Below are 59,959 nucleotides of genomic sequence, written 5' to 3' on the forward strand. Positions count from 1 at the left end.
CCCAGCAACGCTCACTGTTCATCCAGAGGCAACACCACGGGGTCCTGTTCATCCACCCCCACCGGGAACTGTTCATCCAAACCTCCCCATCAACGCTCACTGTTCATCCAGAGGCAGCATCGATCGGCTTCAGTTAGCAGCAGTAGCGAAGGAATCGCTCGATCAGGTTCAGTTAACAGTCATCGATCGATCGCTCGGGTTCAGTAACGCGTAGCCTACAGTGCAATCGCTTGGGTTCAGTTAGAGCCCAACGCCTCGCTCGGGTTCAGTTAGAGCCCAATGCCTCGCACCCACGCGCGTGCGTGTACGAGAGAAACGTGCATCGCTCGGTCCCGACCACCCACCGTAACCAGGAACACCCCGATATTTTCCTCGCTCTTGCTTCTACCATGATTTTTTTCGTCATGGACGGCCCAAAAAATGTCATGCAGCTGCGTCTCTGGCCCGCCCAGGACGAAAAACCCATTTTCTGTCATAGAAGTAGGACCCCACCACATCTATGATGATACCGTGTTTTGTCATAATTATTGTCATAGAAGTGTCATAAGTTTGACAGAAAAAAATTTCGTTCGGCCCAAAATGTCACCGATGTGTCTTTTTTTGTAGTGTTTGCATGATCAGCTTTCACTGGATAAGGGCATGCTTATAGACGATCTAGATTCAGGTTGTGAAGCAAGAGCATTCAAAGTGCTAAGTAAGTTACTGAAACAATACCATGTGTTTGGCACTTTCTCTAATAAGCACCCTTCTTTTCCAGGTGTAGTTGATGAAGAAATGAAAAGAGAAGACTCATCCATACAGGAAAAATTGGATATGGAGCTGCAAGATCTAAATAAAGGACTTCAGCAAAAGGAGGTACTATTTTCCTTTCATTATGATTGTAATTGTTCATATACGAATTTAAAACTTATCTGGCTCGACATGGACACTTTGTTCACATGTACTGAATAATCTTCCATTCTGCCATCCATAGTAAACTCATGTTCAAAGATAACCACACTTTTGCCCATCATAACCTAAATCTGATTTCCATCTCCTCAATGTGTAGGGTGGTTCATGCCCAGCTTCTGCTCGAGGTGTAGCAATAGATGCAGCTGCAACAGCGGCAATTTGTGGTGATTCATTCGCAGTTCATCTTCTAGACCATGCCCCGGACACCACTCACCTTACTGTCTATACAAGGCCTTCCGTGCAGTCGCCACTGCTGAGCCTCTCCATATTGCAAATTTATATGGCCAAACACCTTTGGTGTGGTCGCCACGGCTGAGCCCTTATATGTTGCAGATCTTATATGGCCAAGTTTGGTTCTGGTTCGAGAGAAAAGAAGTGCTCTTAATTAAGGTAATGGTGTCTTCCAAGAGGGGAACAGGCAAGTGCATAAGCTAGGTAGAGACACGTTAATAACAGTAGGAATCAAAAAGATCCATTGGAATATAATCCACAAGCTGGTGCCTTGGTGAAGAAATTAGTGTAAGTTAAGGAGATGCAGTAGAAGTTGACCATTAAGGGCTTAAGGCCAACTGTAGGGCATCAGATGTGGCAGTGGTTCAACACTGATTTGCTTCTTGGTGTTTGTTTTTCACTGTTGGTTGTTCACAAACGCAAGATCATACTTCATACAGAAGCTCTTCTATAATATGTAGGCTTAGCTGATTCTCTGATTCAGATGAAGCTTTTTTAGAATATGCAGGCTTAGTTGATTCAGAGCGAGATGGGATGTCAGGTTCACCTTACAATAAGCCTGCTTTAATCTTGTGAACCTTTTATCCGTTTCTTGGTCCTCCATGCTAAACCTGCTACTGACGTACCATTGTGAACGTTTTCTCCATTTCTTGGACGTTCATGCTAAGCCTGCTACTGACGTAGCATTGTAATCAGTGACCTGCTAAACCTGCTACTGATGTAGAATTGTAATCAGTGATCTAAAACGTGATCCTTGATCCATCTGGTTATTCCTGATACAATGGTAAAACCTATTAGGTCACATTTTATATTTTGTAGCTTTATATTTTTACATAGAAATGTACACTATAAAAACCTCTACAAGCTTGAATATGAGAAACAGGTTGGTGTGGGCGCAGCAAAATTGTTGTAAGCCCCAGATTGCACACATACCATTTTTGTCTTAAATCCAAATTAGTGAAAGAAGAAAATAAAATGGCAACCCAGCATTACGATCATGCAACACATTCCGTCATATGACTCAACGGGGTGTGGCGTGCCGCCGCGCGGACATGGCTAGTATAAAGCCATAAGGTCGAACGCGGTTTGCGATTTTCGTCTACAACAATATTGACAAACGTAAGATGATATTGCGTGACTATTTAGAGTTCTATCACTGTACATTGATACCATGTACATGCGTAGAATCATCAGATTCAGACAGCCTGTAACATGGATAGTGGCTCGTGACGTAAACAATAACAACTCCTAGACAGTGAAGACTATATTGGGCTGCAAACGAGTCGAGCTTGAGCGAGTTGGAGTTGCCTCAACTCAACTCATATGAAAATTCGAGCTCGTTCAAACTGAGTGAAGCTCATAATCAAGTTGTAGAACATGACTCGTGCTCAGCTTGTAACGATCTCGAGTCGAGCTCGAGCTAGTTTCGAGCTAAATGAGATGGATTTTTTTTTATAAATCTATGGATGAAAAGCAAAAAAATTAAGGTGAATATGTTGGGAATCTTTGCCAAAAATATAGGATATTTAACACATAGTGGACCACATGCCATAATTAGGCCTAAATCTTCTCTGTACTTAATTAAGTTTCCATGTTGGTTGGTAAATAAAATGGAGAAAAATTATGGACAACATATATGGTAATAAATTATCTTATTTCCATTTAATATATGGCATGATCATTTGATATTCTGTCGAGTTATCGAGCTAAAATCGAGTGAGCCAACATTGGCTCAAAATCGGCTCGTTTCTCGGTCAAGCTACATAAAGTGTTCAAACTCAGCTTGTTTCTTTTCGAGTCGATCTCAAGTCGCGTCAAAAAATGAGTCGATCTCGAACGGCTCACGAGCCTCGAGCTTTTCTTGCAGCCCCTATATATTACCTTGGTTCCACAGGACTGAAACCGAGGGTATGTAATTTCATAATCATTAGCAATACTTAAATTCGAATAGTGCATACAGTGGTGTCCAGAAATTTATCATCAAGTTTTTAACTCTCAAAGTGCAATTTGTACTAGTAGGTACTCGCACCCTCTTCATACTAGCGACGATCAGAAAAATACGACAGAGAAGTAAGATGTTTGATTCAGTTACTTCCTCACTGGTTGGCGCTCAACCATGGTGTTCAACTGCAAACAAACGAATTATAGATTATTCATTAACGCATTCAACCAACTACGTAGTAGAAAAACAAAAAGGGTTCGTATCCGTCACTGAAACATACATACATTTTGTATATGGATTTGATATCTTGTTGCAGCGTAGGGCTTTCGAGAAACCCGTCCCCGCTCTCTGCAACATCCACGGCAGCGAGCTCAAAATCATCACTGTTGGAGAGCTCGTTCCATTCGAACCACAGCTTCACACCCGCTCTTTCTGGAAGGTTGTGCTGTGATACTCCTCCTCCGGCGAGTCGGCGGCGACGAGATGGTAACAGTACACCATTTTGGACTGCCCTGGTCTGAAATCCTGAATGCTCGTCAAATAGACATCCAGAATGACAATGCATGTTGCACCAACAATGGAGATACCCTTGCCGCCGCATGCCTTGATGGAACCGAACAAAACTTTTCCTTCAAAAGATAACACACCGTCAGAAATAAAAAACTCAGCCAAATCCAAACATCCCAATACGGGGTACACATAAGCAGAGGTCCTACTAGTTTCGTCAAAACAATCCAAGGAACAACAAACGAAAACCCAGGGACTACTGTTGACAACATTGATGCAATCCGAGCACTGCAATCATGAAAGTTTTTTTTTTTTGCCGGAATCATCAACAAAGTTGACATACATGACTTCCGATATTTTTGCCGTCTAGTGGAATAATGTGCGAGCTTACAGGTGGTTACACTATCTGCAACAAGTTGTGTATATACACATAGCTTTTTTTTGCGGGGTGTGTATATACACATACAACTGGTGGTACTAGCTTCTATTTCACCATTCGATCAAGTCATCTTTTGCACATTTTATCACCCAAAAGAAATTGCTCAAGCATATGAGGAGCTAGATTAATTCATGTTTCACTTGCAGTACGGCATCTCCATCCAAGTGTTGCTGCTGCTGCTGTTGTTGTTGTTGTTGATGCTGAATCTTCATTTGTTCCTGCTTCGGAATCATCATCTGTTGCTGCTGCATCTGGATATATTGTTGTTGCTGTTGTTGCTTCTGAACCATCATCATCATCTGCTGCTGCTGCGTCGGAATCTGCTGCTGCTTCTGAATATGGAGCTGTTGTTGTTGCTGCTGCATCTGAATTTGTTGTTGTTCTTGTTGCTGCTGCATCTGAATCTGCTGTTGCTGGTGCTGAATCATCATCGCGTGCCGCAGCTGCAGCTGCTGCTGGTACCTGCCTCGCCACGACGGGCACAGGGCCATGTTCCTGTACATCTCCACGAACCTGTCCATGAGCACGTCGCCGCCTTCCCGGAGGGCCTTGTGCCCAATCTCTCCCGCCCGCTCGATGAAGAACTCCAAAATGACTTCCCAGAAAAGCTCCGCGTCGACACAGTTGGCGATCTGCGGCTCGTCACCCTCGTCCCCCGCCTCTATGCTCAGCGCGACCTTGTACCCGGCCTTGAGGTACTTGGCGTAGGGCTCCTCGTACCCGCCCTTCTCGACGGCGTCGCAGACGTCGCCCTCCCACCGGCCCAGGAACGCGGCCTCGACGCGGTAGAAGGCTGTCATGAAGTTGAGGCGCGCCTGGCCGCCGCCGCGGCCGGCGCACGCTATGGCCACGCGGTCGTGCGCGAGCGCGGCCTGGTGCTCGTCGTCGAAGGGGCCGATCTCGCGGCCGCCTCGCTTCGGGTCCATGACGCGGGCCATCCACCCCTTGCCTGGGTCGTGGTGCACCCCTAAGTACCTAAACCTCGGCGCCGGTGCCGGTTGCGGCGTGGCGTTCCCGGGCGCGCCCTGCGCGTGCCGGGGCGGCGTGGGAGCAGGGGCGGCGACCGCGAGAGCTGCGTGGTTCGTTGGCAGTGGCGTGCCACCGTTAGGCGCTCCCATCGTCGGCGCGTGACGCTTGGCTGGCGGAATGGCCGTCCCCGTGGTCGTTGGTGGTCGTTTGCGTGGGGAAGGCGCGGCGGGGTTCGCCACCGCCAGCGCTGGCTGCGTGGGCGGCATTGGCATTCGAGGCTTCACCGACGGGACGGCGGCGCCGACTGGACGAGTGTTCGCCGGAACGCCCGGTCTCGCTGCCTGCACACGTGGCGTCGGCGAGGGAGCTGCTGGAATGGGGGCACCGCCGAGGTTACCGCGGCTCATCGGACGTGGCAGCACGGCGGCGGCCGGCGCTCCCTGCGTGTGTGGCAATGGCATGCAAGGCCTCGCGGTCGGGACGGCGGCACCGACCGCACGAGGGCACGCCTGAATGCCGGGCGCTCCTGCCGCCGCCGCGGCCTGCATCTTCATCTGCGGCGTCGGGGCTGCTCTCACGGCAGTGCCGAGGTTAACATAGGTGCTCATCACCGGCCGCGGCATCGCGGCCCCCTGCGCGCGTGGAGTTGCTGCGGGAGGCCTCGGAGTCGGGGCGCCGGCGCCGGGGTTAGAGCACGGCGTCATGCTGTCGAAGCGTGTGGGTGTGCGCAGCGGCAGTGGTCGACGTACGGCGGGAGCGAGCTGCTGTGAAGATCTGGGTCGGTGCTAGGACGAGTTGGCAGAGCTGCGTTGGTCAGCTGCTGCTTAAATAGATGCGGCGGGCCAAGCGAGAGGCCGGGTCGGTTTCGCCATGGCTGCTCCTACACAGCACGCGTCGTGCTGTCGCCTGTCGGGGCCGGAGTCGGATTCCAGCGTGGAGTGCTGGAGCCGGATTCTCGGAACAGCACGATGCGTCAGCCCGTGGAGTCTTTAATCACCCGGCCGGGAAAACCGCGTCTAAAACCGAAGACGTATTTCTCACGAACTAAGAAAATGGCTAGAAAGCGGGTCCAACGAGTTTACGTAATGCTTGACAGAAGGTGGGTTTGTTAGTTCCGCAATTCCAGCTTGAAGGCGGTAGCTCCAACTCCAAGCCTCCAACACACTCGAATCCACCCGCTTGCCGTCGGTAATGGCGATTCCGCGCCGCCTGCCCTGCCTCCCCGCTGTCGCCGTAGCCACCAGACGCTGGACCGCGAGCCTCGCCGTCTCCCACGGTGGGACCGGCGCGAGGCCCTCGACGGCCGTCCTGGCCGCCGCCGCGACGGCAGCCGCGGCGGCGGGCCGCGCCTCCGAGTGCCAGTCGCTCCTCCTCCGCATGTCGCGCCGCCGCGGCGCCTCCCGCCTCGACATCGTGTCCTCCCTCCTCGCCTCCTCCCCGACCCCGCAGCCGCAGGTGTTCGACCTGCTCATCCGCACCTACACCCAGTCCCGGAAGCCCCGGGAGGCATTCGAGGCCTTCCGCCTCCTGCTCGACCGCCGCGTCCCCATCCCCGCCGCCGCCTCCAACGCGCTCCTGGCCGCGCTCTCCCGCGCCGGCTGGCCCCACCTCACCGCGGACGCCTACCGCCTCGTCCTGTCCTCCGACTCCGAGGTAAACACCTACACGCTTAACATCATGGTCCACAGCCACTGTGAAGCCCTACAGTTCGATAAGGTCGATACCGTAATCTCCGAGATGGAGAAGAGATGCGTGTTTCCGGATGTGGTAACCCATAATGTGATGATTGATGCTAGATTTCGTGCTGGGGATGTTGAGGCGGCGATGGCACTGGTCGATTCGATGGTTAGTCAGGGGATAAAGCCAGGAATCTTGACGTATAATGCGGTGTTGAAGGGGTTATGTAGGAATGGAAGGTGGGATAAAGCGAGGGAGGTGTTCAGGGCAATGGACGAGTGTGGGGTGGCTCCCGATGTTCGGAGCTTCAACATGTTGATTGGGGGATTCTGTAGAGTTAAGGAGCCTGATGAGGCGATGAAATTTTACAAGGAGATGCGACGGCGTGGAGTCACGCCAGATATTGTGAGCTTTAGTTGCCTGATTGGGTTGTTTGCAAGGAGGGGGAAGATGGACCGTACGGCAGCCTACTTGAGGGAGATGAGAGAGTTCGGATTGATGCCTGATGGTGTGATTTACACAATGGTCATTGGTGGATATTGCAGGGCTGGGTCAATGCTGGAGGCGCTGAGAGTTAGGGATGAGATGATTGGCCGTGGATGTTTGCCAGATGTGGTAACTTACAATACCTTGCTGAATGGGCTTTGTAAAGAGCGTAGGTTGTCTGAAGCAGAGGAGCTTTTGACTGAGATGAGGGAGAGAGGGGTTCCACCAGATTTATGCACCTTCACAACTTTAATTCATGGGTACTGTAGGGAGGGTAACATAGAGAAGGCATTGCAACTATTTGAAACGATGCTGCACGAGCGTTTGACGCCAGACATTGTGACATACAACACTTTGATTGATGGAATGTGCAGACAAGGTGATCTGGGCAAAGCTAATGAGCTATGGGATGATATGCATTCTCGAGAAATCTTCCCCAACCACATTACCTACAGCATCCTTATAGACAGCCACTGTGAGAAGGGACAAGTGGATGATGCATTTGGGTTTTTGGATGAAATGATAAACAAGGGGGTTGTGCCAAACATCATGACCTATAATTCCATCATTAAGGGTTACTGCCGGTCTGGAAATGTATTGAAGGGGCAACAATTTTTGCAGAAGATGAGGGATGCCAAGGTGTTGCCTGATTTAATTACTTACAACACCCTAATCCATGGTTATGTTAAAGAAGAGAAGATGCATGAAGCTTTTAATTTGCTTAACATGATGGAGAATGAAAAGGTTCAACCAGACATTGTGACGTATAATATGATTATAAATGGATTTTCTGTACATGGTAATATGCAAGAAGCTGATTGGGTTTACAAGAAAATGGGTGCTAGAGGAATTGAACCAGATAGATATACATACATGTCCATGATAAATGGTCACGTTGCAGCTGGGAACTCCAAGGAGTCATTTCAACTTCATGATGAGATGCTTCATAAAGGGTTTGCTCCTGATGATAAATTCTGAGGGTATTATTTTCCTCATACTGGAATCTAATTGATGCTATGGTTAATTCAACAATGAGAAATGAAGGCATTTTGCAGTTTGTTTAGATTGTCAGGATTTTTGCTCCAACAAGTATTTATAGACTTGAAGGTGAGAATGAGAAATTTTGAAGTTCAGCATTAAAATATTGGCTAGGTTGTGTGCACTGCCGTTCTACATTACCGTAGTGGAATCAGCAATGATATATCAATATATTTCCTACTTTACTAATTGAGTACGACTTCGTAAGATTCTATATTGTTCTGTACAAGTATCTGTTCTTCTGAATTCTGATAGTAGAATGCTGCTTGACTGACATTCTTTTACTTTTGCATTCTATCACTGTAGGTGGTTTGTGATTTGGTACCATCACACTGACCGTTGTAATTTTCTGTAGGCATCTGATTAAATTTTGGAGTAAATTCCGTGGAAGTTTTCATTATTGGGTGGTCCAAGGGTAGCAAAATTTCCACACAAGTGACCTCTCTAGATGTGCTTTCTTCACCAATGTGCAGAAATATTCTGTTTGGGCTCAGGAAGTGTGCTGTTGTTTTCTGGGCATCGGAGGATAGCATGCTCTAAATTTCTCAGGTGCTTTATTTCTTACCCAGAATTCCTTTTTTAGAGGAAATATTAGTGTAATGCACTAATGCCTGATATACAACTGCATTTTGCAAATACGTAATACAGTAACATATTGCCAGGTTATTCCCGGTTTCCTGTTGCTTAGTTGACCCTATCACCTCTAATAGCCCTGCTTGAGCAGTTCAACCTACCAATCTATATTTTAGGGCACACAAATATCAATACAGGCAGCACTTCTTTCTGAGCAGTCACAACTTGATACAACAACATTGCAAAATTTAACATATGCTCCTAAAAATATCATGAGTTAAGATCAAATCCTCTTGATCAGATGCTGCTGAGTAAAACTGCAAACTACTACTTTTTTCTTCCCTTTTTTCAGGGTGAATGCAAATCACTTTTAGCATGAACTATTAACATCACGTGAAACTGATCAAAAGGGGAGAACTGAGCATACATAAAAAGGTATCACTATCTTTTATCTGACGCATGTAGAATAGTTCTCAAGAGAATGCTGTATATATGAGAAACTTACACTCCCACTTTACTGCAGGGCAATCAAAATTGGTGTACAAAGGAAGAAATTAAACTGACTAGAGAGTGTAAAATGTGCCCCTTCAAGCCTTACCCCCAAAAGAGCAAGGAAAAGAATGAAAGAGAAACAGAGGTTATGAGCACAAGGTTTTATGCCAGGCTTTGATGAAGTTATGAGAAGTAGGTTTCTCTGCCGAGGCCGTGGTTGTATGGATTACCGGTCAACATTTTGCACTTTGGACACAAATCATTTCTCTCCACCATCACAAAAGTGAAAGAGGTGTGAAGAGGGATACATACGGACGAGTTGAACAAGCTTCTTGCCTGCTGGGCACGGCAGATTACAGTTGAACAAAATTTGTCTTAGGCAGAGTTTACAAAGATCCTTGCATGATGCATTTGCCAAGTTTGTATTTGTAAAATTGTTGTATGTCCAAAGCAGCAGCAGGCTTCGTGCCGTTACCAAGGTTCGGTGAATGGATGTCAAATATCTTTTGAACTTGTTGCAAAAGCATCATCAGAAACATAGCAAAATGCTCTTCTGGAATGTATGCCTCTGAAAAGTCAAAAAACACACTTCTGGCAATACATAATGAAATAGAGAGAACACTGGTTTTATAGGGCAAATAAAATCTCAGGTTGACTGCAATTCAAAAAACAAAGTTCGGATTGATTGCGCGGTGCGTTCTTTTAGCACGCAAAATACCGACTGGGCCAAATGAAAACCCCATAGCGATATATTCCATAGGCCCTGCAACTTTACAGCCCAGCCCGCTTAGAAAAACGCCCGCCGCTAATAGCTCCACCTTCCCTCTCGAGCGGTGGGATCCCCTCCGAACCAAAATTTTCAAAGAGGGCCGAAACCTCCCGCCCTTTCCCCGTTCCCCCCACCCCCGAGCGGCGGAGCCCCCTCCCTCACTCCTCCCGCGATGCCTCCCGGCGGCGGCGCGATCCGCGTGCTGAACGTGGCGGAGAAGCCGTCGGTGGCCAAGTCCGTGGCGGAGATCCTGTCGCGCGGGGGGATGCAGTCGCGGGCGGGCCGGTCCCGCTACAACCGCGTCTTCGAGTTCAACTACGCCATCGGCGCCCAGGCCTGCCACATGCTCGTCACCTCCGTCACGGGCCACCTCATGGAGCTCGACTTCGACGACCGCTACCGCCGCTGGTACTCCTGCGACCCCGCCGAGCTCTTCCACGCCCCCGTCCGCAAGGCCGTCCCCCAGGTGCCCCTCCCTCTCTGCCTCCCCTGCTCGTGCATTCCGCCGAACAGTTCGTGCGCGCGGGTACCGCGGCTTGTGAACGGTGGTCTATCGCGTTTCCTTTGATTGGTTCAGGCATTATGTTGGGGGTGTTTCGTGGCATCTATGTGCCCGCGTCTGTGGGGTTGGTCGCGTTCAGCACATAGGAAATATATGCCTTACGGGAATTTCGTCGAGCAATGGATGTGCGGAGTGTTGTGGTGTACTCTATACCTTGATTCCCTCAAGAATTTTCCGGGCATGCTGCTAAGTGCCCGATTGGTAGTGTCAACGGATGACGATGCTGTTTTTGTTCATGCCACATTGCTACTCTTTGCAAGTAAATTTGTTAAATCCCACATCAGGAGCAGTTTTTTGGAGTTGAATGGATGTGGCTTGGTATCGATCACCTTTTGTCATTTGCTCAATCGCAAACTGTTATGGTCACACACATGTATGCGATGCACCATAGGAGCTGTGGTACTAGGAGGGGAACACTGCAGGCTAAACTTGTGAGTTGTTATTGCGGACATATTCGTGTACTTGTACACTTGTTACTGGAAACTGCGATCAACCCCCTTTGGCAGAAATAGTGCTCATAGGAAACAGGTTACAAGGGAATAAAAGTTTATCTACAGCTTCATTTAGTTTCTAGCCCTTATAGGCTTTGGAGCAATATTTTCATACATTAAAACGTAAAAAAACTGCAACTCTGAAGCTCATGCAGCAAAATGCGGAAGCCAAGCAAAGTACTGACAGACCTGACAAGAAACATGAGTCCCAATGGTTTACCCCAGTCATCTGGGTGTCCTCTCCTCCAGGCTCCAGCTTGTTCTTTATTCTCCCATTCCAGCACCAGACAAATTTATACTGCCTCCTAGTTGCTTGAAACAGCCATAGCAATGCTTAAGCTTGCTAGCTGATATTGTTTGACATCGCTTCATGTACAAAAAGGGAAAGCGTGTTATGTCTAATGGAAGTTGGATGCTGAGGACCTGAGAGCATGTATTTTTTGGTGCTCTCCGTTCATCAGCTGCATTATTTGTTTTCTTCAAAAACTTTTGGTTTGCTCTTGGAACATTCTTATCACTTCTGAGTTAATCGAGGAATACACAACCATGGTCAGGCTTCAGTGTCAATATTCAGTTGTCTATATTTGCTCAACACATTGTGAACACACTGAGATTACCTTGTATTTTGTTCAAAACTATGATGGGTGTGGCATGATCATGACATTAGTATAAGCTAAGCTTTTCTGAACTCGTGATCTATTCATGAATTTTGTTTTATGAAGTGCAGGATAAACAGGACATAAAGAGAACATTGGAAGAGGAAGCTAGGACGTGTCAATGGCTTGTGTTATGGCTTGATTGTGATAGAGAGGGTGAGAATATCGCATATGAAGTGGTTGACATTTGTGCGGGCGCAAACCGTAATCTGAACATTTGGAGAGCTCGCTTCTCAGCTTTGATTCCCAGGTATTGATTGCTCCAGATTCTTGGACCGTCTGTTTTCCTGTTATGGAAAGATGGCATATTCATTTCAGTTTAATTGTCTTACAAATTGAACTGCAGGGAAATACATGAAGCTGTGCAACATCTCGCCAGACCCAACAAGCTATTTGCTGATGCTGTGGATGCAAGACAGGTTACTTCAGTTTTGCATCTTATTGTCAAATTGTCATTGATGCTTAATATTCTTGTGTGCCAACTATCCACTCAAAACAAATACTACTACGATGCCAGCAAACAGAGAGCCATGAGAATATTCTGACGCTGTGCCTCTGTACTAATTTTGTACAAATAAACCTAAAACACACAAAGATGCTAGTACAAACTGTCCTGCTAATATTCTTCGTTTTTCTCCAAAAGAATAGCATCAGCACTCCTTCTCATCAAACGAATAAACATTTGTTTGCGCCTTATTGCTGTCTTCAAAAGCACAGATAATAATAAGAATTTTTCTACAGGAAATTGACCTTCGCATAGGTGCCTCCTTCACTAGGTTTCAAACAATGCTGCTAAAAGATGCATTTGTCCTTGATGTCAGTGGGGAAGAAAGGAATATGGTTCTGAGCTATGGTCCTTGCCAGGTACCTCACTATATAATATTAACTGAACATATTGAATGCATACGCATTATTATTCCCTGTCTAAGATTTTCATTTCATTCCAGTTTCCAACTCTAGGATTTATAGTTGAGCGTTTCTGGGAGATACAAGCTCATGAACCTGAAGAGTTCTGGACAATAAATTGTTCTCACACTTCAGATGAAGGCACCGCGTCGTTTATTTGGATGTAAGATTCACTTCAGCCGTCCTGAACTTCAATTAGAAAAGTTGTGTGACATATTCTTGTTTGGCAGACGTGGCCATTTGTTTGATTACTCATCCGCTGTTGTGATCTATGAAATGTGTGTCCATGAACCAATGGCAACAGTGAGTCCTCACATCTTCTATTTCACCACTGGTTACAATATTAACAATGATGGACAACTTTAATGACAGATCAGAGGTACCTATTTTTAGTTGTTTTATTTTATTTCTACAGGTACAGAATGTCAGGAATCAGGAGAAACTAAAATACCCTCCATACCCACTAAGTACCGTGGAGCTTCAGAAACGTGCTTCTAGGTGCTGCAGAATGAGTTCAGAGCACACAATGAAGGTATATTAGAAAAACTAAATCCTTTTGGTGTCTTATTTTTTCTTAACAGTTTTGCTAGTAAAAAATGCGTAGCTCTATTTCCTAATTGCTTCGTTTGCTGAACTCTTGTGCTATTCATACCAGGTGGCTGAAGAACTTTACCAAGCTGGATTCATTAGTTATCCCAGGACAGAGACTGATAGTTTCTCTCCAAACACTGATCTGCATGTCAGTTATGAATGCTAGCATGCCTTGTCCATGTTTTTATTCATTGTCCTGATTCTGCTTACACATTCTTTCTAGATTTATACCTACAGTGTTGTACTTTTAACATATTTTACATGATATTATTTTGTTCCATGAAGGAAACCAAATTCTAAAGAACATGTAATCCTAAAAAAAGGAACATATTATAAAATAATTTTCTCTAGTGAATGTTAGTTTGGAAAAAAAGTAGCCATGGCCTCATAGGCATAGTTCTCCTGTTTTCTACCACCTGATGATCTTCATTGCTGAATAACCATAAGAAAAATATAAAAGGCATCTCTACTGTCCAACTCATACTTGCGATGAATAAACATTTATTTACTCTTAAGTTGTTATTAATTTTCATTTGCTCATCCTGGCATGATTGCCCTGACATGGGTTGCTCCCTTTTACTTAGGCAATTGTACGTGAACAAGTGGATCATCCTGATTGGGGAACGTATGCCCAACGTCTTCTGAATCCTGAAGAAAGGCTCTGGAGAAATCCCAGCAATGGTGGTCATGATGACAAGGCACATCCTCCTATTCATCCAACAAAGTTTTCGACTGGTGAAAACAACTGGTCTCCAGACCACAAGGTACGTAGCACTACCAAATAGAAGAGAAATATCTATCAGTCTCACATCAGTTTATAGTATTTTTTCAAATCTGTTGTTTTTATGCTCCACAAATCTAATAATGTTTTCCGTATCTGTTTCTGCTGTCCAGAAAGTGTATGAGCTAGTTGTTCGCCATTTCCTTGCTTGTTGCTCCCAACCTGCAGTTGGAGCCGAGACAACCGTGGAAGTTGACATTGCTGGTGAACAGTTCAATGCATCAGGGCGTGTCGTACTTGCTGTGAGCATCCTCAAATGTTGCTGTCATCTTCTATTGTTGCTTACGTCTAATAATCTACTACCCATATTTCAACAGACATGAAACTTGTCATGTCTCCTTATTCTCTGGCATGGAAATGTTATGATATCAGTAATAAAGTAACTTTACCCAATGTACAGAGACAATGTAGCTGTAATACCAGTTTTATCGATATAGCTGAGAAACAAGCATAGAATAATGTATGTTATCTGCAATTACCTAATATTCAGAGGTGATGTAGCTTTAGCTGATTCCCTTATTTACTTAATGTTGATGTGGTGCTATGTTTTGGTTGTTTCTAACATATGAGCGTAGAGCTGGGAAAGCTCATAGAAAATAACTTATTGCAATTTTGTTTATATGATATAATATTTTCTGAAAAAGGGACACAAAGGGGAATTATATTTCTCAAAAATGAATCCGATAAACAACATGCAGTTTAACAATAATGTGTGACAAATAATTGCTTCTCCTTGACGCTGATTGGTACTTAGGTGGCTTATTAGTAAACATGGCCTTATGCTAGTACAGAGAAATGCTCTGCTCAGCGAACCCGTGCAAGAAAAGTTATTTATCTTATTATTACTAGATTTATTAAACTGTCACCAAGGTTTTTTGGTCCAGTAAGAGTCATCCATTCTCTTATACATCTGGGATGTGTAAAAGTTCCTTTGTAATAAATTTTTTTATACTTTCTCTGTAGAAAAATTATTTGGACGTTTATCGTTATGACTCATGGGGTGGTTCATTACTTCCAACATACACCATCGGACAGCAGGTTTGCTACATTCTACCCTACTTCTATTCTACTCCCTCCGTTCCAAAATAAGTGTCGTGGTTTTAGTTCAAATTTGAACTAAAACCACGACACTTCCTTTGGAATGGAGGGAGTATTTGTTAAAACATTTCCTGTTAGTTTCTTCGTGCCTCCTATGCAAGTTGAGATAAAAAAGAAGTCCCAGTATGGGAAGATCTTCCAGACGTCATATTTTGAGTTGAAATCTTGATACTTGTATGCTGTTGTAAATATTGGTGACGCATAGGAAGGTTGCAATATATATTGTAGCATATCAGTCAGTATAATGGGTATGGATTAATTGCCTGATATCTTAATATGTAGGGATCAATTGCTTGTCAATTCCTTCAAAAATGATTATGACCTTGAACATCTTTTTCCTTTTAATTTCAATGCAATAATAATTTTTAACGCCAATACAAAACCTTGCAGTTTGTTCCGACGTCTTTAACACTTGATTCAGGAGTAACTCGACCACCACCTCTTCTTGCTGAAGCTGACCTCCTTAGCTGCATGGATAAAGTACATTAATTCTTCTTGTCTTCTATGTTTACTCTTTATTACTCTAAAGTGCTGAGTTGTGCAAATGTCTGACTCCCTTTGGTGCTATTTCCAGGCAGGAATCGGCACCGATGCAACCATGCATGAACACATAAAAAAGCTACTTGACCGTTGTTATGCAACCAAAGATGCAAATTCACGTTTCTCCCCAACAAATCTTGTGTGTTTCATGCCATACGAAAGCTCCATTATACCATTGCATGTAGCATATATGCTGTTTAAATGATTTTTATGGTTATGATTGTGTTTGCTAATAGTGTGTTTACAATATAGCACCTCATGGACCTTAGCTTGTTTAGCAACCCAGAAGTGCGCTTAAGAAGTCTTTGCCCGCACTTTGTGAAGCGCCTCCTTAGCCACACTACTAAGTGCAACCTTTTCTTGTAAATGATATATTCAAAACTCAGGAGAGAAAATACACATAATTCTCATCTTGAATACTCCCTCCGTTCCATATTAGTTGTCGGCTTGTCGCTGATTTAGTACAACTTTGTACTAAATCAATGACAACTAATATGGAACGAAGGGAGTACTTTGCTGTGGAAACTCCATCGCTTCCGTACGGAAGCCACTCTTATCATCAGTAATCTATGTAATACTTTTGATATCTGAAAGTAAGGTGCTTTTACATTTTGCTTATGTAAAACATGCTTAATTTCTGAGTAAATAGCAGAATCCAATTCATATTAATGCAAATGTGACGCCTTCTGTTAGATTTCCTTCCCAATTAGTACTCATCATGTTTTTTACAGTCAAATTTTTTTATTTAGATTTTTTAATTGGCATTTCTCCAGTGTGCAGAAAGTAACAGTTCTTCCATTGACATGTTTCCATTGTTTTTTGTGTTTGTAAATGTAGGGGGAGGCGTTGGTAATGGGTTATGATGAAATGGGGTAAGCTAATTCTTATATCTATACCTTCTCAAAAAAAAGATTGAACACCTCTACCTTTCAACTTATATTGGATGAAATGTACCTAGTTCCTCAAAGAAATTCAAAATTTTAGGTATGAGCTTTGGAAACCTTATTTAAGAGCAATGATGGAAGCTGACATGAAATCAGTTAGCGTCGGTACAAAGAGTAAAGCGCAAGTACTTGAGGGTTGTTTGCAGCAGATGAAGGCTTGTTTTCTGGATGTAAGTTGTGGTTTACTGAGCATTCCATGGTTGTCACCAATTGAATTAGTACAGTCCCACCCAGTTGCTCTAAATTTATGTTTTGTAAGTTGACCACTTGGTGATCATGTAGGCAAGAGCAAACAAAGTGAAGCTCCTTGATGCAATGGGAACATTCTTTGCTAGGTTTGGTGGATCCCTTTGATTTTCTTCTTTTCTTGCTGCACGTTTATAGCTTCACTTTTTGACTATTTTTTATTTCTAGGTCAAATAGACCTATCAACGAGACACAAAATACCATTGAAGTTGTAAGGCCCTGTGGTGCATGCAATGACTCTGAAATGTTGCTGAAGCGAAGGCCGGTAAATTGTCTTCCAGTGCTTCTTTTCATTTCTTCAGGGAATTGGGACGTGTCATGCTTGGCGCATGCTTGAGCTTTGCTTTTCTTGTCCCAGAATGGTGGTTTTATGGTTGGCTGTCGGGGCTTTCCTCAGTGTAGAAATGTAGTATGGCTGCCCGGGTCCCTTGCAGAAGCTGCTGTGACGCAACAAATTTGTCCTACCTGCATTCCAGGTGATCATTAGTTCCCCATTTTTTGCTACTGTGCTACCAGTCTGGCTTGTGTTTGCATGGCCTGAATATTCTGCTGTTTCTCTCAGTGAAATGATAATCCACCGCATTTACAGGTCCTGTTTATAAGATCCAATTTAAGTTCAACCGAAGGGATATCCCACCAAGTTTCGATGTTGATCACCTAGGTATGTTATCTTAACTTAAATTGCAGTTTTATACCTGTTTTAGTTAACGTGATATAACATACCTATCCTTTACTCTGATAGGTTGCATTGGTGGATGTGACGATGTACTCAAAGAGCTTACAGAGATGAGTAGATTTCAACATCATAACCAGACTACGATGCCAGGTATGGATGTTTGTCCTCGTTGTCTGTTTCATACATGGGCCGACTGTTGTGCTCGTCCATTTACAGTTCTAAATAAAGGTAGTGTGTGGCAGTGTGGGGCTGAAATGAACACAGTTTTATGCTTACTTTCTTAATAGGAGCTTCCAGTTTTCTCTCATAAAGATAAAATGCTAAGCATGCTTGTTTTCCGTTGTTGCTTCCGTTGTATCCATGTCTTACTTTTCTGGACACATGACTATAATGGCCACTCATACAAGCTTATTTTGTGACAAATTATATTACTTCACAGCAAGAAGCCAAAGCCAGACTCAGACTACATCTACGAGTGGTGTAAGGCAGGGGGCTCCAAGGCAGGATTTACCTACTGGTTCTCGTTCAACGGGGCAATTTGCTAATCAGCACACACCTGCTGTGAACCCCCAAGGTTTCTGTTCACCCCCCAAGTGTCTCCATGGTTTGTTTTTTCCAAATACATGACAAACATTCATTTCATTGAGGCTTCTTTTATCATCACATGACTTTGCAGGGAGAGGTCAAAGCCAGACTCCGAGTGGTGTCGGAGTAAGGCAGGGGACTCCAAGGCAGGATTTGCATACCGTTTTTCGTACGGCTAGCCAGTTTGCTAATGAGCAGCAGACACCTGGTGTGAATCCACAAGGCTTTCGTTCGACCCACACGGGCCTTACCCAAAACTCAAGAAATGCATCATCATCAGGTATGTAAAGTGCTACGTACTTCTCTATTCTTATCCAGAGCTGGTGCCTTAATCTTCAGTGATTTTCAGGTGCAGGCCAAGTACTCTGCACTACATGTGGAGAGGCCTGCATAAACCGAACTGCTAATACAGAGGCGAACAGGGGGAGGAAGTTCTATAAATGTCAAAATCCTGGATGCGGCTTCTTTGTGTATGCTGTCTTAACCCCTTATTGCACAATGTTTTGTTGTCTGTGGAGTACCTGATACAAACTAATAGTCACAATAAAATTGCTTGATCTTACTACCTGAGACCGTGGATGCATGTAGCACTACACTGCATATGCAACTAGCTCAATCAGGGCAATCACTACTTATGTAGAGTTTCTTTGCATATATGATTGCCATCAACTTTTGTTAATAGTTATATGCTCGCCTGCTTGCTTTGTTAACGGAAAGCTTGCACCAAGTTTAATAGCCTAGGAATTCTCTTGCCTGACGCTCTGTACATGCAATGCAGATGGGAAGACGAGCTGGATAACGTGGCGCCCAGGGGCCGTGGGCGCGGCAGCCGCGGTGGCGGCAGGCAAGCATCCGCATCGGCAGGTCGTAGAGGCGGCGGGCGAGGCAGGAGGGGCCGGGGGAACGCCGACGCCGACGCCGAGGGCATGACGTTCGTCTCGGCGACTGGGGACACCGTGCACGGCTGCTGCTTCACCTGCGGCGACCCTTCCCACTTCGCCAACGCATGCCCAAACCGGGGGCGATAGCACAGATCGGCAGCCTTAGCACGCACGAAGCAAATGCACGTACATTTATGATCGCTAGTGCATCCATCATAGGCCATGTTAGTGATTTGACGGTGCTGCTGCTCGTAAGCTGTCAAGCGAAGCTGGATGCGTGAGCCCGTGTCAACTCACACGCCAAAACCTGCCAACACGCACGTGCCGGCGGGAAGATCATGATAACGCGAAGGCGAAAAGGCACACTTGCTCAAACTTAACGCTTACAAATGTCACAGGGAAACCAACGGTTCTTCCATGGCATGAAGATCGGAATGATGGGTGAGCTGCGGTGCACGTATGGCATGCAATCCGTCCATGTAAAGCTCTTTCCGACAGTTCCAACCCCATGAATTCCATCCATTCCATCCCATCCCAAAGTCTCTAGTCAAAAAAGTGGAGCGGAAAAAATGGATCATGTTTACCGCTTTTTTCCTTGCCCTACACCCATCAGTAATGAACCACCCATCAGTAACCACTATTTTGTCAGGTCGCTTTCGTGATGCACGACCACAGCATTCACCGGACGCTAAGCCTACCCATAGTAAGAGTAACATAGGTGGTAATATCACACTTATCTAGGAAAAATAGATGATGTGGCATGTCATTAATGAAGAAAGAGAGGCATGTGGTAACATAGCTAATTACTGTAACATCACACATATCAAGAAAAGATTAGTCTACAATGTAATAAAATAAAGTGATGCATGACACAATATATATGTTACTACCCACTATGGATGTAGTAACATAGACTAGTAACATATGCATGTTAATAGTCTAAGTTACTACCCATTGTGACTAGTCTAATAACCTTTTCGCTGATCGGACCGTTGATGAATGATGGGTCGGGTCGTTAGGTGTGACCGTTTGTTTCCCTCGGTGACTTGTCAATCATTCACCCGCAGCTCGACTGCTCGACGACTTTGAATGCGCAGCAGTTTTTCCTCTTAAAAAAACATTATACTTGGGTTAGTTTTCCCCTCTAATCATGTGAAATTGACCAACCTTTTTTTACTTTACCTAGTGATGAGTGAGACCAGAATATCTATATACGAGAGGGGGCTTTGAAATGTATGCCCAGGTAGGTAGGCTCCACACCGAACGGTGTCGGCAGGCGGCATATCTACAGCTTTGCAGAGATGCTTCACTGCATCACCTTGATCGATCGGGAAGATTCGTAAAGAGAGGCTTATTATACGTATGTATGTACGTACCTGGAAAACCTTGGAAGCGATGTTTCCATGATCGGAAAGACCCGTAACGAGGACGACACACAACCGATCCATCCATCCATCAAAGTAACCTAGCCTAGCTCAGCTTGCTGGCTTTTGTGGCCCCATCATTACCCACGTACGCCCACCGGCTAGCATATATGCTGCTGCAGCAGTGCAGCTAGCCTGCGTGCATGTGTTGCCACTGTACGTACATTCCTCTGCATGTGTTGCTACTACGAGCTGCTATCATTACGTATTTGTGCTTGCTAAAGGAAAGGAGGCTTTAAGCTGCTTATTATGCCCTAATCTCTCTCTCTCTCCCTCTCTCTCTCTCTCTCTCTCTCTCTCTCTCTCTCTAACACGCAGACAGAGTTGTATTAACAAGGCAAGCTTCAAGTTCAAGATTCTAAAAACAACAATATGCTAAGAGAAAGATGTACTTGGTACTACTTAATTAATCATCACAGAGAATCACTGAAAGTCTGAAATCTTGTCCAGTCCACGACAAGGAAAAAAAAACAGTAGGATGGCAACTGATCGACCAAAGAACTGGGTGTCGGATGGCTAAGAAACATGCCGTCCAAGCTATCAGAAGAATCATGGAGGATCGATCGATGATCGCCTGGGCCGACGTCCATCTGTGATCAATATGCGAGGGACAGACGGTTTACCTCAAAGAAAACGCGGCGCCTGCTCCGATTCCCAGCTTGGCCAACAAAACAAGCTGCAGCTAGCCGCCGTCGTCTCCGATAGAAAAAGGGTTGAGTTGGGGGGAATGAAGCCTGGTCCGAAACCGCGCACGCACGCCGTCGATCGATCCGGGGTCCGGCCGTCGTGCGAGCCAGGTCTCCAACCAGACAACATTCCCCTCAACTGCCATGCACCGGACCGGAGGTAAGAGAGATATGAGAGAGGGAGTAGGCGATCTAGAGAGAGATAGAGAGACAGAGATCATATATATGGCCTCATGTGCACGCTTGGTGGCGCCAGAGAGGGAGAGATGTAGCCATGAAGCCACAGCTTGTTTCTTTTTTTTGAATGTTGGCAGGAGAACTGCCAAATTCATTGATCAGAAGAAGGTGTTACAAGAGAAGCCACAGCTTGTGTCTTGCAAGCGCGCGAGGCAAATGGAAGGACGCTGGCCGCTACGCCGCTTTTCCAACCCTTATGGCAGACGAGCTGCCACATGCATGCTTCTTTGATTCGCCGCTTGTTGCTTTCACACACCACATCTCCCATAAACAACAAATGAACCTGATTAATTAAGCCCTACTTATTCTTAATCGTCGATCGACATAAACTAGGTACCGAGTGCATTCTGCTTCCTCCATCCCAAATTAGTTGTTTTAGATTTGTCAAGGTACAGAACAGTAAAACGTGTCTAAGTTTAATGCAACTTTTATCTTACTTAAAAAGGGTTTTTGGTAAGTATCAGCCGACTGAGATTTTCTTAAGGCTCGGTCGATTCATAAAAAGTGCAACTTCAGTTTGGTGAAAGGTCTCGGGTTACAACTTTCACTAAACCGAAGTTGCACTTTTCTAAACCGATTGTGACTTAAAAAATTCTTAGCTGATTGAGACATGACACTTTTCTAAACTGATTGAGACTTAAAAAAATCCCACTCGATTGAGACACGGACAGACCCAGACCCTTCATTACTTAGAATAGATTTCGCCTCATTTTGTTATTATCTTTCAAACAGACAAGTTATACTCAACTGTTATGATTACAAAGCAGATGGCGGTGGACAACTCAGGCATGTATTTGTCGGGGAGTAACGAATCATATCCAGTTGCTTGAAATTTCACTAAAATATGTTGAATTCTATAAAATTGTGTTGAATTATGTCATACAGATGTGTGGCGCCAATACTGCCAAACGTTGTATAGCTAGGCCTCATCGAATACGGGTTAAGAATTGTCCGTCTAGTCAGTTTTTTTTTTTTTGAGAAACCTCATGCGAGCGCAGGGGGTTCCCGCATTTCATCAAGAAGAGAGATGATTCGGCTTATAGGAAGAATCGGCCCAAAAACTAACAGTCGCGGTTAATCATGAAAACCGAGTGAAAACCTGACAAAGAAAAGAATTTTTTTAGAAAAAAAGACACTAGAGTTTAGGGAGATGGACAAAAGCCGTCTAGTCAGTTGTCATCATCATTTTGACATGTAAATTTGGAAAACATAATGGAATAGGGTAAAAGTCATCATAAGGTCACAACTAAGGGTAAAATATAACAATTTTAAGTGAGATAAGAGAGCTATCACGAGACAAATTAGAGGGTAAAAATGAAATATATTCTTATTTTTATATGTTTTTGAAGGAGTGTTGCCCCGGACGCAGAGTTTCTGCTCCCGGGCTCATCTGCACCCACGCTCAGAAAAAAAATCAAAATAAATACTAGAAAAATTCCAAAAATTCCAAAAAATTGTGTGTTAGATAATTTGATGCGTGAGGTTCGCTCCAAATTTCAACTCAATTGGACATCTGAGCAGCTCTCGGCAAAAAAAAAACAAATTCAGGTTCTGTAAAAAAGTTTACTGTTCATGCACTATTCTGACCTGATTTGTTTTTTTTGCTGAGAGATGCTTAGATGCCCAAATGAGTTGAAATTTGGAACGGACCTCACGCATCAAATTATCTACCACAAAAAAACATTGGATTTTTTTGAATTTTTCTAGTATTTATTTTGATTTTTTTCTGAGCGGGAGCAGATGAGCCTGGGCACCGAGTTGGATTTCTGTGTTGCCCCTCCGTTTTCTATCATCACAAACCGAGCAGATGTACACAGATAAAAACACAAAATATATTGATCTTTTGATGATGTCTAATTAATCCAAGTCAAAATGGCTATACGATAACTTGTCTAAGCTCTCATAGTTCATGACACAACTTCATGATGGCTAGTGGAGTGCTTTCGTTCCAAAACAGATGAAGTTCTAGATTTTGAAGCTTCAATAAGCAATGCCAATTGATATTTCACACTCTCTACCCTTCTGAGCACCTTCGAGAGTCTGAGCAGGCAGATCTTAAGATTGATGAACTCATCACAGATGCCTTTTAATTGACAGACACATCATACCGCCGAAAGAATAGCGCCAGAAAACCTGAAATAAATTCAAAAAATATGTGAGCACCCGTCTAGAAAGAACCCAAGCGGGCTGGTTCCACCATTTAAGCTATGGTTTCTGGTGTGTTGTGAAGTAATCTTATGTGAGTAACCTGGTGGTGCAATGGTCGAAGGTAGATAATTAATATAATTAATTACTAACTAGCATTCAGTGACATACAAAAAATAAATTTGACTGCACGCTTCACATGACTTTATGTACTCCCTTCATTCATATTTACTCTGCATATTAGTTTGATTGAAGTCAAACTTTATAAAGTTCGATCAAGTTTATAGCAAACAATGTGGACATTTGCAATAACAAAAAAAAATTATGATATGAAAATATATTCAATGATGAGTCTAATGGTGTTGATTTGGTGGTGTATACATTACTCCCTTCGATCCATAATAAGTGTCGTGGTTTTAGTTCAATGGAGTAATATTTTTTCCTACAAAGTTTTTAAAATTTGACTTTAGACAAAGCTAATATGGGTCATAAATAAAAACAGATGGGGTATTTGATTTACGTACTTAGGCTTAGCTTACTGATAATCTCAGCCAGCATTAGCATCTGACATCGCAGCTAGCACTTTGACGTTGCATGCATGCGTGTGTACATGGTTTTATTCCCAAGCAAAGGATTGGCTTCTTTCGCTTTTGCAGGTCGACGCACAGCTAGCGCGCGAGTCTGTTGCGTTGTTCCGATTCCAGGCTTAACCCTTAAGAAACCGGCCAGCGTGCACCTCTGCAGCAACATAGCTGGGACTCTTTTTCTGCATGCATGGGACGATGTGAAATGGGCGGTGAAGAATCAGAAGTAACTTGCGTGTGGGGTTTGTGTGTGAGGTGTAATGATCATTTTTACTTGAGTGTTGGGAATCTGTGCTAATCTTTTTTACTTTCAGCCTCCCTGCAGGCTGCCATTTCCTTGTTGGTGGTGTTCTTTCTTGCTTTTAGCTTTTAGTTTTGCAGATGAGATGGGCGTGTGAACGATGGGAATCGAATGGTTAGCATGCCAGGCTTTCGCTCCACTTCTTCTTGTGATGTGTGGAGTGTTCTTTTCTCTCTTTTTTGTTGAGAAACACATGTAATTTATTCGTACTTATAACAATTACAGGTACACTGATTTGGATCTAAAATCTAAGAAAATACAAAGCAACTCCTATGACTAAGAATTGCAATGAAATAACTTGGAAACATCATCTTCACTGTATCAATCTTTGCTGGAAGAAATACTCCAAAGACATCGATAAAGAGGCTCAATTGGATTAGAGCAACGATGTTATCACCCTTACACCCGCACGGATATTATCAATAATGGTTTCCTAAAGCGCCTTGAGTCGTCCATCCAAAAAGATGGAAGGCCTTGATCGATGAACGTACTTGTGTCGGGGATGATGGCGCCGGCTGCAGCTAACGAAACCCTATAAACTCTCGGTTGGTCTGGTTGTAGAGTGTTCTTCTTGATTAATGGACAATTGCACGCACAATATACTATTAGAATTATCGGGCAAAGTCCAACAACTACACTTGTATAGTTATCTATTTTTCCTTCGGACATTTTCTGTAATTTTCACTTCAAAATAATGGAAATACACAGCGGAGGAGAGCTCCTATGTGGCACCTTAGACCTCTCCCAATGCATTAGTGTTAAAGTGGGATGCTAAATGCATTAAGATGCTTAGCAACTAATGTCCCCAATGCATCGGTGCTTAGGTTTGTAGCTAAGCCTTCTCTATTTAATTGTTTAATAATAAAACTCCTTCATGTATTGGTTGGTAGTCTTTTTGCCTAGATCCACGTGTTTAGCATTGATTTTTATCAAGGTCATTATAATGCTCTCTCTCCTCTTTAATTGCTTTGCCACATCATATTTCTTTCTATGTGGCACCCTTAGTACCTGTACACCGTGGAGCAATGAAAAGGGCCTTATGCACCAATAGGATCAATTGGCGCTCACGCGCTGCCTATGTGGGCCGACCCACCAACGCGAGCTGGTGGATAGCTCGGGTCGCTTCATTTACTATGTTTTTTAGTTGTCGGTTGACTTGACTAGGCTGCCATTGACTAGATGTATTGACCTTTGACCTGACTTTTTGCAAAGAGTATTACACACTCGAAAAGTTCATACATTTAGAAAAACTTCATGAATTTGAACAAAAAGTTTATTGGTTTCAAAAACAGTTCACAGATTTGAGGAAAAAAGTTCACAAAATATGAAAAAAGTTAGGGAAACGCCAACACTCTGCCGGCTGGTCGCGCGGAAAGTTCCGTCACCCAAGCAGTCGTTGGATCGCCCTTTATACACGTGTCCTTACACACACTTGCACATGTTCGTGATTTCACCTGCCAAGCACGTGCCCCTTACCTTATCTTGCAATAGCAGCAGTGTTGCAAACCACAATGGTCACAACTTAGACAAGCCTTTATAACATCTCTCTTGACAAAAATTTGCAACAAGATCTCTCTTGCAAAAAAGTTCTGCAACAAGAACTTCGTTGCAAAAAGATCCTACAACATAACCTATGTTGCGAAAAATCCACAACACAATCTCTATTGCAAGTGTTTCTGCAACAAGGTGTCAGTTGCCAAGTAGAGGAAAATGTTCAGCGCTAGATTGGGTCAAATCCAACGACTCGCAAGGCGGCGGATTTTTTAAAAAGATCCATCAACCGACGCGTAGCAGTCCCCAAAAAGTTAACGCACTTGAAAGAAATCTAAAAACTACAGAAATGTTTTTTAATTTGAAAAAATCACAAATTTAAGTAAAAAACATGAATATTAGAGAAAAAAATCACGTATTTAAGAAGAAAACAAATCAAGAATTTGAGGGGAAAACTTCAAAAAATCTGATAAAATTGTTAGTGAATTTGAAGAAATTTCACGAATTTCAGAAAAAATATCACAATTTTTAAACAAGTTCATGAATTTGAGGGCAAAAGTTCAGAAAATCTTGAAAAATCAGGAATTTAAGAAAAAAAAGTTCAAAAAAAAGAGAAGGAAATGCGAATTTATGAAAGTTTACGAATTTGAAAGAAAGCACGTATTTGAAAAAAAATGAAAGAGAAAAATATGGAAATGAAAAAACCGAAGAAAAGCTGGTCCGGAAAACTGAAAAAAGAAAAAACAACGGTCGAAAGCTTACAGAAGCTTCGTAAAACCAGCCCAAAAACGCGTCTGGAAGCATCCCGCTCGTCTTACTTGGGCTAATCTGTTAAAATATATCGAAGGAGAATGGGTTTGCGCCAATTACCAAAATGGCCTATAACTGACGCTTAAGGCGGCAAATTGTTTCGAGAGATCCTATTCAGCGCTTGGAGCGTCGGGTGGCCGGCCCAACTGTGCGAGCAGTTCACGCACTCTATCGCTCCCCCGCGCTTCGTTCGCTCGGGTGACAGGTCAACCTTGTTGATTGGTCGACTTATAGGGAAAAAGAATCTAGAAACATTTGTAAGCTAGAAAAAATAAAAATAAAAATCTTGAATTTGATTATTATTATTTTAAAAAAGATCACAAAAATTGAAAAAAATCGTGGATCTAAAAAAGTTTATTGAATTGCAAAAAAACAAATTGTTATTTTTAAAATTTTGAAAAATTCATGAATTTAAAAACTTTGTGGATTTTGAAAAAACGTGAATTTTAAAAAATCTCATCAATTTTCAAAAAATATCTTGAATTTTGTTATTTTGTAAATTCAGAAAATGTTTGTGGATCTGAATATATTTTGAAAAAAATCATGGATTTTTAAAAATGTTCAAAATTTTGAATTTTTCACGTGTTTTTTTTGCTAATTTAAAAAGAGTTCACTACTTTTTTTAAAGGATCAGAAAAAGGTAAAAGATGAAAAGAATGTTGTCCAAGCCTGCTAGCACAGAACAAAACGAAACAATTGTTAAATACGTACCCCCCCCCCCCACACCCACCCACGCGCATGCGGTGAAGTTAACAGTTGCATAAGAACTTATTTATAGCCATCATTACCATTCATTGGCCAACACAAAAGGTAAAGAAAAGAACAAAACAAAACAAAACGAACTGAGTTCTTCTATGGACAACATCAACATTCCTTGACGGGCATAAAAATAATCAAAGAACAAAATGGAACAAAATAAATTTGATTTTCGTGTGACCTTTTGAAAGGAACTATCAAACACATGCAGAAAGAAGCTCATAAGGCACGCAGGAGGCATACTTGACGATATAGACAATCGGATAGAACCAGCGATGTCGAGTAGAAAGCAAACAACAAAGGGCCAAATCTAAGCAATGTTCATTAATTTGGCAGGCTCACCAGCTGGCCAGACCGCGCATACCACGATTGGACCATCCAATGTCGAACAGAGAAGGTCAACCAACACCCCAACAACGGATAATGAGCACATGCCCATCCGCTGAACAAACAAAGATGACCGCCAACAAGGCACAACAGTCGGATGGGATACACAAATGAACAAGGCAAATCGTAGCTATTACCCGGCACCGGCAGGCGAGAAAGCGCACACAAAACATAAATGCCCGCACGAGGCGTACCAGCTGGGTGGAGTACACAGACGACCCGACGACCAAAATGATGGACCAATGCAAAATACGCCGGACGACCAAGGCCTGCGACCCACATGTCATGAACCGCCAAGCCACCGGGAACGGGAAGTGAGGTATGGTCACATGATCGGACGGCATAAGGGACACCACGCGGGCATCGAGTGCGTCGCTGACGGATCGGACGGTGTGGAGGCCGCCACCCTAACAACGGGGCGCGGCGTGGATGGATCGGACGGCACGGAGGCGGATGCCCGGGGAGGCGGGTGCTCGAGCTCCGTTGTCGTGCCTCGCTTCGTTTGCTCGTGGCAACCGTGTGGCAACTCGCCCATACCTTTCTTTCTACCTTTTTGTTTTTTGTTTTGTTTTTTGAAGCTACCTTCCTTTCTACCTTAGCCACCAAGGCTCCATTCCCGTGACAAAGCAAAAACCTCCTATAAAACACGGCTCGCCCGACCAAGGATCAAACGGCCCCGGAAAAACACCCAAAAAAGGCGGCGGAAAGGGGAGAAGGGAAGAACATGGACGGGCACGTCGGCCAGTTCTTCCAGTCGGTCAGCTCGATCTTCCGCGGGAGCGACACCCTCCCCGTCTGCGACCGCGACATCATCGCCGTAAGCACCCCTGCCCCCGCCCGCCCCTTCCTCGAGAAATCCCCATGGATGGGATGCCTCTGGCCCGGACCTTCTCTTACTCCGCTAGCTCTGTTGCTGCCCGTTTGTTTGGGGATCCCAATTTCCGCTGGAGCGTGCGGGGATTCACGAATTCGCCGCGTTTTGAGTGACAGTCCCTGCCGGCTTGTAGGTTCTAGCGCCAGGGGGAATTGCGTCCCATCATGGGGATTTTGTGTTTGGGCGGAATCGATACTGCTGCATGCTTTACTCTTCGTTCATCTAAATCGCTGTCTGTCAAGCTATTTTCGGTGGCGTTAAGGGATCATTCATGTTCAGCAACCAGATGTTTTGTGATTTTTTTTTACTGTACTTGATTACTCAATTCCCATGCGCAACCTAGGGCAACCATTATCTGACTGATTGAGCCTGGCTTGATGTCTAATTGCCTTGCGTTTGCGGGCGAATTTCCGGGATGTGACTGAGTTTATCCAATCAGAAGCATTTGGACAACCCGTGCCAGTGCCACCATGCCACTCCTTGATTCTCAGCGGATTGCAGGGGAATTTGGGTGTCACCATGTGGATTTGGGGGTTTGCCGAATCCCCAGTTCATGCTGTGCTTTCGTGAGACGAGTCTTTGTTACTCCCTCTGTAACATAATATAAGACGTTTTTTGACACTGTCAGGAGGGAGTATTTCGTTGACTGTACGCATTTGATGTTACTTAACTGATCAATGGATTCTGAAACAAGATCTTTGTCTTCTGTTGAATCCTTTCCACCCTCGTGCCACTATATATGTGAAGCGTAGATGAACCTTTTTTTTTTGTATGCTTCCATATCCAATTGGATTGTGCTTGATCATGCACTCATTTGTGTTTGTCTAATCTACTATTGTACGTGCTTTTGTCTCAGGGTTGTGAGACAGAGGTTGCTGAGGCTGCAAATGAAGAACAGAAGAACGACAGCCTCATGAGGCTGTCATGGGCGCTTGTTCACTCTAGGCAGCCCGAGGATGTCAACCGTGGCATTGGAATGCTTGAAGGTGATGCATCCATTATGTATACTTAATAGTTTTATTATTCCGAATTTGTTAATGATAATAGGAATTGACTGACTTGAGTAGTACTTTACTACTTCCAAGATATGAGTGTTCATCGCATCTTCTGAAATATTCCTTGAAATAATGCATATTCCTTGGTGAACTAAATGGAGTCATGTAGTACTTGAGTTATTTGTGTGTTTGTTCCACATGTTCATTTTGATTTTCTTTCATATTGATATATTCTGATTCTTCAATTTTCAACGGTCGAGTGCCTTTTCTTAGAATCTATCACCTGAGAACATTTGTTAAGTTGGAGGGCCACACCCACATGACTGTCATGGCATGTTGGAATGCTGTAGATGTCTTGAATTTTGAGTTTTGATCTTCTCTTTTATGGATAGATCAGAGCATCATCTACTGTATTTGATTGTGCTGTTTTTCTCTCTTCTTAAAGCAGTAATGCATAAATCTTATTTGTGTTGTTGAAAAGATATAAAGGGTCCTGCCATGTGGATATCCATTTCAGTGGTCCTGTCAGTCTTCTAACAGCCCCATCATCTGGAAGACCCAGCTGTAGTGTCACTAATATGTGATTTCCATTGCTTAAAAAAAAGCATCCTACTTAGATGTAGGCTGTGCTCATGCTAGGCTTCCAGTCTTGCACATTCATTTGAATCAAGCCAATCCTGCTTATTGTAGCATTTTGTTTCTCACTTAACACTTGTACTTTTCCTATCTGAACTTTCTGCTTTCCCTGGGGCAGAACTCATGATTTGTGTTGGCATTTCTCAGCTTCTTTCGGCAAGTCTAACAGTCCGCTACAAACAAGGGAGAAGCTCTATTTGTTGGCCGTTGGACACTACAGAAATGGGGATTACACAAGAAGCCGTGAGCTTCTGGAAAGATGCTTAGAGGTTTGATTACTCAACATATCATTTCATTTCTCGCTACCATCATTACCATTATGGACAGCACTTGGTTTTACTTAATTTGGAAAGTTTCCGGGGTATTAATCAAGGCAATTGAGAGAGTTTAAATGTTATCTTAACATTGTGTTTTTATTTCCTTATTAGAAAGCTCAAATTAGGACTCATATATGGGTTATGAACTTATGATCATGTTTACTAATTTTCTGAAAAATGAAGGAATTACACTGGAAAACATGCCATTAGACAATTACTATCTGGAATTACTTCATTTTGTATAAACTGCTACCGAATTGGCTGAATGTAATGTAATTTTCTTTCTTTATTAAAGTTTTGGTAATGATAGTTTGACTCGTCATGTTTAGTCTATAGCTCCACTTTGTGTCCTTTATATGGCATGCTCCTGAATTTGAGGCTAAATTGCTAACCAATTTGCACTATCACGTTTTCTCCAGGTTCAACCTGACTGGAGGCAAGCTCTTACTTTGGAAAGGCTCCTTGAAGAGAAAACCAAAAGAGGTATAGGACATGTCATTGGACATGCAGTGTCCCATCTCAGACTATATGTGTAGTCCATTTGAAATGTCTAGAAAGACAAATGTTTGGGAATGGAGGGAGTACTATTTACTGTACATGTCAAATACACTACTGCAACAACAAAGCCTTTCAGTCCCAAACATATTGGGGTAGGCTAGAGTTGAAATCCATAAGATCTCGAAATCTAATCAAGGCACCCCTGTCCATTGCTGTTTCTTTCGTGATATTGCAGTCCTTCAGGTCTCTCTTTACGGACACATGTCAAATACACTAATCAAGGCAAATGTTCTTTAGTACCAAATGCTCTTCTAGTATACTGCAAGAATAGGATCCCCCGAAACCCATTCCTGCAGTGGGTGCCCAGTAAAGTTGAGAAGGATCGACAAATGACACGTTAAGAGTTATACGAAACTGTTTTCTCACATGCCACGAAATTAAATGTTGGGCCGTCCTCCAATTATTTGACATACCACTTGTGATCTGTACCACGTGGTTCCTTCGGAAGAATTAACATGACTGACTGATGCTTAAATGCAGATGGTATGATTGGCATGGCCATTGTGACCGGCGCCTTTGGACTTGTGGGGCTTGTTGCTGGTGGAATCATAGCTGCTGCTTCATCGTCCAGGAAGAAATGAGGCTCCGGTATGCGGTGAATAAAATGATTAGATGAGCAAGAACTTGATGTGAAGTTGCGTAATCTTACCTTGGCACTCTTGCGACCATGCATGTGCGCACTTATCCTTGTCCTGTCCTGTTTCCATGTTGGACCAACCTTAATCGCACTATTAGTAAATACGACATTTCAACTGTCGGATCGAAGAATGTATGTTAAGCTAATGCTAGATCATAGACTGTTGCATTGGTTCATATCATTCTGATAATCCATCTTGCAAGCATAAGAGGAGCTGTATCTTCTGCCAACGTAAGATCGATGTTGACGCGAAAATTTCAGAAGAGCATAAGATGGAAGGAAGAGAATTATTTTTGGTGTTTCCACATCTAATAAAGTTACGCTTTTATGATTTGTGGACACGATGTTCCCAAACAAACAACATGATCAGCTGTCTATTAGACGTTTATTTGATGCAAGCACCAATATCTTGTCTCGCAGTAGAAATGAAAAAAATATTTCAATCTTCACTCCTTCCCTACCAAGGCCAGCAAGATATCCATGTAATACCCCGAGGTATCACCGACGACATCGTCCGTCACCGTCGTCTTGAATCTTACCCTGTACTCTTGCTTGATCTTTTTCATGTCGATGTCGGCCCTGGACACGATCGCCCTGGTGAGCGCGTCCTCGTCTGTTCCAAGTCCTAAGATGGAGTACCTGATAACCTGAACAACGAACACAGAGCGTATACATATCATCTCACAGTGAGGACTCGTCTCATCTCCCCCACCACATGATAAGTGAAGATTCCCACGTGTTTGATTGATCTGCGTGCCGTGACGTACCTCTGCGAAGTGCTTTTCAGGAGATGTGAGGCACCAGACAGCAATCTTGAGCATCCTCGCAAACTGGCTGCTGCTGTACTGCTTCATGTCCTGCAACAACAGCAGCAACAACGACAAGAACAAGTGCTTCAGTTCACCAAATTGTTCCAATCAGTTCACATCGAAGAGTAGTTATTAGTAGATATGAAAAGAGCTTAGGCGTCCTTTGATTCATAGGATAGAAATGTTGTAGGAATAGAAAAATCATAGGAAGTGAGATGACATACATCTCAATTCCTATAGAGAAAGAGATGTCATTTGATGCATAGGATAGGAATTTTTTCATTGAGTCTTAGCTCATGTTTTTTTTCTTCCAAAATGTGAAGGATTGATTTCTATCCTATATAGAAATAGAAATCCATTCCTACAAACCAAAGGGCCTCAAAAGGAAATTTTTCTATGCAAATCCTATCCTATAGAAATCCTATGACATTCCTATAAACCAAAAGGATTAATAAACCTCTTCGATGTCGCTGCCATGTTGTTCCGGAAAAAAATTCTATGAGACCAGGTCTCACGGTTTAGCAGGTGAGACCCATCTTGATGGATGACACATGACATTTACAAATCACAAAGCATCTACCCCACCCTTCACCTGAAATGTGAATGCCACATGTCATCCATCAGGACGGGTCTCACCTGGTTTATATGAGACCTGGTCTCATATAATTTTTTTCCTGTTGTTCCTTGTAGCACCGGAACGTGGCGGCGAGCTGCGGCTTGCTCCTGGTGCTCACGATCCGGACGACCTCGCCGCCGTGCGGCTGCTTCTTCCTCCGGATGGCCTCCGCCAGCTGCGCGGCCTCCTGCTTCGCCACGGCCATGTCCACGCTCCCCTCCGCGCACCGGTACGACCTCACCAGGCTCACCAGCAGCTGCAACAACCAAGAACATTATACAGTACATACTACTCTGGAATGGATTGCTCGGTTCTTCTCCTGGAGTAGTCACCTTCCTGAGCGGTTCTTGGAACGCAGGGCAGGCGGCGACGTCCTCCTCCAGGGAGGATCCATGGAGGGACCGGTACGCGCGGCGGACGGCGAGGAGGTGGTCCGGCGTGGCGGCGCAGGCGGCCTCGATGAGCACCCACGCGTCCCTGTCGTCGCCCCGCCTGCCCAGGGCCTCCCTCGCCAGCTTCGCGTCCCTCTCCGCCGGCTCCGTCGCCAGCAGCACCATCGCTTTCTTCATTAGCGCAAGAACACATCGTCATCATAAGTACTGCAGCAAGCACAGATCATCGAGAGTACGTGCCTGGAAGTGGCCGGAGAGCTCGCCGTGGAGGCGGGTGAGGAGGGACTCCTTGTAGAGGCTGGCGTAGGCGCGGCGGATCTCGGCGCGCTGCGCGGCGGTGCGCCGGCCGAGGATCTCCACCAGGGCCTTCTCGTCCGTGCCCCAGCCTTGAGACGGAAATCGACCGGCAAACTTGAGCGCTTGACACAGATCGCGCAGACATTAAAGAGACGTCCACCCTGCAGGCGGGTCGTATGCACGTTACCTTGCACGGCATTCCTGAGGCTCTCCGCGTCGGCGGCCGGGGATGGCAGGGGCGTCGGGACGGCGATGGTCGCCATCTCTCCCGCGCTGGCTGCTCTCTGCTCTCAGACGCACGCACAGAGGATGATGATTCGATGGAGGGAGCGAAAGAGGAAGGAGCTGCAAGTTTTTCTTGGTAGGTGGGAGCGTGCGGGCCGAGGGCGTGCGATAGGGACTCTAGATCGAACGGTTGGGCCCCGCGGTTCAGTTTTTCTTTCACCGTCTCTAATGTTTTCAAAGTGTGCATTGATCTTGTTTTTTGAATAACGTTCCCTTTGTCAATTTCGCAAGGCAAAGTTCCCTTTTCTGTTAGGCAAAACGCTTCGTCCAATATTACGTATGTTCTCCTCTCCCTTTCTTAGTTGGGGCGTGCTATGCACCAGCTGACTAATCTTTTTAAAAGATCGTCCGGGTCAGATCTAATGGATGAGCGGTCGAGCGGCGCCTCCATCATTGCAACACGGGTCTTGTTGCATCTTTTCTTTGCAACATATGTCTTGTTGCAGATTTTTTTTTCAACAGAGGTGACGTTGCAAAAGCTTGTCTAATAAGTTGCTGCCATTGATCACCGTCTTTCACCGACGTCATTTTTGCAACACCACTACTATTGCAAAAAAGAAAAAAGAAACCACAACAAGATCCTTGTTGCAAAAAATCATATGTCGGGCGCCATGGCCATGGACAAGTTCAAGCACGGGGTTGGGCCCTTCCTTCTTGCCACCAGTCGATGGTGCCTGCACATAGGTCGCCGCACCAGCAAGGAGGGCTCCCTGGGTGCCAACAATGCCGATGGAGAGGTCGTGTGCCGCTAGAGCGGCGACCGGCCCGCGCGGAATTTTAGCATGGTCGGCGTCCCGGTCCAGATGCATGGGGAAGAGGCGTGCGACACCAGTGTGTGTTGCGGGACGGTCGGCTACCCGGTGTGAGCGGCGGCGGCGGACCACTGTCAGTGCCTTGTCAGATCTACTGCAGGGGATGAGAGATGCGAGAAGGGAAGGAGAGTCGTGGGGAAGACGATGCGGTTGGGCATTGTTTCAAGAATCATGAAAGGTGGAGACGTGCATGGGCCCACAGGGACACATGTTAGAAGGCGCGGACGCGGGATGTCTTTCCAGTTGGTTCACGTTGAGCATTTCCCATCTTCGTTTTGATTAAACCCTTCCTAACTCCAGTTTTTCTCATCGATTTTCCTTGAAAACCGTCCTAATTGCCTCAGCTTTTTGTGACTTATCAAATAAAATTATGTTTTCTTAAGCCAATAAATTCTTACCAAATAAAATTCTTAAATTTACATAGGTTGGTAATCATGGATGGGATTCAATGAAAACGTTTATTTACACAATCACATTAGACATGGGCAAGTAAAACACGGGCTAACATAACATTTATATCCAATTGCAACACATAAACTGCCACACTGGCAGGGAGCAATGCTGCCTCTCAAATTTGAAAGGACAGTACCCAACTTGTCCTCCATTGTGACCCCTCAGGTAAGGCTCTTGAGCAATAAGAAGATTATCGGCCAGCTACGGCTCTACTAATCAATCAATCAACCAATATCTTTGCTGTTGTCAAAGCAACCAGATCGCACTGGTCTCTTCCTTAGTCCTTCACATGCAAGATGGGGTGAACCGATTGTTTTGTCAAAAATAGATCATCTGCCCTTAGTACACACTGCAACAAATGTCAAGAAAAATGGAGCGGTTGCATCCGGTGGATGGTGGAACGCACGACCAAAGCGCGTTTCCAAATCACTCGTTCTCTAATCTACTTATAATCTGCACATGGAAGCCACGAGCACGATGGAACATAATATATGCGTGTGCTTTCCATGAGGATTGGGAGATGATATTGATTGGTCTAACGGGATTGCTAATTCTCAGTTGACTGAGACTCTATATTCATGGAATCTTACGTGGAGATCCATGCAAAATTTTCTTTTTAGTTTTTCTTTTTTCTCTTTTACATGTTATGTCACTTGACTTAGACTTGGTTAAGTCTCAGTCGACTGAGATCTAACCACACTATTGATCTAAATGAGAGATGAGAGTACCCGCAAAAAGTAATGAGAGATGAGAGAAAGGGAAAAACGGACATTGTGATTTCTTCTTCTTCTTCTTCATTTTTATTAGCCAGGTGGACACATGCCAGCGCTGGATTGCTTTCCTAATGAACGGCAGTCCCATGTGTTGCCAATAAATTTAGCCGGGACGTTGAACTGATTAACTCATCGATCGTGCATGCCCACACCTGTCTGCCCATCTGTCGTCGTTCCTTGCTTACTGTGCAAGGAAACGTGCAGCACGAGTGGCCATCATGCACACCATGAATGCGATTTCCTCGGGTTGTTTTTCTATTAGCGACACATGGCAGGTCAGGGTCTGAATGAGATGGCGCGGAACGGCAATCAGCTAGTAATCTCCTGCAACGTTACCCTCTATCTGGATTGAATTGTAATCAAGTTGGTACGTAGAGTAACATGCATGCATGCACGAGAGACGTTGCAGGATCGATTCGATGGGCAAGGCGGTATAGTATTAGTACTCTAGTAGTATAAATTAACAAGCATTTGGGCCATGCCTGGATGGTGGACACCTGCGTGCGTCCTCTGGTATAAAGGCCAGCCCGATGCAGCAGTTTCTTGCAGCACAGCCGAGCAGTAACGGCAGCACTGCAGCAGCAGCAGCAGCAGCTCCACCGTCGTCGCCGTCGCCCCTGCGTTCGAGGCCACCCAGGAGAGAGCAGCAGCAGCAGCAGAGCATCGTCAAGGAGGCCACCATGGCCGACGAGCACCAGGGACTCACCAAGGCCTTCTCAGGTACGTACGGCGAACCAAATTATTAACCACTGCACTGAAACTGAAAGGTGTTCTCTTCTTCTTCTTGATCGTTCGCTCACTTTGGGTTTCGGATGCTCCATGGAACGTCGGCTGCAGGGATGGGAGGTCTGGGCGTGGAGGAGACGGCGCTGGTGTCGGCGCTGGGGCGGTGGAGGAAGCAGCCGGAGAAGCGGGCGCAGTTCCGCAGGGGCTTCCCGGGCTTCTTCGCGCCGGCGGCGGCGGGGGCGGGGGCGGGGGCGATCGAGCGCTGCTCCGACGACTACGTGCGGCACCTCAAGACGGAGTTCGCCCGGTTCAAGACCCTCATGGTGCTGTGGGCGATGCACCCGTGGGAGCGCGACGCGCGCTGGGCGCACCGCGCGCTGCACAAGAAGCACCACCCGGTGGCCGTCCTCGTCGAGCTCGCCTGCACGCGCGCCGCCGACGAGCTCCTCGGCGCCCGCCGCGCCTACCACGCGCTCTACCACCGCTCCCTCGAGGAGGACGTCGCGTACCGCGTCAAGGACGCCGCCGCCAACCGCCTGCTGCTCGGGCTCGTCACCGCCTACCGCTACGAGGGCCCGCGCGTCGACGAGGAGCTCGCCAAGGAGGAGGCCGCGGCGCTCTCCGGTGCCGGAGCCAAGGCGGCCCAGAGCGAGCTCGTGGTGCGGGTGCTCGCCACCAGGAGCAAGCCGCAGCTCCGGGCGACCTTCAGGCTGTACAGGGAGCTCCACGGCAAGCCGCTGGAGGAGGAGTTCGGCGGCGAGGCGCCGTGCCTGCGGGAGGCCGTGAGGTGCCTCGAGTCGCCGGCCAGGTACTTCGGCGAGGTGATCGACGGGGCGTTCAAGGAGGGGGCGGACAAGCAGGCCAAGGCGGCGCTGACCCGCGTCGTCGTGTCCCGGTCCGACGCCGACATGGAGGAGATCAAGGAGGCCTACCTGAAACAGCACGGGGACAAGCTCGTGGACGCCGTCGCCAAGAACACCCACGGACATTACAGGAACGCGCTGCTCGCCATGATCGGGAAGTGATCCATTGAGGCTCGGTCAGCTGGAGCCGGTCAATTTGCTCTCCTTTTTTGCTATTTTACCTTAATTGATTAATCGCTTTTTTGCAGCGACAGATCGTGTTAATTATCTATTATCTACTGCTTATCTTACGTCCAAATGTATGGATATCTCCACTATCCCGCATGATTGAATAAAAATAATTTTCTTTCCAATGTAATGGCTCAACAAAATTTTATCGAGTCGTTTCTTGGAAGGTTGCATGCACGAATCCAGCACAACTATGCTGAACTCATTTGTCGAAAACAGATTCCTCAAGAAAAGAGATTCCTACGTGCACGGGAGGTCCGTGCCTCTACCGCGGTTGTTTCCCTTGAAGATCCGAGTGCATGCAAACGCCTTCGCTGTATGCGTGTATCATAGTACGTATACATGATTGTATAGTCATTCTTTCCCATGCATGTTGACCACTTTTTGTGCAGGCGGCTTTGGCAGAGGTCTAGAGCAAATAACATAGACCCACTCCACCATGCAACGCACCACACACCCATGACAGATTTTTCTGTGCAAGTGAAATTGTAAAAAAATTAAATGAGTGAAATAAGTTTTTCAATGAGAGAATTTATTTTCCTGAAGTTAAATCATTGTTTGAAATGAGTGGAATGTGCTTTTGAAATGGATGAAGCCAGATATTCAAACTAGTAAAATTTGTGTTTTGAAATGATGAGTGAAATAAGTCTTTTGAAACAAGTGAAATATGTTTTCTGAAATTGTTGAAATCAGATTTTTTTTTCTTCTGTATGAGCAAATTAATATATTTTTTAAATGAGTGAAATAAGTCTTTTGGAATGAGTGAAATCTGTTTTTCGATTTGACTGAAATCAGTTGTTTGAAATGAGTGAAAACATTTTTCTGAATTGTGTGAAATGAGTGAAATCGCCTCTTTGAAATTAGTAACTTTTTTAGTTGTGTGGAATAAGTATTTTTGAACTAATGAAATCGATGATTTAGAAAAATATTGAATTGTGTTATTTGAAATGAGTGAAATATGTTGCTTTAAACAAGTGAAATCATTATTTTTGGAAATGATAAAAAAATTGAATTGGGTGAAACAAGTCTTCTGAAATAAGTGAAAGTGTTTCCAAATGAGTGAAATCAGCGTTTTGAAACAAGTGAAATCAGTGTTTGGAATATATTCAACACCCGGTTTTAAAGAGACGAGCGAAACCTGTTTTTTAGAAATAAGTGAAATATGTTTCATGAATTCTAAAATTATTTAAAATATATTCAAATATTGTTTCAAATATCTCAACATCGGAAATCCAAATATGTAAAAAGATTCAAAAATAGATTTTTTTTCATAAGATACAAATGAATTAATATTTCATAGGAAAAAAAAGTATTAGCTTTTCTATGGGTGGAGAGATAATCAAGTGTCCATGCAGTCAATCTCACGCTCTCTCTCAGGCCTAAAGCTGACACATCTGAGCCCGTAAATTAGGCCATACTCCTCCGAATAAATTAGGACAGTATTTTTGCTAAGAGTTTCTATACATGGTTTCTTTTGCTCTCTAAGCTATCTACTCTACAAGGAGCCAGAGTTACGGGCTCAATCATTTCAAACACTTCATTTTTTTTAAACATGTCACAGATCACCATTTACATGCAAATGAGCTCCAAATCATTTGAAATACACATATATACCGAATGGACCAACTTGAAAAAAAGATTCAGTTCTTGTAGTCAAACCAACAAACACGTAAAAGGCACCAAATTACACAGCAAAGCCGAAAATCCCAGCGAGCCTATTCATAGGAGCAGGAGCACCATCCTCCACAAGAAATCTGATCAAGAACAGAAAAGGAAAGTTTCGAAAGAATAGGGGAAGAACAAGAACACGAGAGAAGAAAAAAGAAACACTTGAAAAACCGAAAGCGCCAAATCTACGCAATCAACCATCAAATCCATTCACCAAATCATAAAATAAAAATAGGGGGGCCGGCGCTCTCCCTGCCGTCTGCCCCCATCTTTTTTACCTCACGCACGAGCATGGGCAATCCCAGCTGGATCATTATGAATTTTGCCGTTCATTTGCTCTCCACGGCAATAACAGGGTGCATTTGATCCGCTAGGATTACAAATCGAAAACGATAGATTCACTGCGGCTCGAAACATCTTTGCAATGACAATGCATAAAATTCCACTGGTTGGTTTTAAACCCCGGAGCACTCAACTACAGCTAACAACACCATAGAAACATAGATGGCCCTTTATTACAACATCTAGTCCTTTGTACTCTACTGCGCATTCCAACCCCGGTTAGAGAGGGGCAGCAAGTTCTTCCAGTTGTGGCTGGAACACCTCACTCATAATGCCACGACCATCAGCTGCTTCTGTTCATCAAAGATAAAGTCATCAGAAAACGACCCACACGTACAATTAACAGCTTCTACAGGCGGATGAGCAACAAACAGTTTCAGCAGTTGCTGTGTTGAGCCTTATGCAAATTTCATCATAACTAAAATAAGCTCGGTGTTTCAAAATCAAGAGAGGGAGAAGTGTTCTGAAAATAACCCATATGTGGCATAAAACAACATTATCGGATATCCAAAACGGTGCTCGAGCACAGGTGAGCTATTTATCCTGGTTCTTGGTAGGCATGGAGACTGGTGTGCCAGAGTGTATATGGTGTTCAACATGTTCAGTATTTTCTCACTACGGTGTTTAAACAATTTCTGACCGACACTGCGGTGTTTAGACATGAAGGGATCCCACTGGCACATCTTTCTTGCTACCTTTCAGATTCCAAGCCAATGCAGTTAACATTAATACTGCATATGCCCCGTTTATATACTGTGACTCCTGACTTTGTAAAGGAGTGCAAACGAGCAATGCTCTACTGGAATATTTGCATCTATCAACATCTCAGAAAACATCACACCCTTGAAACTCCAATAGATAACACCAATAAAATGAAAATATGACATCTTTTGGAAAAGTAATGTACAGAAAGGAAAAAATAATCAGAAATCACTAACCTTCAACTGGCAAATCATCCCTTAAAGGTTGATTATTTAGCCAAAGGAACCCCTGCACTTGCGAGACCAACATAAGCAACTTTTAGTCCTCCGACACCCAGAATTACCTTGGCTCTGACCATAATCATATGTAAGCTCTGTCATTGGAGGAATATGCTTAATTGCAAAGAAGGCGATGTGTGGATATCCCTCATCACCATGGTCATATAGAACTGGTTGCCAAAAAACATTAGGTGAGCAGCTGTGGTTCATGAAGCGAGCTATGTTACCAGTATGTTTTGCACTAATAATTATTGGCAACTGCTTAGATGATTCGTTTAAGTCAGAAAGACTAGGTTCACCCAGTAATTCTGGTGCATAGTTCCATCTTAAGTTCTGCTCCGAAGGAGGGGTCTCAAAGATATAATCATCTTCTGCATCAAGAGCATTCTTGTCAACAATTACACCTGCATATTCACAGATAAATGTGCCTGCTCGGATTGGATCCCAACTACGCAGGCCCCAACCTCGATCTCCCGTCTTAAACACTTCAAAGTGGATCTGGATACCTTTTTGTACAACCCGGTTCCGGCAATTATGTAAACAAGTGCATGAATCATTGCACTCGTATAACATAGGCATCCGACTAACAAGTATGCCTGAAGCACTGTAAGGAAGGTCACCAGCATTTCGATGCGTGCAAGAACAGTTGTTATCACCGGGTAGACATACGCTTGTGCATTTGCAGCCTTGCATCTTTCTCATTGAGCTTGGGGAATTCATGTAATTAAGTTTAGTTGTATAGGTGAAGTGGCTAGGACCTTTCTCATCGTCAACCTCATTTACAAGGCAGATAGGCTTACTTTCCACACCGTATGATATGTCGTGCAATATAACACGATCTCTAGAGGATGGATTTTCCCTCCATTTTTCAGTCTTCTTCCACACTGCAATGCCATCAGGTTGTCCAGGTTCTCTGAGCAACTTGTGTTTAAACATATTGAAACCAGATTTCCCTTTCTCCACCCAGGCTTCTCTGATCTGGTAAAGGCCATCATATATGTATATCTTACCAGTTGAACAAGTCAAGTCTTTCACAGTGCGAACGACTCTAATGGGATTACCCCTATGCAAACTCCTCTCCAGTGCAAGATTACCTCTCTCAAGCTTTTGGTCATCCTTACCAGACATGCCATGTCCACTGTAAACCAGAACATCTGGATCATCATCTTCGGCATCCTCATACACACCAGCTGACACAATACTAATGGCCACGGGGTCCTCCTCGTTACCAAACTTAGCAGACATATAATCTATCCCTGCCATGCTCTGACTATTTAACCCTACCAGGCACATCTCAATTCTGAAGTAGAACATGTCACCAACCTCGACACCTGGAACCTCTCCAATCCTCTTGTTCTTATTGAGGCGAAGTTCAGCGTTCATCATGATACTCCCAGCCTTCAAGTTTTGCTGCTGCTTTGCTACTTGCTTCACCTCATCCAACTGCATGAGCCGTCGTCGCAGTGCATCAAACATCATAAGCACATTATCTGAGGACTCCCTGGGATCGTCTGAAAACAAAGACGGTAGGTGCAACAGGCTTGTGTCAATTTTTTTAGGCCGGCCACGTTTTGATGTGTCACCACTGTCAACATCTACTGAAAGGCCAGAATGACTTGAAGGAGTCACTGAACTATCAGGCACACACTTCGGCCGCCCTCTCTTCCTCTTACCACCCTCCAATAAGGTGACTGCAGAAGGAGTCTGCATAAAGGGCTTACTCTCTTTTGAATGAACTGGAGGAGTTGAAGTATCTGGACTATCCTGCACAAGCTTGGGTCGCCGCCCCCTTTTCTTTGTAACAGATTCATGTACACTAGATGCAGGAGGTGTCTGTAAAATAGGTGTACCATCTGCTGCAGGCAATGGAGTTGGTAAGACAGAAACATCTGGCACACGCTTTGGTCGTCCCCTCTTCCTCTTACCAGATTCCTGTGTGACGGCTGAAGGAGGTGTCTGGAGAACAATATTATTAACTTCTGGAGGAGCTGAAGGAACTGAAGGAACCAAATGAACTGTAGGAACCGTTGGAACCGGTTGAACTGGAGGAACCGTTGGAACCGGTTGAACTGGAGGAACCGAAGGAACAGTAGTGGTATCTTGCACACGCCTGGGTCTCCCCCTCTTCTTCTTACCAGATTCCTGTATAGTGGGTGCTGGAGGAGTTTGCAACACAGGGGTAACCACTGTGTTGTTTGTAGTACCATTAGCATTAGAAGTTCCATTCATATGAGCCGTATATGGCTGCACCTGGTTGGGATCTGCAGGAGCGGACAGTGATGTTAACATTGGCGGAACACCACCAGGCATTCCCTGTTCGGTACCTCCAGCATATGGTCCAAATGGGGTGACACAGACAGCTGAAGATGAGCTTTTAGGGGTGAAAGTGTGCATCCCAAGCGGTGCAGGGAACATGGGGGTCAGTGTGCGCAAGGGTTTGGCGTCGAGGACTGCTGCATAATCCAACACAACTGAAGCCGGCTGCTGATTTCCAGCCATTGTAAGCTGCCAACTGATCTTTCTCAAATGAAGACTTATGCCAGCAATTCCTTTGTGTCTTTGTCTACAGGTCTACACTAGTCCACAAGCCATACTTCAGAGAAAGCTGGAAAAAAAAATCATTCAGTGCCTTGAGTGTAGAATTCATAAAGAACTTAAACTGTTATTTGTGAAATGCAGATAGTGAAGTATTACCGGCAGATCTAGAAAAAAAATTAAGTCTGATTGTTCATCAGATTACAATTAAAGACATGCAAAATTAATAGCATAATCATGACAAATAATTGTACTTTTGTAATATTGAGATTGCCCATCCAAAAATGGCATTAGTATTCGACACAATGCTTCCATGGTATTATTTTCTTTCCTAATTTATAAGCTATGGTACCCTAAAAAATAAAAATTATAAGCTATGGCAGCAAAGTATCTTAAAGCTTGTGTATTAGACAGCATGAAAAATCAAAAACAACATTTTTCTGGATTCAGATAGAGTAATACTTACTATTGAAAGTTTTATACACAAACAGTTCAACCATTTTTAGGCTACAAATGGCTCAGAGCTAAGCCAACTTCAAGGAGCGTAGCATGGAGAATGAGTTAAGCCAAAAGGACCTATTAGTAGGAAGCAAATATATGTTTGTTGCTTGCTGTTTGAATATGTGCGACAACAGAACTAAGATTAGACAATAACTTCCCATTTGTATAATATCAAGTCAGAAAAATGGCAAATTTAATACATAATAATTGATGGTGGATTGGTGGTACAAACACAGTTGCAAGTAAACAACCAAAAGTTCAGAATAGCTGGTAATGCATTGATGCTTTAAAATGATTACCCTACTGACAATTAAAAATGGTAACAATTAGTATAACTGACATTATGCCAACTGAAAATTTTATACACAAACAGTTCAGCCATTTTTACGCTACAAATGGCTTTGAGCTAAGACAACTTCAAGGAGCATAGGACGACGAATGAGTTAAGCAAAAAGGACCTATTAGTAGGAACTGATAGACTTGTTGTTTGCTGTTTGAATATGTACGACGACAGAACTAAGATTGGACAATGACTTCCCATTTGTACAACACCAAGTCGAAACGAGCAAATTTTACACATAATATTTGATATTGGTATGAAAACAGTTGCAGATAAACAAACAAAAGTTCAAAAAGAATAGCTGGCAATACATTGATGCTTTAAAATGCTTACCCTGCTGAGAATTAAAAATGGTAACAATTAGTATAACTTTGTGCCAATTGTCATCCATGGGATAAAGGAACTATCATCCCTCAAGCACCCGCATGGCCAAATACCAAGTATTGCAACATAGGATTACAGAGTAACAGCAACCACTACAATTAAACATGGGTGGACACATGTGCACATTGAAAATTGGTTGATTAACGATCAAAGGTAATAGCCAAGTCTTATTATATGCATTCATAGTACAAGACCCCGCAAAGATTGATCTTGTGCACAAGTACAGACTGAGCAAGATGGATCAGACTAGTACTCCACACCTAAACGGCCTGAAAGGAAAGCTTTGGATTTGATGGCTCACAGGAAAAGGAATTTAGGAAGGAGGATGACAGGGAAGAGGTCGCCGGCAACTCTGGAAGAGTTCAGACAGGCTTGTGTTAGGCACAAAGGCAGGGGAGGGGGGCTGCAACTTGTACGAAAAAGCTATTTTGAATTCACGCACCACGTTGTAGCAACACTTGAGCATGCAAGACGATCATGACACGCGGGCTCGAAGAGGCAGCGTATGTCCCCACTATGTGTGGCCATGTTCCCAGATCCACCGCAAGCAACATCTCACCGCTAGGCGCCAGCCCGCGCATCCTGCCAATGGTTGGCTGACTGACAGCTGTAAATCCACACCGCAGCACTACCATCTCGCCCAAGGTAGTACAAAAATTGCAACCTAGCTTCATTTTTTCAAATTTTAATTTAAATCCCTCACTCTTTATTTTTCTGAATTGTGAATTCTACAATGGGAGACAAAGAGTACACACATGATATAAAGTGATACATACATCACATGCTACGCATACCAAAAAGTGCAGTGCATATAAAGCTCAGTCCATCAAATATGCCATGTGAACAGATGAGGACAGTGCTATAGACCAATCACTCACCCAACAGTTGCAGTCTCACGTGTTGGCACAGAGCACTGTAAAACACACGAGGAGAGAAAATTCCCTAAAATGAGTGGAGAAAACAAACCCTAGTCATGGCCAATGTGGTCATCGAACAGAGATGGGACGTAGCTGCGCATCTGAGGAGAGAGTTGCTAACAGAATCCCTGATTGTCTAACTACGCCCTTAACTCTTATATATAAGGGTCTAATCAGGTTTTTCAGTTTCTTATTGCTGTGATTTACAAATGGAGAGATAGACATCATTATGTTTTTAAGCAACATAAGTAATGCCCCCGAATCGGAGAGCAAAAAATGAAGCCAAGTAGTTTCTTGAATTGTACCAGACTACAATCATATCTCAGTTTAGCACAGTGGCTAATGATTTCAACCTATCCTCCATTTCTATCCCAGATTCACCGTGTGGTCTCCTCTTCCTTATCATAGCCGAACGAACAATTACAGCCATAGCTTAAAGACATAGCAGCGAGAGCCCCGAAAACAGCAGCTCCCCTAGTCATCTTTTTCCTCCCAACCATCCTCTTGGCATCTACAATGCGCGTACGCTATAAAAAAAATTCTACATCGCACAAGCGAAACAACTCCCATCAACAATCGTATGCGCAGCAAGATACATTCCAAGACCATGTTGATGTAAAACAAAACAAAAATCCGGAATCATGTGGACGGCGACATCGATCCACCCACAGCTAGGAAAACATTCTACGACCATGTAGTACGCGGGTAGCAGATCTCCGTTTCTTACCTTGATTAGGAGGGAGAGGAGAGGAGGGAGCCGAGCCCTGCCGTCGCTGATCCCCTGGCCGCTGGTCCCGTGAGCCGCGGCCGCCGGGCAGCCAAGGAATCGCGCCGCCGCGCCGCCACGGCAGGGGGAAGAGACGGAGGGGAAGAGCGGGGAAGATTTAGGGCTTTCTGTTCCCCTCTTTCTGTCGGGTGAGTTGGAGTGGAGTGAGCAGGATGAGATTTGCGTCACGTGCTGTCACGTGTCGCCTGAGCACGGTTAGCGGGGTGGGAGTGGGACGCGTCGGTTCGGCCGATTCGGCGAAATCACTAGCGGGGTGGGAGAAATAATTAGGCCATTGCTACAAATCAAGCAACTGATTACTTCACCTGGGCCGTCGGATCTGTTGCTCCCGAACCCTTCGATCGGTCAACGCAGCCAGCTGAACCGCAGCAGCCGCACCCCCCTCATCAGCGGACCGACCGTTGCACTGCAGCTCCGTCGTCGGGCATTGTAGCTCTACCCTGTCCACCGGCGTGTTGCACTGCAGGTCCGTCACTCCACCGACATTTCGCACGCTGCGTGGAAACATCCCTCGCCGCCGACGAGATCCAGGGATTGCGCGCTCCTCCTCCGCAACACCGGCGGCGTTGCATCGACTTGCTCGACAACCCCAACCGCAGCCAACGGCCGACGGTGCCGACGCTGCGGCCGCTCCCGCCATTGGTGCGCCAGCAAGCCGTGCAGTTGCAACGTCGGCGACAGCAGCCACTGTCACGCACTAGATTGCAGCAGCCCGCCGGTTACAGCATCAACTACCCCAGTTGCAGCGCCCCGGCGAGATTCCTCGATTGCAATGTCGGTGAACGCTACCGCGAGCGGCGCACCCATGGCCTGTAGCGCCGACGAGATTCAAGAGATTGGCCGAAGTGGTTTGTGGTCAAGTGTAATGTATAGGGAGAAAAAGACGTGTGGTCGAGAGCTTCCTCGGTTGGGATAAGAACGAGGTGTGGGTGAAGGAAATATGCCCTAGAGGCAATAATAAAGTTATTATTTATTTCCTTATAATCATGATAAATGTTTAGTATTCATGCTAGAATTGTATTAACCGGAAACATAATACATGTGTGAATACATAGACAAACAAAGTGTCGACTAGTATGCCTCTACTTGACTAGCTCGTTAATCAAAGATGGTTATGTTTCCTAACCATGAACAATGAGTTGTTATTTGATTAACGGGATCACATCATTAAGAGAATGATCTGATTGACATGACCCATTCCATTAGCTTAGCACCCGATCGTTTAGTATGTTGCTATTGCTTTCTTCATGACTTATACATGTTCCTATAACTATGAGATTATGCAACTCCCGTTTACCGGAGGAACACTTTGGGTACTACCAAACGTCACAACGTAACTAGGTGATTATAAAGGAGTACTACAGGTGTCTCCAAAGGTACATGTTGGGTTGGCGTATTTCGAGATTAGGATTTGTCACTCCAATTATCGGAGAGGTATGTCTGGGCCCTCTCGGTAATGCACATCACTTAAGCCTTGCAAGCATTGCAACTAATAAGTTAGTTGCGGGATGATGTATTAAGAACGAGTAAAGAGACTTGCCGGTAACGAGATTGAACTAGGTATTTGGAATACCGACGATCGAATCTCGGGCAAGTAACATACCGATGACAAAGAGAACGACGTATGTTGTTATGCGGTCTGACCGATAAAGATCTTCGTAGAATATGTAGGAGCCAATATGGGCATCCAGGTCCCGCTATTGGTTATTAACCGGAGACGTGTCTCAGTCATGTCTACATTGTTCTCGAACCCGTAGGGTCCGCACGCTTAAGGTTACGATGACAGTTATATTATGAGTTTATGCATTTTGATGTACTGAAGGTTGTTCGGAGTCCCGGATGTGATCACGGACATGACGAGGAGTCTCGAAATGGTCGAGACATAAATATTGATATATTGGAAGCCTATGTTTGGATATCGGAAATGTTCCGGGTGAAATCGGGATTTTACCGGAGTACCGGGAGGTTACCGGAACCCCCCGGGAGCTATATGGGCCTTAGTGGGCTTTAGTGGAAAAGAGAAGGGGCAGCCCAAGATGGGCCGCGCGCCTCCCCCCTCCCCTAGTCCTATTAGGACAAGGAGAGGTGGCCGCCCCCCCCCCCTCTCTCTCTTTTCCCCCTCCGCGAATCCTATTCCAACTAGGATGGGGGGGGGGAATCCTACTCCCAAAGGGAGTAGGACTCTCCTGGCGCACCCTCCTTGGCCGGCCAGCCTCCCCCCTTAGTCCTTTATATACAGAGGCAGGGGCACCCCAGAGACACACAAGTTGATCCACGTGATCTATTACTTAGCCATGTGCGGCGCCCCCAGCCACCATAGTCCTTGATAATATTGTAGCGGTGCTTAGGCGAAGCCCTACAGCAGTAGCACGTCAAGATCGTCACCACGCCGTCGTGCTGACGGAACTCTTCCCCAACACTTTGCTGGATCGGAGTCCGGGGATCGTCATCGAGCTGAATGTGTGCTAGAACTCGGAGGTGCCGTAGTTTCGGTGCTTGATCGGTCGGATCGTGAAGACGTACGACTACATCAACCAAACGCTTCCGTTGTCGATCTACTAGGTATGTAGATCATACTCTCCCCTCTCGTTGCTATGCATCACATGATCTTGCGTGTGCGTAGGAAATTTTTTGAAATTACTACGAAACCCAACAGTGGTATCAGAGCCTAGGTTTTATATGTTGATGTTATATGCACGAGTAGAACACAAGTGAGTTGTGGGCGATATAAGTCATACTGCCTACCAGCATGTCATACTTTGGTTCAGCGGGATTGTTGGACGAGACGATCCGGACCAACATTACGCGTACGCTCACGCGAGACCGGTTCCCCCGTCGTGCTTTGCACATAGGTGGCTTGCGGGCGACTGTCTCTCCAACTTTAGATGAACCGAGTATGGCTACGCCCGGTCCTTGCGAAGGTTAAAACAGAGTCAAATTGACAAACTATCGTTGTTGTTTTGATGCGTAGGTGAGATTAGTTCTTACTTAAGCCCGTAGCAGCCACGTAAAACTTGCAACAACAAAGTAGAGGACATCTAACTTGTTTTTGCAGGGCATGTTGTGATGTGATATGGTCAAGGCATGATGCTGAATTTTATTGTATGAGATGATCATGTTTTGTAACCAAGTTATCGGCAACTGGCAGGAGCCATATGGTTGTCGCTTTATTGTATGCAATGCAATCGCGATGTAATGCTTTACTTTATCACTAAACGGTAGCGATAGTCGTGGAAGCATAAGCTTGGCGAGACGACAACGATGCTACGATGGAGATCAAGGTGTCACGCTGATGACGATGGTGATCACGACGGTGCTTCGGAGATGGAGATCACAAGCACAAGATGATGATGGCCATATCATATCACTTATATTGATTGCATGTGATGTTTATCTTTTAAGCATCTTATCTTGCTTTGATTGACGGTAGCATTATAAGATGATCTCTCACTAAATTATCAAGTAGTGTTCTCCCTGAGTATGCACCATTGCGAAAGTTCTTCGTGCTGAGACACCACGTGATGATCGGGTGTGATAGGTTCTACGTTCAAATACAACGGGTGCAAAATAGTTGCACACGCGGAATACTCGGGTTAAACTTGACGAGCCAAGCATATACAGATATGGCCTCGGAACATGGAGACCGAAAGGTCGAGCGTGAATCATATAGTAGATATGATCAACATAAAGATGTTCACCAATGAAACCGCTCCATCTCACGTGATGATCGGACATGGTTTAGTTGATTTGGATCACGTGATCACTTAGAGGATTAGAGGGATGTCTATCTAAGTGGGAGTTCTTAAGTAATATGATTAATTGAACCTAAATTTATCATGAACTTAGTCCCTGATAGTATCTTGCTTGTTTATGTTGATTGTAGATAGATGGCTCGTGCTGTTGTTCCGTTGAATTTTAATGCGTTCCTTGAGAAAGCAAAGTTGAAAGATGATGATAGCAATTACACGGATTGGGTCCGTAACTTGAGGATTATCCTCATTGTTGCACAGAAGAATTACGTCCTGGAAGCACCGCTGGGTGCCAGGTCTGCTGCTGGAGCAACACCAGATGTTATGAACGTCTGGCAGAGCAAAGCTGATGACTACTCGATAGTTCAGTGTGCCATGCTTTACGGCTTAGAATCGGGACTTCAACGACGTTTTGAACGTCATGGAGCATATGAGATGTTCCAAGAGTTGAAGTTAATATTTCAAGCAAATGCCCGGATTGAGAGATATGAAGTCTCCAATAAGTTCTATAGCTGCAAGATGGAGGAGAACAGTTCTGTCAGTGAGCATATACTCAAAATGTCTAGGTATAATAATCACTTGATTCAATTGGGAGTTAATCTTCCAGATGATTGCGTCATTGACAGAATTCTCCAATCACTGCCACCAAGCTATAAGAGCTTCGTGATGAACTATAATATGCAAGGGATGAACAAGACTATTCCCGAGCTCTTCGCGATGCTAAAAGCTGCGGAGGTAGAAATCAAGAAGGAGCATCAAGTGTTGATGGTCAACAAGACCACTAGTTTCAAGAAAAAGGGCAAAGGGAAGAAGAAGGGGAACTTCAAAAAGAACGGCAAGCAAGTTGCTACTCAAGAGAAGAAACCCAAACCTGGACCTAAGCCTGAAACTGAGTGCTTCTATTGCAAGCAGACTGGTCACTGGAAGCGGAACTGCCCCAAGTATTTGGCGGATAAGAAGGATGGCAAGGTGAACAAAGGTATATGTGATATACATGTTATTGATGTGTACCTTACCAATGCTCGCAGTAGCACGTGGGTATTTGATACTGGTTCTGTTGCTAATATTTGCAACTCGAAACAGGAACTACGGATTAAGCGAAGATTGGCTAAGGACGAGGTGGTGCGCGTGGGGAACGGTTCCAAAGTCGATGTGATCGCGGTCGGCACGCTACCTCTACATCTACCTTCGGGATTAGTATTAGACCTAAATAATTGTTATTTGGTGCCAGCGTTAAGCATGAACATTATATCTGGATCTTGTTTAATGCGAGACGGTTATTCATTTAAATCAGAGAATAATGGTTGTTCTATTTATATGAGTAATATCTTTTATGGTCATGCACCCTTAAAGAGTGGTCTATTCTTATTGAATCTCGAGAGTAATGATACACATATTCATAATGTTGAAGCCAAAAGATGCAGAGTTGATAATGATAGTGCAACTTATTTGTGGCACTGTCGTTTAGGTCATATCGGTGTAAAGCGCATGAAGAAACTCCATACTGATGGGCTTTTGGAACCACTTGATTATGAATCGCTTGGTACTTGCGAACCGTGCCTCATGGGCAAGATGACTAAAACACCGTTCTCCGGTACTATGGAGAGAGCAACAGATTTGTTGGAAATCATACATACAGATGTATGTGGTCCGATGAATATTGAAGCTCGTGGCGGATATCGTTATTTTCTCACCTTCACAGATGATTTAAGCAGATACGGGTATATCTACTTAATGAAACATAAGTCTGAAACATTTGAAAAGTTCAAAGAATTTCAGAGTGAAGTGGAAAATCATCGTAACAAGAAAATAAAGTTTCTACGATCTGATCGTGGAGGAGAATATTTGAGTTACGAGTTTGGTGTACATTTGAAAAATTGTGGAATAGTTTCGCAACTCACGCCACCCGGAACACCACAGCGTAATGGTGTGTCCGAACATCGTAATCGTACTTTACTAGATATGGTGCAATCTATGATGTCTCTTACTGATTTACCGCTATCGTTTTGGGGATACGCTCTAGAGACAGCTGCATTCACGTTAAATAGGGCACCATCAAAATCCGTTGAGATGACGCCTTATGAACTGTGGTTTGGCAAGAAATCAAAGTTGTCGTTTCTAAAAGTTTGGGGCTGCCATGCTTATGTGAAAAAGCTTCAACCTGATAAGCTCGAACCCAAACCGGAGAAATGTGTCTTCATAGGATATCCAAAGGAAACTATTGGATACACCTTCTATCACAGATCCGAAGGCAAGACTTTTGCTGCTAAATTCGGTAACTTTCTGGAGAAGGAGTTTCTCTCGAAAGAAGTGAGTGGGAGGAAAGTAGAACTTGACGAGGTAACTGTACCTACTCCCTTATTGGAAAGTAGTACATCACAGAATACTGTTTCTGCGACACCTACACCAGTTAGCGAGGAAGCTAATGATGATGATCATGAAACTTCAGAACAAGATACTACTAAACCTCGTAGATCAACCAGAGTAAGATCCGCGCCAGAGTGGTACGGTAATCCTGTTCTGGAAGTCATGCTACTAGATCATGATGAACCTACGAACTATGAAGAAGCGATAGTAAGCCCAGATTCCGCAAAGTGGCTTGAAGCCATGAAATCTGAGATGGGATCCATGTATGAGAACAAAGTATGGACTTTGGTTGACTTGCCCGATGATCGGCAAGCAATTGAGAATAAATGGATCTTCAAGAAGAAGACTGACGCTGACGGTAATATTACTGTCTACAAAGCTCGACTTGTCGCAAAAGGTTTTCATCAAGTTCAAGGGATTGACTACGATGAGACCTTCTCACCCGTAGCGATGCTTAAGTCTGTCCGAATCATGTTAGCAATTGCCGCATTTTATGATTATGAAATTTGGCAGATGGATGTCAAAACTGCATTCCTGAATGGATTTCTGGAAGAAGAGTTGTATATGATGCAACCAGAAGGTTTTGTCGATCCAAAGGGAGCTAACAAAGTGTGCAAGCTCCAGCGATCCATTTATGGACTGGTGCAAGCCTCTCGGAGTTGGAATAAACGTTTTGATAGCGTGATCAAAGCATTTGGTTTTATACAGACTTTTGGAGAAGCCTGTATTTACAAGAAAGTGAGTGGGAGCTCTGTAGCATTTCTGATATTATATGTGGATGACATATTACTAATTGGAAATGATGTAGAATTTCTGGATAGCATAAAGGGATACTTAGATAAAAGTTTTTCTATGAAAGACCTCGGTGAACCTGCTTACATAGTAGGCATTAAGATCTATAGAGATAGATCAAGACGCTTAATTGGACTTTCACAAACCACATACCTTGACAAAATTTTGAAGAAGTTCAAAATGGATCAAGCAAAGAAAGGGTTCTTGCCTGTGTTACAAGGTGTGAAGTTGAGTAAGACTCAATGCCCGACCACTGCAGAAGATAGAGAGAATATGAAAGATGTTCCCTATGCATCAGCCATAGGATCTATCATGTATGCAATGCTGTCTACCAGACCTGATGTGTGCCTTGCTATAAGTCTAGCAGGGAGGTACCAAAGTAATCCAGGAGTGGATCACTGGACAGCGGTCAAGAACATCCTGAAATACCTGAAAAGGACTAAGGATATGTTTCTCATATATGGAGGTGAAAAAGAACTCATCGTAAAAGGTTACATTGATGCAAGCTTTGACACTGATCCGGACGATTCTAAATCGCAAACCGGATACGTGTTTACATTAAACGGTGGGGCTGTAAGTTGGTGCAGTTCTAAACAAAGCGTTGTAGCGGGATCTACATGTGAAGCGGAGTACATAGCTGCTTCGAAAGCAGCAAATGAAGGAGTCTGGATGAAGGAGTTCATATCCGATCTAGGTGTCATACCTAGTGCATCGGGTCCAATGAAAATCTTTTGTGACAATACTGGTGCAATTACCTTGGCAAAGGAATCCAGATTTCACAAGAGAACCAAGCACATCAAGAGACGCTTCAATTCCATCCGGGATTTAGTCCAGGTGGGAGACATAGAGATTTGCAAGATACATACGGATCTGAATATTGCAGACCCGTTGACTAAGCCTCTTCCACGAGCAAAACATGATCAGCACCAAGGCTCCATGGGTGTTAGAATCATTACTATGTAATCTAGATTATTGACTCTAGTGCAAGTGGGAGACTGAAGGAAATATGCCCTAGAGGCAATAATAAAGTTATTATTTATTTCCTTATAATCATGATAAATGTTTATTATTCATGCTAGAATTGTATTAACCGGAAACATAATACATGTGTGAATACATAGACAAACAAAGTGTCACTAGTATGCCTCTACTTGACTAGCTCGTTAATCAAAGATGGTTATGTTTCCTAACCATGAACAATGAGTTGTTATTTGATTAACAAGATCACATCATTAAGAGAATGATCTGATTGACATGACCCATTCCATTAGCTTAGCACCCGATCGTTTAGTATGTTGCTATTGCTTTCTTCATGACTTATACATGTTCTTATAACTATGAGATTATGCAACTCCCGTTTACCGGAGGAACACTTTGGGTACTACCAAATGTCACAACATAACTGGGTGATTATAAAGGAGTACTACAGGTGTCTCCAAAGGTACATGTTGGGTTGGCGTATTTCGAGATTAGGATTTGTCACTCCGATTGTCGGAGAGGTATCTCTGGGCCCTCTCGGTAATGCACATCACTTAAGCCTTGCAAGCATTGCAACTAATAAGCTAGTTGCGGGATGATGTATTACAGAACGAGTAAAGAGACTTGCCGGTAACGAGATTGAACTAGGTATTTGGAATACCGACGATCGAATCTCGGGCAAGTAACATACCGATGACAAAGGGAACGACGTATGTTGTTATGCGGTCTGACCGATAAAGATCTTCGTAGAATATGTAGGAGCCAATATGGGCATCCAGGTCCCGCTATTGGTTATTGACCGGAGACGTGTCTTAGTCATGTCTACATTGTTCTCGAACTCGTAGGGTCCGCACGCTTAAGGTTACGATGATAGTTATATTATGAGTTTATGCATTTTGATGTACCGAAGGTTGTTCGGAGTCCCGGATGTGATCACGGACATGACGAGGAGTCTCGAAATGGTCGAGACATAAAGATTGATATATTTGAAGCCTATGTTTGGATATTGGAAATGTTCCGGGTGAAATCGGGATTTTACCGGAGTACCGGGAGGTTACCGGAACCCCCCGGGAGCTATATGGGCCTTAGTGGGCTTTAGTGGAAAAGAGAAGGGGCAGCCCAAGATGGGCCGCGTGCCTCCCCCCTCCCCTAGTCCTATTAGGACAAGGAGAGGTGGCCGCCCCCCTCTCTCTTTTCCCCCCTCCGCGAATCCTATTCCAACTAGGATTGGGGGGGGGGGAATCCTACTCCCAGAGGGAGTAGGACTCTCCTGGCGCACCCTCCTTGGCCGGCCAGCCTCCCCCCTTAGTCCTTTATATACAGAGGCAGGGGCACCCCAGAGACACACAAGTTGATCCACGTGATCTATTACTTAGCCGTGTGCGGCGCCCCCAGCCACCATAGTCCTCGATAATATTGTAGCGGTGCTTAGGCGAAACCCTGCAGCCGTAGCACGTCAAGATCGTCACCACGCCGTCGTGCTGACGGAACTCTTCCCCGACACTTTGCTGGATCAGAGTCCGGGGATCGTCATCGAGCTGAACGTGTGCTAGAACTCGGAGGTGCCGTAGTTTCGGTGCTTGATCGGTCGGATCGTGAAGACGTACGACTACATCAACCAAACGCTTCCGTTGTCGATCTACTAGGTATGTAGATCATACTCTCCCCTCTCGTTGCTATGCATCACATGATCTTGCGTGTGCGTAGGATTTTTTTTGAAATTACTAAGAAACCCAACAGTGGGGAGCTATGATGCGCGGTCCCCCCAGGACGCGTGGCAAGCGTTAGACGAGGCTTACGTTCGAGATAGATCAGTCGGTTGATCTAGATAGTTTTCCTAATAATTAAGGTTACTATTTGCAAAGATCACTTCCACCCGCCACGTTGCGATAAGTGGCGCACTGCATGTGCGCTACTTGTCACAATCTGGGGTTTTTCCTTTTTCATATATTCGTTTATTCAAGACGTTTTATCTTTTAAACCGTGCGTTCAAATTTCAAATCATTTTCACCGTTGAATTCCTCGCATTGAGATCTTCAAAATTAGATCCACTCTTGATAGGTTTTGCCGGAATTTTTTCCACAAAAAAAAGACGGACGGGAAAACCGAACCGGGAGCACGTTTTTTCCTTTGTGCCTCTCGCAAAAGCAAATCCGTGTCCACGAGAAATAAATGTGTGTCGGGGATATTTTTGGTATTTTTGAAAAAAATAGCGATACTAATAAAAGAAAAATAAAAGAAAGTAAAAAATAGGGCAAGCAAATGATAATGTGTATGAAGGGACCATGAGCTGTTTGATGAAATTGTCTCAGCAACGGTGCCAGAAATTCTTCTTCCTACTTGTGATATGCATTCGGATTTCTCTAAAGAGGAATGGTGAGGTAGTACAGTAGCAAAAAGTATTTCACTCAGTAAAGAACCAAGGTTTATCGAACCAATATGAGATTCATGCAAACAACATTTAGCAGTACGTACACACACAAGAGCAAATACTTGCACCCAACGCGGGCAAGAGGGTTGTCAATCTCTTTGGACTCGTTAGTTGCAAGGATAAATTTGATAGTAGGAGATATATAAATTACAAAAGTAAATAAATTACAGGAAGATATTTAGGGTTTTAGTAATATGATTTAAATGGGCCCAAGGGCCATAGCTTTCACTAGAGGCATCTCTCTTAAGAACATAACAAACGTTGAGTGAACAAATCACTGTTGAGCAATTGGTAGAACAATGCATAGTTATGATGTTATTCATGGCATGATCGGTACATATGCATTACATCCGTGACAAGTAGAGCGTTAAACTTAGTGACGTCTACTACTATTACTCCACTTCAGCGGCGCTTCTATGCTTGCCTCTCTAGGTATTAAGTTCGTAACAAACAGAGTAATGCATTAAGTATGATGACATAATGTAGATGAAATAAGATCAACTAATATGAGCAAACTCCATCGTTTTATACTTAGTAGTAACAATACAAATACGTGTCTCGCTACCCCTTCTGTCACGAGGTGAGGACACGACAAGATTTAACCTACTACTATGCACCACTTGCACTGAAGATCTAATCATCAACTTGGCCAAAGATAACTCATAGATCAGAAAGCATTACATAGCTATAACAATCACACATAATAAAATTCATAAATAACTCAATTACTTTCGATGATTAATCTGATTATAAACCCACAATTCATCGGATCCCAACAAACACACTGCATAAAAGTATTACATCATATCGATCTTCGAAGGGAACATTGTATTCAAGATCAAAGAGAGAGAGAGAGAGAGAGAGATCTAGTTACTGCTATGGACCCATAGGTCCGGTGAGGAACTACTCACACATTATCAAAGGTGCAGCAAGGTTGATGTAGGGGCCTTCCGTGATCGATCCCCCCTTCGGCAGAGTACCGACGAAGGCCTCCAGATGGGATCACGGAAGAATAGAGGTCTGCGGCGGCGGAATAATTATTTCGGGTCTCTCTCTCTGGTGGTTTCTGGATTTTAGAAAATTTATGGGTCTGGAATTAGGTCAAACGGAGTTGTGAGGGGGCCTCAAACTGAGACACCCCCCCTGGGGGGCGCACCGTGTGAGCTTGTGCCTCTCTCGTGGAGCGTTTGGTCTCCCCCAAGCTTCTATGGTCCCTTCTGGTCCAGAAAAAATGACTGTAAAGTTTCATCGTGTTTGGACTTTGTTTGGTGTGGTTTTTCTGTGAAACAACAAAATGGGCAAAAACAGGAACTGGCACTGGGCACTAGGTTAATAAGTTAGTTCTCAAAAATGATATAAAATTGCATATAAAGCATACAAGATTGATGATATAATAACATGAAATAATCAAATTTTATAGATATGTTGGAGACGTATCAGCGCCCCCTCCCCCCACAGCTTGTTGGACAAGCTTGGGGCCCGAATTGGAGTGGGAGGACTTCTCCTCCCCTAGGCTAACACACTAAGGAGGGGAGTCCTCCCATAGGTGGTGTCCCCTCCCCTCTCCCGACACCTATATATACTAGAGGATTTGCCCCAAAGCAACACGCAAGTTCTAGTGTTTAGAGCCTCCTCTCACTACCAAAAAACAATTATGTGATGATACGTGTTTGTCACAATAGGTCACGTTTTCTGTCATGCATGTACATCCATGATGATTTTATGGCAGAATCAAGATAGTCGTACATGTGTTGTTGTAGAAGTGTTCCATCACAATACCAAATTTGAAGGAAATATGCCCTAGAGGCAATAATAAAGTTATTATTTATTTCCTTATATCATGATAAAAGTTTATTATTCATGCTAGAATTGTATTAATCGGAAACATAATACATGTGTGAATACATAGACAAACAGAGTGTCACTAGTATGCCTCTACTTGACTAGCTCGTTAATCAAAGATGGTTATGTTTCCTAACCATGGACAAAGAGTTGTCATTTGATTAACGGGATCACATCATTAGTTGAATGATCTGATTGACATGACCCATTCCATTAGCTTAGCACCAGATCATTTAGTATGTTGCTATTGCTTTCTTCATGACTTATACATGTTCCTATGACTATGAGATTATGCAACTCCCGTTTGCCGAAGGAACACTTTGTGTGCTACCAAACGTCACAACGTAACTGGGTGATTATAAAGGAGCTTTACAGGTGTCTCCAAAGGTACATGTTGGGTTGGCGTATTTCGAGATTAGGATTTGTCACTCCGATTGTCGGAGAGGTATCTCTGGGCCCTCCCGGTAATGCACATCACTGAAGCCTTGCAAGCATTGCAACTAATGAGTTAGTTGCGGGATGATGTATTACGGAACGAGTAAAGAGACTTGCCGGTAATGAGATTGAACTAGGTATTGGATACCGACGATCGAATCTCGGGCAAGTAACATACCGATGACAAAGGGAACAACGTATGTTGTTATGCGGTCTGACCGATAAAAGATCTTCGTAGAATATGTAGGAGCCAATATGAGCATCCAGGTTCCGCTATTGGTTATTGACCGGAGACGTGTCTCGGTCATGTCTACATTGTTCTCGAACCCATAGGGTCCGCACGCTTAAGGTTACGGTGATAGTTATATTATGAGTTTATCCATTTTGATGTACCGAAGTTTGTTCGGAGTCCCGGATGTGATCACGGACATGACGAGGAGTCTCGAAATGGTCGAGACATAAAGATTGATATATTGGAAGCCTATATTTGGATATCGGAAGCGTTCCGGGTGAAATCGGGATTTTACCGGATTACCGGGAGGTTACCGGAACCCCCCGGGAGGTATATGGGCCTTAGTGGGCCTTAGTGGAAGAGAGGAGAGGTGGCCAGAGATGGGCCGCGCACCCCTCCCCCCTTTGGTCCGAATAGGACAATGAGAGGGGGCCGGCCCCCCTTCCTCCTCTCTCTCCTCTTTTCCCCCCTCCGCGAATCCTATTCCAACTAGGAAAGGGGAAGAGTCCTACTCCCGGAAGGAGTAGGACTCCTCCTGGCGCGCCACCTCTTGGCC

At 44.4% G+C, this 59,959-nt stretch overlaps 6 protein-coding genes across 6 annotated transcripts; 4 read left to right on the forward strand and 2 right to left on the reverse strand.

Annotated features, from left to right (window-relative positions):
* Positions 1-6,230: 6,230 nt before the first annotated feature.
* On the forward strand, positions 6,231-9,794 carry LOC119283361 (pentatricopeptide repeat-containing protein At5g01110-like). Its single transcript, XM_037562938.1, has 4 exons — positions 6,231-8,309; positions 8,596-8,789; positions 9,166-9,248; positions 9,337-9,794. The coding sequence occupies exon 1, from the start codon at positions 6,231-6,233 to the stop codon at positions 8,178-8,180; it is 1,950 nt and encodes a 649-aa protein (XP_037418835.1). The 3' UTR covers positions 8,181-8,309; positions 8,596-8,789; positions 9,166-9,248; positions 9,337-9,794.
* Positions 9,795-10,175: 381 nt separating this feature from the next.
* LOC119284652 (DNA topoisomerase 3-alpha-like) lies at positions 10,176-19,601 on the forward strand. Its single transcript, XM_037563803.1, has 24 exons — positions 10,176-10,540; positions 11,855-12,033; positions 12,130-12,202; positions 12,525-12,647; positions 12,731-12,852; positions 12,920-12,992; positions 13,105-13,221; positions 13,345-13,428; positions 13,865-14,044; positions 14,175-14,303; positions 15,025-15,099; positions 15,550-15,639; positions 15,734-15,838; positions 16,537-16,571; positions 16,684-16,813; positions 16,926-16,978; positions 17,058-17,154; positions 17,248-17,365; positions 17,479-17,550; positions 17,632-17,715; positions 18,005-18,139; positions 18,242-18,430; positions 18,500-18,620; positions 18,929-19,601. Exons 1-24 carry the CDS (start codon positions 10,247-10,249, stop codon positions 19,176-19,178), a joined length of 2,928 nt encoding a protein of 975 aa, XP_037419700.1. The 5' UTR covers positions 10,176-10,246; the 3' UTR covers positions 19,179-19,601.
* An 8,880-nt stretch (positions 19,602-28,481) lies between these two features.
* Positions 28,482-32,174, forward strand: LOC119284653 (mitochondrial fission 1 protein A-like). The gene is made up of 5 exons (XM_037563805.1): positions 28,482-28,669; positions 29,583-29,712; positions 30,505-30,626; positions 31,094-31,157; positions 31,713-32,174. The coding sequence occupies exons 1-5, from the start codon at positions 28,577-28,579 to the stop codon at positions 31,811-31,813; spliced, it is 510 nt and encodes a 169-aa protein (XP_037419702.1). The 5' UTR covers positions 28,482-28,576; the 3' UTR covers positions 31,814-32,174.
* Positions 32,175-32,215: 41 nt separating this feature from the next.
* LOC119284654 (annexin D3-like) lies at positions 32,216-34,261 on the reverse strand. The gene is made up of 7 exons (XM_037563806.1): positions 34,171-34,261; positions 33,927-34,072; positions 33,627-33,857; positions 33,363-33,550; positions 33,136-33,163; positions 32,637-32,726; positions 32,216-32,516 (listed from the first exon to the last, which is right to left on the reverse strand). Exons 1-7 carry the CDS (start codon positions 34,244-34,246, stop codon positions 32,316-32,318), a joined length of 960 nt encoding a protein of 319 aa, XP_037419703.1. The 5' UTR covers positions 34,247-34,261; the 3' UTR covers positions 32,216-32,315.
* A 2,542-nt stretch (positions 34,262-36,803) lies between these two features.
* Positions 36,804-38,216, forward strand: LOC119288551 (annexin D4-like). Its single transcript, XM_037568150.1, has 2 exons — positions 36,804-37,026; positions 37,144-38,216. The coding sequence occupies exons 1-2, from the start codon at positions 36,837-36,839 to the stop codon at positions 38,055-38,057; spliced, it is 1,104 nt and encodes a 367-aa protein (XP_037424047.1). The 5' UTR covers positions 36,804-36,836; the 3' UTR covers positions 38,058-38,216.
* Positions 38,217-40,097: 1,881 nt separating this feature from the next.
* On the reverse strand, positions 40,098-46,714 carry LOC119284655 (histone-lysine N-methyltransferase, H3 lysine-9 specific SUVH1-like). Its single transcript, XM_037563807.1, has 3 exons — positions 46,518-46,714; positions 41,072-43,718; positions 40,098-40,426 (listed from the first exon to the last, which is right to left on the reverse strand). The coding sequence occupies exon 2, from the start codon at positions 43,610-43,612 to the stop codon at positions 41,108-41,110; it is 2,505 nt and encodes an 834-aa protein (XP_037419704.1). The 5' UTR covers positions 43,613-43,718; positions 46,518-46,714; the 3' UTR covers positions 40,098-40,426; positions 41,072-41,107.
* Between the last annotated feature and the right edge of the window lie 13,245 nt (positions 46,715-59,959).

This window comes from Triticum dicoccoides, chromosome 4A (assembly GCF_002162155.2).
Source record: "Triticum dicoccoides isolate Atlit2015 ecotype Zavitan chromosome 4A, WEW_v2.0, whole genome shotgun sequence".
Taxonomy (NCBI): Eukaryota; Viridiplantae; Streptophyta; class Magnoliopsida; order Poales; family Poaceae; genus Triticum; species Triticum dicoccoides.

Coding starts and splice junctions, on each gene's coding strand:
- LOC119283361 (XM_037562938.1), top strand. CDS start 6,231: ATGGCGATTCCGCGCCGCCTGCCCTGCCTCCCCGCTGTCGCCGTAGCC.
- LOC119284652 (XM_037563803.1), top strand. CDS start 10,247: ATGCCTCCCGGCGGCGGCGCGATCCGCGTGCTGAACGTGGCGGAGAAG. Junction 17,366..17,478: donor TTGTCCTACCTGCATTCCAG/GTGATCATTAGT, acceptor CCGCATTTACAG/GTCCTGTTTATAAGATCCAA. Junction 18,431..18,499: donor AAGAAATGCATCATCATCAG/GTATGTAAAGTG, acceptor AGTGATTTTCAG/GTGCAGGCCAAGTACTCTGC.
- LOC119284653 (XM_037563805.1), top strand. CDS start 28,577: ATGGACGGGCACGTCGGCCAGTTCTTCCAGTCGGTCAGCTCGATCTTC. Junction 29,713..30,504: donor TGGCATTGGAATGCTTGAAG/GTGATGCATCCA, acceptor GGCATTTCTCAG/CTTCTTTCGGCAAGTCTAAC. Junction 30,627..31,093: donor TTCTGGAAAGATGCTTAGAG/GTTTGATTACTC, acceptor CGTTTTCTCCAG/GTTCAACCTGACTGGAGGCA.
- LOC119284654 (XM_037563806.1), bottom strand. CDS start 34,246: ATGGCGACCATCGCCGTCCCGACGCCCCTGCCATCCCCGGCCGCCGAC. Junction 34,073..34,170: donor CCTCAGGAATGCCGTGCAAG/GTAACGTGCATA, acceptor TTCCGTCTCAAG/GCTGGGGCACGGACGAGAAG. Junction 32,727..33,135: donor ATGGCAGCGACATCGAAGAG/GTTTATTAATCC, acceptor CTGTTGTTGCAG/GACATGAAGCAGTACAGCAG.
- LOC119288551 (XM_037568150.1), top strand. CDS start 36,837: ATGCAGCAGTTTCTTGCAGCACAGCCGAGCAGTAACGGCAGCACTGCA. Junction 37,027..37,143: donor ACTCACCAAGGCCTTCTCAG/GTACGTACGGCG, acceptor CGTCGGCTGCAG/GGATGGGAGGTCTGGGCGTG.
- LOC119284655 (XM_037563807.1), bottom strand. CDS start 43,612: ATGGCTGGAAATCAGCAGCCGGCTTCAGTTGTGTTGGATTATGCAGCA.